General features: G+C 38.1%; 2 protein-coding genes and 1 long non-coding RNA gene across 3 annotated transcripts; 2 read left to right on the forward strand and 1 right to left on the reverse strand.

The window, feature by feature from the left end:
• The first annotated feature begins 8713 nt into the window (after positions 1 to 8713).
• LOC311286045 lies at positions 8714 to 10122 on the forward strand. The gene is made up of 2 exons (XR_014626468.1): positions 8714 to 8945; positions 9477 to 10122. It is a non-coding gene; the product is annotated as an uncharacterized lncRNA (long non-coding RNA).
• Positions 10123 to 23565: 13443 nt separating this feature from the next.
• LOC311286043 (interferon-induced protein 44-like) lies at positions 23566 to 26712 on the reverse strand. Its single transcript, XM_084402067.1, has 8 exons — positions 26520 to 26712; positions 26322 to 26442; positions 26165 to 26198; positions 25508 to 25712; positions 25239 to 25385; positions 24966 to 25137; positions 24502 to 24602; positions 23566 to 24387 (listed from the first exon to the last, which is right to left on the reverse strand). Exons 2-8 carry the CDS (start codon positions 26416 to 26418, stop codon positions 24226 to 24228), a joined length of 918 nt encoding a protein of 305 aa, XP_084258193.1. The 5' UTR covers positions 26419 to 26442; positions 26520 to 26712; the 3' UTR covers positions 23566 to 24225.
• Positions 26713 to 32272: 5560 nt separating this feature from the next.
• Positions 32273 to 54688, forward strand: LOC311280813 (interferon-induced protein 44-like). The gene is made up of 6 exons (XM_084393267.1): positions 32273 to 32356; positions 52548 to 52752; positions 52902 to 53048; positions 53140 to 53311; positions 53826 to 53926; positions 54049 to 54688. The coding sequence occupies exons 1-6, from the start codon at positions 32340 to 32342 to the stop codon at positions 54235 to 54237; spliced, it is 831 nt and encodes a 276-aa protein (XP_084249393.1). The 5' UTR covers positions 32273 to 32339; the 3' UTR covers positions 54238 to 54688.
• The last annotated feature ends 17401 nt before the right edge of the window (positions 54689 to 72089 follow it).

Consider the following 72089-nt stretch of genomic DNA (forward strand, 5'->3'; position numbering starts at 1 on the left):
ATCTAAGCGGGTAAAATATAATCAGAGTTTAAAAGAATAATAAAATATTCGTTCACGTTTAATGATGCACAGACATCATTAAAATCTTTTTCATTTATGGAGTCAGATGAAATAACGAGTCAATACATGTGAGAAAATATATTGCATTTAATCTTGTTGTGTTGCGAAAAAGGAAAGACAAGTAATACGCAGAGAAACCTTCCCCGTATTATTGGAAACCCTCATTGGACCAATAGACGGGCTTACACCCCTCTCCCTCCTCCCTTCCTCTCCCCCTGAGTCAAGTCACCAAAAGTTCACTAAGAATGTCTACCGTAAAACTTCAAATAATAGCCGAGTCCCAAATAGACGTCTGTCTCTTTTAAACGCCTGGTGTGACGACAGGTTTGGGTAAATAAAGGCCGGTCTCAAATAGAGGCCTGTTCTGTTTTTTAGTATCGGGTGGTAATATTCTAAAACCAGTCAGATCGTCTGTTCTATGTTTTGATTAGATTTCACGTGACAGACGCAACCGTTCATGAACGACTCATCACTATTCGCGCGCGTGTGTATGTGTGTGTGAGGGAGAAAGAGGAGATAATATATTTCATTAACTTCGGGACGTTATCCTTAGGTATGTGGCCTGACTAGCTTCAGCGAGGATCACCTTATCCATTGTTTCAAAGAGGGAGAGCTGTGCGAATCTGGGCGGGAGCTGTTAGTGCAAGCAAGGCAGGCAGAGTTAGCGGAGGCCAGAGAGGGAGAAGTGGAGGAGAGCGACGTGGAGGAGGAATTCGCCAATGAACTTGTAATTGAGGATCGCGGGGATGATGAATAGAGTAATTTTCTATCACATGATTGCAGTTGTTTTACAGGGTAGCCTTCATTCTTTCTTGTTGATGTGTTTCGGGCAACAAGTTCATATGCTCGATGGATTTTAGTGGTAACTTGTGTTCTGCCCATTGCTGTCACATCGTTTCGTTTTTTATGTTTTTTTTTTTATGCTGCCAATAGCCAAAGACATTTCTTACATTAAATTATTTGTTACACACATTCGAATTACTTATAAATAAAACATAATATAATGTGTTAACCTCCTACTGTCATGCTTGAATATCTCAACACTAAATTAAAGGCCTGTCTCTTATAGACGCCTGTCTCAAATACAAGCCGGTGCAGTTCGGCGATTTGGGTAAATAGAAGCCCGGGCTATTATTTGAAGTTTTACGGTATATATCACATATGATATATCTTGTGAATCTATTGTTTTTCTTTTCATGTTTGGTATCATTTTAAATGTCTCAGTGCGATTGGTAAAATGGTCTTAATTTCATTGCAGTCATTGGTATAATGAGAAAGATTGAGAACTTAGGAGACCTGTTCTCCTCTTTGTGTGATGTCTCTTCAAGATATCTCCCCTATCCCCCGAAACCAGGTGTTACCCCCTGGGGTACATGAATTGACCCAAAACAACCCTAAAAAATATTGGTATATCCCTTTTGTTCTGGTCTGGGTATTTAAGGGTAGGTGACAGAGCAGTCTTTGGGAACCTGTAACCAGGGAAAACCCCCATGCATTGCTGTGTCAGTGTTTTCTCAAGTCTTACACTTGGAACACACTTACACACCACTGCATGTCTCTGTCAGGAGTGCATTGCTTACTTTACTAAGAGAGTCATCTTTGAGTAATTGATGTCATGTATTTATTATTTCTGAATTGGCTTTTAATCACTTGTGTAATTGGCATGATACATTTTTACCTGACAAATAAATGTTACAACTTGATTTATTCTAAAGTTTTCTGAATAATCATTCTTCCTATTAGATTGATGTGCAGTCTGGTGTTTCCGCAAATCTCTGTCCAGGATAGATCAAACCAAAGGCACTAATGAATGGAGCATGGGGCACCTCATTTAGACCGTCCAATTTCTGACTGTCACTGACTTGGCACGTTGCAAGCTCGCAACTATTAAAAATTACACCTTTGTTATGAGTCAGCAGTGAGCTGCCGCTTAGGGTAAAATAGTTGCACTGCACCCTCTGACTATTTCAGAACTGGCTAGTTTGTGATCGTGAGCGCACATTCGCGACGTGACGTCTCAAAGCGAAACCGGGTCCCTAATGAATGGATATTTGAAATTATCGGATACCAAGAGTAATCAAAGATCTAAATTATTTCATAATCAATATTTATGATTATTTTCTAATAAGAAACACAATCTAAATTTGATTATCATTTGAAATTGCAGTCAGATTAAGCGTGGAGCTAAAGTAATATTGAAACTAAATTCCAATAAATTAAGTGAACTTCACTGGAGCGCTGAAATGACATACACACATTGGCCCTCATTTATCATTCTTGCGTAGAAACGGGCGTATATGTTGGCGTAAGATTATGCTTACACTCTTCTCACCGCCTGATTTATGAAGCTGTGCGTACCTTTGAAATCCAGGTGTACGCAATACCTGCGCTTGATAAATGCCGCGGCTGAAAACGAGCATCATTAGAATAACACGCCCCTATATATTCAAGTCTCCGCTCCCCCCACACCCTCATTTTACGCCATGGACACACGGAAGACTAGCCTGGTAATACCAAACTCTGCTACTTCGCTTTGCTTTGTAGACAGAGTCTGGCATGGCACAATTGAAAAGTGTTTTCTTTCTCGCGGGGGGCGCTTGTCTGAAGTTTAAAACCATTGGTTACCCGTAAGCCAATCACATGACGTTTGGTTATGGCGTGTGTTATGCGCATGCTCAGCCGCATCTAACTTCCACTGTAAACACATGTATGATGCGAAAACAAAACCATCGAGCGAAATACTGGAGTAAACATGGCTGTGCGCGACTTTTGCAGATTATTTGTGAAGTAAATCTATGCATCCACGGTACAATCAGCGTCTACGTCACGGCTCTCAGCCCGCCCTCTGTTCGTTGATTGGCCCGGCCGTCCGAAAGCCGGTGGAAAACTGAAAGATAAGCTGCTATCTCAGACTGACTACAGAAGCGAAATGAAATTGAGCGGAAGTAGGAAGTCTGACGTAGTCAGGCTAACGGAAGACGGCAAAGAAGAGAAACTTCTTTGAGAAAGAGAAAGCGAAACCAGGGAAGTGGAAAGAAACAAAATTGATTTCTAGATTTTTATTATTAATGACGCTTATTGTTATTTAGAAGAAGAATGTCGTTATTATTATTATTATTATTATTATTTAAATGAAGAAGAATGTCATTTTTATTATTTTGTCAGTCTGAATTATTTTTTTGGTCATTGAAAGCCTTTCATTACTAAACCCAGTCCGTGCACACCTGCCGGGCCTAACCCTGGCCTAACCATCGTTTCAAAGAATAGTACAACGGCGAGCGCGTCGAGAATAAACGCCTCGTCCGTTTGGGGAGGTGCGCGCGCAGTCTGCGGAGACTAGCGCTGCGGAGCCAGGCGAAAGTATAAACAAGGCTTGAAACGTCAGGTAAAGTGCACAGGCTCGCAACTTAAGGAAAACATATGCCTACAATTCAAATGCTTTGGTAAAGTCACACAAATTAAACATTGAAGTCCATGTTGCACAAAAATAAACACTGAAGTTTATAATTACTATGTTGTTATTTTTTTACAGTGGGTCATAATATATCATATCTTTTAGTTTGTCAGTGCGTTTTGTGGTGTTAGGAATTGTTTTTCTGCGCATTCCCGCACTCAAAACGTGCGTACACCACCTCTGAGCTGGCGTAGGATTTGAGCGTGCCGTACGCCAACGTCCATATTGATAAATCTCAAAGTCACCGTGGTTTTGGGTGTACGCCAGGTGTACGCTGGAAATTTGGTGTACGCACTTTTGATAAATGAGGGCCATTATCCCTTCGCCCAGACCGTTGGATTTCTGTCGTTGGGCCAATGGGTGGTCTTTACAAAATAAATCCTACATTTATATAAACTGACTACTTGCATGTAATGTAATAAAATTACCTTCCTTTCTGTCTTGCAGGATTACAGATAACTTTTTTTAGGGTTTCTATAATATCAAACTCAACAGCTCTTTTAAGAGCCAACCCTCACAAGAGCTATAGTGAGTTGCAGTGAATCTTGCCATGATCAGCCCTTCCCAGATGAAGTTTCTAGAATATTTCAATCAGTATTTACTCATCAAATGCTCTCTCCTGAATATATGGTAAATTAACTTATTTATAACTGTCTTAATTAATTGTTCAAGAACAATAGTAATTATTGTTTTACAGCAGAGAAGGAAGACCAGTCCTTATTTAAAAGGCAAGCTAATCGAATAAGTCCTTTGTTTAGGGTGAGGAAGGAACATCTGGTGCCCAAAAAAGACAGAAAGGTGTGTGTGGCCATTGGTTTGTCTTGTATTGAAACAATGCTGTAATATGTAATAATTTGATTTTGACAATTTTAGATTTTACAGGTTATCACTTGGTTTGTTAAGTTCTTGAAACAAGTAACAGAAGAGTATGTTGTCTTGAAAGAAATCAAGCATCACTGGCAAAGGCTCAAAAGAGACCATGCCTTTCTAAAAGATCTTTTAAAAATAGGTTGCTGTTGATATGGGTAAAACAGTTTTTGTTCAGTACTTAGCTTATATTATGTGCTGCAATAATATATAGCCTATATAATACTTCAATGTGTATATTATATCATGTGCTGACTGCTGCTTTGTAAATTTAAATAAGGAACAGGCAACTCTGGCCCTTTTGCGTTATCTTTTTTGAGGTGAAGAGTTTACCTCCAACCATAATTGAGCACACCTGAACATTTTCACCAAAGTTATAGACTATATGCAGGTGGGTTTGAGGTTGGAGCAAGAAACCAGTTTAGCTGTGATAATGAATCATTATTTTCCTACACAATATCAAATCTGTTTTCTGTATCTAGGTGACTGAATAGGATTTTGTGGCACTCATTTGTGTGGCTTCAGCAGCTGTCAATTGATTAATATGATAATGAATGTTAATGTCCTTTTGATGACCCATTTTTTATTTATCTTGAATCTCATTTGTCTTTATGCTACTTTATCTACTTTATGCTGTGTCCTCCAATAAAGTGTTGTGTAATAAAGTATGGTAAATATTGTATATTTTATTTGAGAAATTTTAATTTCTTATGAGTTTAGTTCATAATTTAAAAATAACTACATATAATTAATGATTCTTTTACTTAGGACCTAAACATTTTGATCTGATTAATGATGTGTGGGACAACAATGCAACAAATGTGGCACATACATTCCACCCCAGGGGCCCTGCAACGGCCCCGGAAGAGCAAAAAAATGCACATTTCAAGTCCGGTTAGTGTATCAAAGAGAAAATCGGCAGGAGAACTGCTTATGCTATGTTTACTAAATTATGTTGGGCACAGTTCTCTTACGAGAGTACTCTCGTGTTGCGTAAGTTTAGCCTACGCTACGGGAAAACTCCTTTTCTCGAGAATACTGAAGCAAGAAAATAAAAAATTTCCTAATTATTTACAATTTTAAACAAATTATCATTATTAGTATTATTCTATGTTTAAGTTTGAAATAAACAGAGAACATACGTCCATCCTTTGGCAAGAGTAGTAGTCACAATCTCAACCTGTAGCTAATGTATTTGGGGGGATATAATATTCATAAACCACAAAGTTACTTGTTTCCACAAAGAACCCATTTGAGGCACAAGCTTCTGAAATGTTACGACCATAATAAAAGTAAAAAAAAAACAAAAAAAAAAAACAATTGTTCACTTTTTAGACATGTTACTTTTGTGATTATTAATTAATTGGTTATTCTTTCTTAGTTCACAAGTAGTTCTAAATGAGGATATATTTCTATAGTAATAATCAAATACCTACCAAGGAACTACCTTTGTACTAAATTAGCTATTACTTACTGCTTAGTTAATATTGCTTCCATATTAGTTAATAGTATTAAGTTCGGTGTTAATGCAGTACTACTTAGGCTATTACTTCCTGCATAGCTACTTGTTAACTATGGACCATTATTCTAAAGTGTTACCCATCTTCCAATTCACCTCGCGGTTTTACCGAGATGCTGTCTGGCGTGCCGCCAAGGACGCTGAGTTTCTGATTGAGAACCGACTGAATATCACGGAAGATCTGTCACCGACCGATAGAGCGAGGAGGATTACGCTTTGGCCCATAGTTGAAAAGGCCCGAAAAGAGAACAAAAAAGCTTTTTTTCGTCGGCGGACGAGCATTTGTAGATGGTACGGAAATATTTCCTCCTGCTTAAAAGGTAACGGATCTGAATTCCGCATTGACTGATGCTACGCTGACTTGACCTTGGAACTGACATGCGTGAATTCTGGAACTTCCACTTTGAGCCAAAAATGCCGGTAACCACTTCTGACGGTGATGCGCTTCTTTTTCTTCCCTGAACAATTTTTTTTCTTTCTTTTTTTTATACATCTTCCATGAGCCTTTTTGTTTACATCCACTTAAAAAGAAATAGGATTATTTCAGACTTTCATCGATTTAAGTAAACAATGCGAATTATTTCAACCCCTTTAAAAGGGGGAATTATAGTTGTTGTTCCTCAATTGTACATATTTATTTTCTAGATAGATGAATGAAGGTATTGTTGACCTCATCCCTTGCTTGTTCTGTCCGGTTAGGTTCTCTGTCTCTGTGACTTAGTCCTTATACTTGTTCTTAGAACTAATTCTTTCTTCTATTATTATTCTGTTCTTTTTCTTCTTCTCTTTATTCTTCTATGTCCTTATCTGTTATTTCTTTAAATTGCAGAGGGCTACGAAATATTCTTAAGTGTAAAGCAGTCTTTCTGTATCTTAAAAGTCTCAACACAGATCTTTGTTTTTTACAAGAAACTCATTCAACTTTACAAGATGTCAATTTATGGAGATCACAATGGGGGTTGGAAATGTGGATGTCCCCAATCTACTAATACTAATTCTGAGTATTTATTATCCTTTATGCAAAAAATTTCTGTTGTTGATGTATGGCGAGAAACCCATTCCTTGCAAAAAGTATTCACATGGAACAATAATTCCTTTTCTAGACAATCCCGACTTGATTTTTGATTGACCTCAGCAGAGTTATCAAATATAAAGACTGATATACTTCCCTCACCATTTTCTGACCATAAGGCCATTTCTATCTGTATTCCATTTGTATCCGCTCCCTCACTGAGTAAAAGATCCTCATATTGGAAACTTAACACCTCAATTCTTCAACACAACAAAGTTCTCACTAAGATTGATAACTTAATTTCCTTTTATTGGCATAAAGCTAATAAAGAGAATATTTTTTGCATTAATTGGGAACTTCTTAAATACGAAATTGGGAAGTATTGTCGGAAATACAGTAGTTCGTTAGCAAAATTAAGAAAATGTAATGAAAACCAGATTATGGATAGAATTTCGGAATTATCATGTAAAAATGTAGATGATCTTACAGACTCAGAAAAAATTGAGCTTGTTGATCAAAAACATAATTTAGAGGATATATATAAACGGAAGGCTGAAGGCGCCTTCATCAGATCTCGATGGAATTGGCTAGAGGAGGGTGAGCAGAATTCTGCCTATTTCTTTAGGTTAGAAAGGCAGCGAGTAAAAAATTATATTCAGCAACTATATTGATGGGAATGTAACTGATGACTTTAGGATAATTGCAGACTTTTGTGCTAAATTTTATAATGATTTATATTCTTCTAAATTTTGCCAGCAGTCCACCATGGAATTTTTTGATTCCTTATCTCACATAAAACAAATTAATAATGAAGGTTGTAGTCTGTGTGATGCACCCATTAGTCTTTCAGAAATTCTTGATTCTATAAATAATTTAAAAAGTAACAAATCCCCAGGTACTGATGGGCTATCTGCAGAGCATTATAAAGCATTTAGTCAAAAATTAGCACCTTTTTTACATAAAATGTTTTTAGAGAGTATTGAGAAAACAACGCTTCCTCCCTCTTTCCTTATTGAATACCGATTATAAAATTATTGCCTTAGTTTTAGCAAAGAGGCTAAAACTTATTCTTAATAATATAATAGATGAGTGCCAATCAGGTTTTATACATCCCAAATTTCAATTCTCCATCCTTCGAAGGCCGTATTCGAAGGCCGGTTGCGTCATCGCGCCGCGACGAAGGCTTCCCTGATTCAAAAGCGACGCCAAATGCACCCTTCGTTTCCCCCAGGGGGGCAGGGATTTGTATTATTTTGAAGGTACCCCCGGGCGCCGCCATTGGCTAGCGGAACCCCACCTGCTGTTAGCATCCCATTGACTCCCATTCATTTTGGCGTCACTTTGACAGCGAATAACTTTACATCTGAGGCGTTTAAAGACTCCATTTGTCCATTATTTATTTCTAAAGAAACACGAAAATGTATAAAAGGCTTCATTACCTTGTAGCTTAAGTTATGGCCCTGTAGAAGCAGTTTTTGTAAAAGTAGGCTAACGATTGCGTCACAGCCACGCGACTCTCTGTCGCACAGTAGGAAATTACCGTATGGACAGGAGGAGAAGCTCGCGGGCAATCGGGAGGACGTCGAGGCAAAATGACAAAATAATTAATCAGAACACCTACAAAAAGTTTCTCCTGCTCCAAGATCATGGACAGCTCCTACTCACGCTCTCCGTCTCTGCGAGTTTCGGAAGGTAATGATTCAGATTGATCTTGGCACAGCTACTAGAAGACAGACGGTTTGCTCACGTCACATCTACGTCGTCGAGCTCAGTTTGAGTCTGCGCAGTACGCTGGACCCCCAGGAAGTAAGAGTTTCTAATTGGCTTCACTTTGTCTCCGTTGAATCCAATGGGGTCGCTGTGTCCATTTCTTTTACTGTCTATGGTTTCCCCGTGAAAAGAAGGATACATAAATGGACACTTAGCGGCCTATTCTACCCCATAAGTCATCGCGCGCCGTTGACGACAGCATTTATTTATTTATTTTTAAAGGCGGCCGAGATCGGTGGTGGACAGCAAATTCACATTTAAATGTAAGTATTATGTTTTCATTTACTCAAATAGCTAGCGAAACCAGAGTTAAATTTTCTTATAAACTTCTTCTTAACTACATTTATCAGGTAGTTTTAGGCAAAACTTGTGGTAATAATGTTATTAGTTTAACGACCTATTTGTAATATTTGCACTTGTGTATTATAAGAAATATCACTCACCCAATAAAGCCCAAAACAATAAGAAAAGCAGTAGATAAGGCAATAGGGTTTCACTTTTATGTGTTTTTGTAGTGCTGTCATGCAAGCTATGTGGTTTTAACCAAATTTTAGTATACAGAAATATGATTTCTTAAGTATTTTGTATGCATGTCTTGATGTGTCATATTTTGCAGTGTTAACAATGCACTTAAGATTGCTCCTCTGTGTTAAGTACCAGAAGAACAATTCAGGAAAAAATGGGTCTATATATATATATATATATATAAAGAAAAGTAATACACACATCTTTGCTGAAATGTATTGTCCTGTTGTTGTTATTAACAAGCCATGGTTCATTTGCTCTGCCTTTAGGATTGCAAGTGTCCTGGGACAGGAGAGGGTGTGAGTGGGAAACCCACTGCTGCAACTTGGCCCTGGTTTGTCCTCATGGATGAGATGTTGGGACAGAGGCATTGCACCAACCCCCCTGTCCTCATTGCCTCAATCCCTGAGGACACACTAGGGCCGAGTTCAGTAGTGGGTGCCCACGGTGAGGAGGAGCCAGGGGCAGCAGCACCAGCACAAAGGCGGCGAGACAGGACGAGTTTTTGGACTTGATCAGAGAAGAAATGCAACTAGAGAGGGAGGCAGAGGCGAGGAGTGCACAGGAAAGAAGGGAGAGGATGGACAGGCTGTTTTCTCTTCTTGAGAGAATGATTGAAAAATATATTTTCTACATATTCTTGTTTAACTTTTTTCACTTTTATTTTTTAAAAGAAAAAATATGTACATTTATTTTTATGCAACTTTAATTGTGTAAATAAAAGAGAATAAAAGAGAACACTACTGAATTTGTTTTCTTTAGCATTTGATAATGCTTTGTAAGTTGTGTGTCATTTGTTTGCATTGTTTTTATGTTTGTGTTTTTATTTTCTCTTTTTATATCTTCTGTACAGCACTTTGGTTCCACTTGTGGTGTTGAAAGTGCTTTATAAATAAAGTTGAGTTGAGTTGAGAATGAATTGCTCTGGACATTGTTTATTTTTGTAATGACAGTAATACTTTCTGCATGAAACAAATTCTATACCTTTTTATTTTTTCAAATAAAATTGGTAAATGAAAATCATTTGTTCTTTAGGCTACATTAAAGTACTTTTTCCAACTATTTACAAAATAAGTTAAACATATCAAAATCAACATAAACATTTAATTTTACAATGCATAAAATAAGAAAAAAATGATGTAGACTCTATTGAGCTGAGCTGCTGGACCGGGATGGGCTGCCCCTGGTAAGGCCTCCTGCTGGTGGGACATCATCTGGGATGGTCTCCAGAGTGTTAAAGTGCATATTTCCACTATCCACTAAGTTGTCTACCAACAGGTTTGCAGGGCTGATTCAATAACTACTGCATTTATATTAGGCTACTACTGCATTACTGCGTAGGCTATGTTGCATTTTACTTCTGTATATTTTCAATATACAGTAATATCTGGTTGTTACATTATATACTTTTGTGTAGTGTAATGTAATCATATTGTGATGTGAGGGAAAAAAGTACTTCAGGTTACTTCACATTTGTAAGTGAATACTTAACGAAATATGGAGTTCCGAAAATTAAAGTAACAAAATGTAGGCTTATTGTCACAATATTAACAAATTCTTGCTAACTACAGCAGCGTCCCATATCAAAGGGCGCATCTGAAGCGCTCGGACCGGTCTAGCCTAGGAAGGATTGTTCTTGTCGCCTGGCAACCGTGACAGCTGCAGATGACGAGCGCGAGAAATACTGGACTTTTTATATTAAATTGGGTTTTACCGAAAATACATGATTCGGCAGCGCCGGGGCACACCATGACCTCCAGTAAAATATAAAACATAAAAATGACAATAGCCAATTCTGGCTCCATAGCTGTTTACTCAGTTATCAAAATGAATGATCAGGATAGCAGCTGTCCTCTCGCACCGTTGCTTGGCGCCAGGAGCGGTGATCGGGAACACCTGGTTGCACAATTAGGAAATCCTAGGAAGGCTACACGGTGCGTCCTTCAGAGGACGCATAGGCTGCATCCTTGAAGTCTGCGTCCTTCGAAGGATGCATCCTTCAACTTTGGGACACAGCTATTACCCAAAGCCTGACAGACTGGGAATGCCAGAGTTCTGTCACCAACCCAAGATGTAACCCAAACAGAAGTGACAGAACTCTGACAATCTCACTTTGTAAAAAAATAAAATAAAAAAAATAACAGCAAATGGCAAATGTTAATTTTTTATTGGTTAACTTAGAGTAGCCTACCTTTATATTGATGAAATGGAGATCAAATATTCATATATGCACATTATGCTAAATAGTTTCTCATAGGGAATGTAGACGCTTTTATACAGTGTTGTAAAAAAAAAAAGAAGATAAAATTCATACAAAGTTTTACCGTTATCACTGATTTTCTGGCGGATGATCTTCAGCTTCTCAACAAATATCTTATTATCTGCAGAGAGATGTATTGTATGTGCATCAATGACGTATAAACCAGGTAGAAAGCTTGATCCGACAGTTTCATTGTAATGTTCATCGTCGCTAGGGAGTGGATTATCCTCCCTGAGCTAGTTTTGTTAAATAAAGACAAAATATAAAAATGTGAGATATTGCACACATTTAAATGTTAATTTTAAATGAAATGAATGTCTTTATATACTTACTTTATATCCCTCCCTCACATGGCCATATGGTTTTGACAATGTCATCAGGTTGACACTCAGATATTTTTTGAGGCTCTAAGCCCATTACGTCACAGATTTCAAAAGGCAAATCTGCATCTGCATTTCTGATGCGGTATGCGGTCAGCTATAAACAAATACCAAGAATATGGCACCATAAATATATGTAAATATCACACATATTGCCAAAATATTTTAAATGCTTTTGTCAAATAATAAAGTCAAAATATTTGATAAAGTCAAATAATACCTACTCTTTTCGTGAAACTATGACTGGCGGCTGATTGTAAATTATCAGCTTGTGGCCTTGTGCTTCACAAACTATTTCTCCTTGAAAGGCACTATTAACAGAGTTAATAAAGCTGGACTTCCCTGCTCCAATTTGCCCAGCTACCAGGATCCTGACATGTGTAACATCCGGATTACTCAGACGAAAATTCTCTAGACGTGTTTTCAGCTCTTCCTTCTGTCTGCACAAAGACAAGAGACACATTTATTTACACACTAAATTCACAAGTTTATTCACAAGTTAAATTAACACATCTGACAGAGGGAAGAGTATACATATTTGGCGTGCAGTCTAAGGGGAGGGCTCTGAGTCCGGAATCTATCCCGAACCCAGAGTATTTCCCAATAGAAGCAAATAAGCAAGGGACAGCCGGCAGATGACGGATTGACTAGAAACCATGGCTGGATTGGTGATGGGAGGTTAAAAAATACAAATGGCCTCTTTTAGCTTGGTCTGTCTTACTTTGTTTGCTTAAAAATAGGAGATATTGTTGTTATACAGCACATGTGGATTTATCCATAAACATAACGTTGAGTAAAAATTTCATTTTCACTTTTTACATTGCAGATGAAAAAATTGCTCTTCGAGTATGGACATAGCCTACATAGAAATATAAATAAACACTTGTCTGCATAGCTTATGTATAGAACATGTATAGCTTACCCCCATTCAAATTACCTCCATGGTTTGTCCAGTTCTATAGAAAACAAATAAACAATTCAGTTAGCAATTAACAATACATTATCTTTCTCTGAGAATGTGTCTATGCTGTGTAATCTATTTAAATAGCCTGGGAGACAGAGGATGGTTGTAACACATCATGAATTGTAATACCCTTAGGATAAATAAGCTACTTACAAATTATGTTAAAGGGCTGGTATAACGCCCCTTTCACAAGATGTAAAATAAGTCTTTGATGTCCCCAATGATTGATAAACACGTCTTTGGTATGTAATTAAATGGGTGTCTTGTTCATTATAATTATTTTCATATAAAAGCAACATAACTTAAATTACATCCAGTTTATTAGCAACACTGTGCACGTGCGTGAATCCCGCGATATCCATCTTTGATCTCCCAGGTGTCAGATCCACTGCGAGAAGAGAGAACTGTCCGGCTTGCCTGCGCTTTTTTCTCTCCTCCTCTCACTGCAGCCGCCTACTCTCGCCTACATTTCAGTAAGTCTAGGCGCATCTCAAACAAGTCTAATCTATAAATCGTGTTCCCGGGGGAGGGGTTTATGTTAATTTTAGGGTTGGTGATGATGTCACTAACCAGGGAGGAATGTAGTGTAGTCCCTACCAGCCGTTTGTTGTAGTCGTTAAAGGATTAGTTCACTTTCCAAAAAAATGTTGCTGATAATTTACACACCCCAATGTCATCCAAGATGTCCATGTCTTTCTTTCTTCAGTTGAAAAGAAATGAAGGTTTTTGAGGAAAACATTCTAGGATTTTTCTACACAGAATGAACTTCAGTGGCAACCAACTATACCAATGTTTAAAGAAGGTTCAAATGTCCGTCTCAATGCAGCTTCAAAGTCTCTACACCAGGGATAGGCAACTCCGGTCCTGGAGGGCCACTGTCCTGCAGAGTTTAGCTCCAACCCTAATTAAACACACCTGAACAAGGCAATCAATGTTTTCAGGATTACTAGATAGATACAGGCAGGTGAGTTTTTATCATGGCTGAAGCTAAACTCTGCAGGACAGTGGCCCTCCAGGACCGGAGTTGCCTATCCCTGCTCTACACGATCCCAGTCGAGAAATAAGAGTCTTATCTAGCGAAACGATCTATCATTTTCTAAAAATTTAAATAATAATAATAATAATAAATTAAAACAAAGATGTCAGACGATTTTGAAGTTGGATGAGAAAATGAGATTAAATTTTTCGCCCTTCCCTGCCTTTTTGAACTGTAGTGCACAGACAAATAACTTAGATAGATGACTTGACGCGTGACCTTTCCAACATGATGACGCAATACGTGGCACATCTCAGAGATGGTACACGACGAGCATTTGTGGTTAAAAAGTGTATATATATATATATATATTAGAAAATGACCGATCGTTTCGCTAGATAAGACTCTTATTTCTCGACTGGGATCGTGTAGAGACTTTGAAACTGCATTGAGACGGACATTTGAACCTTCTTTGAAAATCTTGAAAAAATGAGCAGTAGGCCTCTACTCTCAAACATGGGGATGTGTCCGCTGGCTGCGCTGAAACCACGATATCTTCCTTTGCTTTGAACTTTGAGCGTTGTAACTTTGCAGAAGTTTAAGTTTAAATGTCGTTTATGCTCAAACAGCAACATTACACTCTAACTGAAGTTAAAAAAATAAAATCATAATCAACCCTTTAAGATAAAAATCAATATCATGCATGTGCAGTTGTAAGTCTCGGTGTACAAATAATAAGGATTTACAAGACAAGAGGGTAAAAAAAAAAAAAAAAAAAAGGAAACAGAAACACAAGAAGAAGTAAGGAATTAGGGGAACTAAGTGAAGTATTTTGAGACAATCCCAAAATTCGCAGCACTTACCTCCTGAGGGGGTTTCATTTTGTTTTGATCCTGAACCTCCCATTTGTGATCTCGCAATCCCCCCCCCCCCCCCCCCCCCTTATAAATTCAGCAAATAATACCACACTTCAGAAACAGTTGTTTAAAGTAAACAGAGTAATACAAGAATCACAGAATTGCTAGTGTTCTGTCTTGTTTTTCTTAGGATGTGTAAAACATGTTGTGGTTGCAGCTCTCATCGGAGGATATATTTATACATGCAGATCTAACTTTCACTTTTACTTTAAATAACATATTGTCATTATTTCAATGGAAAGTAAAGGATCATTTATGTTTATGTGTGCTCCAATTTTTTTTTTTTTTTTTTTTTACCATCATATTTTTATAATCGTTATAATATGGGTGGAGTTCAAAATAATTTCCCCTGAAAAACAAATTAAATTTCTGTTTGAAGTTTGAACCTCACCATGACTAATATATGAAGTTAGCTGTTGTGTTTTTTCTCCTGTCTTTGGAGATCTATTGGATCCATTGGTTCATGTGTCTTACAATGTTTTGGTGACAGCTGATTAGAACAAAACAACAACAAACTGATCCATTTTTATTTATTTATTTTTACCAGAGGAAACATAACACAGGATTCTTTTTAATCAATGAATTTCCATGGTTTTTCATTTATGACTACTGGAATTTATTTTTAAACAGACTATGGGCTTATTTTGATTGCAACTAAGTAAAAAGAACTAGCCTAATTCTATATAAAAGATGTCACTGATTTCTATGACTTTTCCAGGCCTGAAAAAACATATTTAAAATGCACTTATTTCCAGGATTTCACGTGATGTTTTCCCAAACAGTGCCCCCCCCCCCCTCCCCCCCCCCCCCCCCTCTCTCTCTCTCTCTCTCTCTATAACAACATAATATTCTGGATTGTGACATTCTGAGTTTTACTTTTGATATCTTAGGTATGTTCCCAAACAGTCCCCCCCCCCTCTCTCCCCCTCCCTATCTCTCTCTCTCCCTCCCTCCCTCTCTCTCCTTCCCTCCCTCCCTCCCTCTCTCTCCTTCCCTCTCTCCCTCTCTCTCCTTCCCTCCCTCCCTCCCTCCTTATGATCTAACATGATATTCTGGAATGTGACATTCTGAGTTTTACTTTTGATATCTTAAGTATATTGATGGAATTTTACTTACACTTAACCATACAATGGGCGAATACTAGCTCACAATATCAAACTATATGTGATATTGTTTTCGTGAAGGCGACAAGAAAGTATTTTAATAGCCTATTATTTTCAAGAAATCTACAATGACAAAATATATGACTGGAAAATAAGCCTTTAATCACAAAATACATCTTCTTTTTGGTAATAAAGATAAATCTAAGTGAACAATAGCCTTTGACTTAAATTAATATAATAATGAGGCAATAATAATTGGTTCAAATAAAGTATCAAAAGTAAGTAATCAAATTGTTTTAGTGAACAACACTACTAAAATACATTAAGAAATATAAACAATAATCTTATCATGGATTATGACAAGTGCCAGCAGAGGGCGCCGTAGGCCAGCCGATTGTTGTTCTACTTTACATCAAGAGCAAAGCATTGCTTATCTAATGTTTAATTGCAATTAATCTGTAATGTTTGGCCACATCTTTCTGAAATGTAATGCTACATTCTTGTCTTGAACAAGAATGTTGGCATCAGAACATGCAAACTCAGAGTGAAGGTTTAAAGTTTTATTTTGAAACCGCAAAGATCAATTTGCATATTTAGAAATATATTTATGCAGTCTCCAGTGTTGTTGGTGTATGCTATTAAATTGTTACAAATCAGCAGCCTTGTTTCCCTTGGTCGAACATCATTAAAGTTAAAGGTGCATTAAGCAACTTTTCATGTTAAAAATACCCGTTTTTCTAACCCATACATGCTTAAACAATTGCCTGATGGACTGAATGAGACCTTCTATGATCTCTGCGATTGCCTCTATAATCCTGTACAGTAAAATAAATAAGAGGGATTCGGGACGGAATCGACTGGGCGTGACGTCATGCGCGTTCACGCTCACCTGGCTATGTCTGGCAGGTTTGTGTATTCGCCGCCATTATCCGCATCAGCGAAGACAACTCAAGCGACTTTGGCAAAAGTAGAAGATGGATTCAAAGAGACCGGCTTCTAGTTCATCACAAACCCCAACCCCAAAAGTTGTCAACACTTCGGAAAAAATTATAAAAAAATGTTGGATATACTGGCTTTCAACCAGGACTTTTACGGGCTTTTCCCAAATCACAGAAGTGACCTCGACGTCCTGGGATGTACACACATAGGCCTGGGATGTACACTGTGTACAAATATATTTGTTACTGTGTATGTGTGTGTTCTGAGTATAAAAACAATATTCTCAAATATTTTACAACACACTTATGTATGTACTGTCTGTAGAAAGTGTAACAAAAAAGAGGCCTAATTTATGATGAATGGAGAAGAAGTGTTTTCCATTCATCATAATGTTTTACATTGAGCACATCAGTGTTCAACTGATGGTTTGTGTGTGTCATTTGAAAACAAAATACCATTTTGAGAAGAAAAAACATTGTTTTGAATGTAAAGTTTCATTTTGCAGGAGAATTAAGGGGTTTTGCCCATTGCGTGTGTGTTTTTGGATTTGTGTGTAGAGTTCTGAGAGTATGAGGCATGCTTTCAGAAAATGTGTGTAAACAATCGAGAAGACTGTATTGAAGGTTCTGATTGGTGTGTGATCAATTTTGACTCTGTTCCACTTGGGTAATTGTGTGCTAACTGAGCTGAAGCTGTGCTATACTTGAGTGAACAATATTGAATGCAAGTGCTTTCTAAATGACAACATGGTCTACTCTAGGCAATGAGAAATGAATGGATTTGTGTGTAGAGTTTTGCAGTGACAGTTCAACAAATCTGACTCATGTGTCAAAAAGGGGAAGTTTATAGTTTAGGGAAATGGGTGTGAAGGGTATTCCTGCACAACCGGAGGCTGCAGTTTCAGGACCCCAGTTCCAGGACCCTAGTTTTTTGACGACGTTCTTAGCCTACTGTATAGTGTGAAACTTGCTTAATACTCATTGTTTTACCATATTAGTTAAGTATAAAATGTATACTTATGGTGCGTTCAAGTCATCTCGTATAGATCGTATTTACAAGTTGAACGCACTTGAACGCCACCACAATGTCGTAAATACCAGTGGGGAGCTCGGGATTTTCTCTAAGCTCCGATCTTTACGAGTTGGGGGCGTGTCAGTGATTAACATGGCGGAATACACAATACGTAAAGGTATTTAGCTGGGATATTGTCAGGATTTTCTATTAACAGCTCAGTTAGCTAATCGCCAACACAGAATATGACAGTATTATAATATAACAATGCAACATGTAACGATGTGTTGGCAGTGGCTTCATAAATTAATTAAAAAACATAAAAATACAAAGTACACCTGATGCACATTTCTTTGTTCTTCATTTTCTAGAACAAGAATTTAAGAACCTTACTGTATTTTTGTGTAATTAATTAAGAGAAAGTACTCCGCCATTTTGCTCCGACGAAAGTGACTTGAACGCACATGCCGTTATAAGCACGACTTCCCACCTCGTACATACGAACTTCCCAGGAGGACTTGAACGCACCATTAAGTGCAGTTCATCTGTGGTGTTCTTTTTCCAGAGGAATGCCGAACCATGTAATGTGTGTCCTGCACTTACAAAATGTACTGTATTTACTGCATGCTAGCGCTACTCGTGTATGGACCCATGTATAATGGCTTGTTATTCGGTATAATAGTATATTCTTTGAATATTAAAACATATAACAGAACATTAAACATTAAGACATAACAAACAAAATAAACAAATACAACAAAAGAAATTAAATTATATAAACAAAACTAAGTAGAGGGTAATGAATGGCACATTACACCACATAAACAAATGTAATCAATAGGCATTTAACTGAATAGCACAATGTAGAGTATGTGATACTACATCATATTACGGCCCAGTAATAACAGGGTAATGCTATGGTAATATCTACATTATTACTTATTACATGGTAATAATGGAAATCGCATGTCATTAGATAATAATGTAGATATTCTTCTTCTTTGATCCCTAGCTGGCGCTTGGTCTGGATTGGCTCCTAAGTCCGTACGCTGCTGTGGGTGCCAATGGTTGTCGAATCTCATTTACGAGGCGTTTCCATGCGGGACGATCCAAGGCGGTTGTTCTGGCGTCATGGATATTTAGTCTACGATTCCTGATGTCCTCCTCAACCTGTTTGAGCCACGTTTTCTTTGGTGCCGTTCGCTGGATTCTCCACTGGGAGGGTCGGTCATGCCAGAGGAGTTGGTGTGGTAGTCGGCTTCCACTCATTCTGCAGACATGACCAAACCATCGCAGTCGTCGTTTTTGGATTTGTTCCTCGATCAGAGGTCGTTGTTGGCATCTGTGCCGGATGTCCTCATTTCGAAGGCAATCTCGAAGTGATACTCGCAAGATCTGGCGCAGGCATCGCATTTGGAAAACTTCGAGTTTGTTGAGGTCCGCCTTCAGCACCGTCCACGTTTCGGATCCGTAGAGTAGAATCGGCAGAATCAGCGTTCGGAACAGGCGAACCTTGGTCGGGATAGAAACATTGGTTCGCTTCCACAGACACCACTTTAGCGAGGCGAATGCTGCGGTTGCTTGGCCAATTCGACTGTAGGTCTCCGCCGTAGACGCAACTCTCCTCTCTTCAACCAGTGAGCCCAGGTATTTGAACTTCTGAACTTGCTCAATCTGGATGCCGTCGAGGTTGAAGTCGGCCGGCGATCCATCTGTTGTCAGTACCTTCGTTTTGTCAACATTAATTTTTAAACCATATGATTTGGCAACGCCGGCGATCTCGTAGAGAATGTCCGTGGCTTCGGCATCATCCTCGGCCAGCACGCCACTGTCGTCGGCGAACATAAGATCCGTTACTGATGAGCCATTTTCGTCGAACTGGACTCCTCGCCTACCCTCGAAGACTTTCCTCATGATTGCGTCGATGTAGATGTTACCATGGTATCACCCTGTTATTACCAAGCTGTAATATGAAGTGGTTCTGTGATGGTACCCTTTCTAACCTTGAAGAACTTTGGCCTTTCTCTTAAGCTAGATGTTTTCTGTTGCTCTCTCCATAATTTGAGCCGATGTCTTTGGTTTCGCTCAATCAACTTGTGAATTATTTTCCTTCTTTCCTTTTTCTGCCTCCATCTCTCCCTTTCTTTCTGAAGATGTTTCTCCTTTCTCTCATGGTCTGCATTTAGTTGTGCCCGACATTGCCTTTGTCTCTCAGCTGCACTAACTGGAGCCATCTAGCTGCAATCTGTATGAATTGGAATGATTACAGTCATCATTACTTAAAGCTTACATAAATGATAATTATATCTGTATATTAATGATATTTCGATATATAAAGTGCAATCTCAAAATCAGTGCTGCATTAGCCTAAGTAAAAGAGGGACTAAATTCAACATATTTTGTATAAAAAGCTTCAAAAAGCATAAAAAGCTTCAAAAATACAGTGTAATGTCTATTTATTCAAATAATGTTTTACTATGGCATGCATTAAATACATATACCATTAAATACTGTGTCACAGGACTGTCAGACCCTGTCACACAGGGATGTGACAGGGCTTGACGGTCGGCCATTTTAAACTGCCATTACTCAGCCTGCTGCATGCTAGCATAAAAACTGTTAACATGCAAGCAAAGAATTTTAACCTTTTTATACATGTTTTGGATTTAAAACATTTTCATTATTTTCCAGGATGTTTTACCATGACAGGGCCTGACCCATTAGCTTGTCTTCCTAAAAAAAAAAACATACAAAAACAAGCTTAAAATTGTAAAGACCACCCATTGGCCCAACGGCGGAAATCCAATGGTATGATGGTATGGGCGAAGGGATAATGTGTGTATGTCTTTTCAGCACTCCAGTGAAGTTCACTTAATTTATTGGAATTTAGTTTCAATATTACTGTAACGGTCACCAGCTGGAGTGCCCTTGAGAGCCACCAGAGGGCACTCCACACCAGACTATCATGTTTCACTCACAAACTACATCTCCCATCATTATCTGCCTGGACTCATCAGCACTCATTATCACATTCACCTGTGTCTCATTATCTTGTTAGTTTCAGCCTATTTATTCCATGTTCTCTCATTTACTCTCTGTGAAGTTTTGTTTGTCACACTGCATCTCTGAGCATCTTCCCTGGTTTCCTGTCTCTTGGTTTTTGGATTTCTTGCCTGTTCTGTGGATTACTCTCTTGCCTCTGACCCCTGCCTGTTTTGTTTTGTTTTGTTTTGTTTTGTTTTGTTTTGTTTTGACTGCCTACCTGTGTTTTGACCCATTGCCTGTACTTTGGATTACGCCTTTGGATTGCCCATAATAAAAGCTGCATTTGGATCTCACCTTCGAGTCTCGGAGCAGTTCATGACAGAAAACTTCGCCAAACATAGATTCAGCAGCCGAGTAAGACCCAGACCTACCATGGACCCAGTAATCCGTCTCTTCCGCCTCAGCCAAGGTAACCGTCCGATAGAGGAATATGTTGAAGAGTTTTGTGAGCTCTGCCATGGGGTGGACTTAAACGATGCGGTCTTAAAGGACATGTTCCGATATGGGCTTGAGGACATGTTAGAGTACCTCATGCCTGCCAACACCCCTCAATGGACTTTAAGTCAATATACTGACCTCACCCTTCGGATAAGCGGTTCGTACTTTACTGTGGGCTTTGTGGATGATCCCCTCAGCCTGAGCTTCTCCACGTCAGCCCTGCCAAGCCAGAGACGCTTCACGTCACGTCTGCCGCGCCAGAGACTGTTCACGTCACGTCTTATTAGAAAATAATCATAAAAAAGGGACCCGATGCCGCACAGAGTCACACGCCCCGGGTTTACGTGGATCTCACAGACACAGCCTCACCAGTCTGATCTTGGTCAGAGGGTGCAGGGTTTGCTAGTACCTCTTAAGTCGGTTGCCTACTGCTTACTCTTACTGCTTTTGTTGAGGCAAAAACAAATAACTAACAAAACAGCATCACAGCATAAGAGACATCATGATTCAAATTGTCCTTAAAGTCCGCATGAACCGGAAGTTGCAAACGACTTTTCTCCAGTGCTGTGACGTATTTCCCAGTGAAAAGGAATATTGAACAGCAGGGCAGGGTTTTACTCTAGCGCGCCTCCTCTCCATCTCTCGCTCATAGCAGACTAACGATTTGAGGGGAGTGGTTAAGCGTTTAAGCGTTTCCCAACCCAAGTCCTCAAACCTACGTCATCAGAGAAGGGACGCCATTCCAGACCGGAAGTAACTTTTCAGACTTTGATTAAAGATTACGACGGCAAACAATTTTTTTCTGTGTATTAACTTGCATGGATTAATTGTTCACCACAAGACTAGTAATATGCGCTAACAAAAAAATTAGGGTCAATTTTGATTTCAGTTGGACTTTAAAAGATATTTATTTCTTGCAAGAAATGTTCCCAGTCCATCCACAGTCCAGCTGCAGGCGGAGTGAGACCCAGAGCAGAAGTTGGCCAGCTTCTTTATAGTGTTATCTCTTGTCACCCACCCCAAACACAAGGAACAAAAGGGACCCCCCTTGACCCCAGAAATCCTCTCACCTCACAAGTCCCACACACACCTTCCAGCTGTCTCAACATCATAAAAGAAACTCAAAATACAGCCAAAGAACACATGGCATTCTTTTTGTTAAATCATTGAAAATAAAATACAAAGACAAGATAAATTTTTCCACAACACTGCTTACTGCTTACTTACTGCTTACAAAAAAGTGTAGTTTATTTAGCCACTTCTGTTCAACCTGCCAAGTCAGTGATAGACAGAAATCAAAAGGTCTTCAGATGACGTGCCTACTGCTCCGTTCATATGCACCTTTAGTTTGACCTATCCTCTACACAGAGCTGCAGTAGCACCAGCCTCCTTATAATCTACTAAAATAATGATTTCAGAAAACTTCAGAATAAATCAAGATGTAACATTTATTTGTCAGGTAAAAATGTATCATGCCAATTACACAAGTAAATGATTAAAAGCCAATTCAGAAATAATAAATACATGACATCAATTACTCAAAGATGACTCTAAAAGTAAGCAATGCATTCCTGACAGAGACATGCAGTGGTGTGTGAGTGTTTTCCAATGGGAAAACACTGAAACAGCACTGTATGGGGGTTGTTCCTGGTTACAGGCTCCCCCAGACTGCTCTGTCACCTACCCTTAATACCCAGACCAGAACAAAAGGGTTGTACCAATATTTTGATGAAAATGAAAACATGAAAAGGAAACAGGACAATGTCCTGTGTGATCTTCTTTGCGATCTTGTGTCCAGGGTGCGTTTTATTGCTTTATTGCAGGGTGTGTTTTGTCTTAGCAGGAAAATCAGTTCTTACAAAATCATACAATTCAACGACAGAACTCACCCTTGATCAGTGTCAGCTTCACCTCGGTCAAATGATGTCACTTCCGCTGAGTCACACCCTTAAAGGTTTATTGCATATACATTTTATGTAGAGTTTTATGTAAACGCGACAGGACTGACCGAAAACATGGGGACAGTTGTAAAATAGTATTTATTTGAAAAATGTATGTATAATTTCATGTTTTTAATCAATTGATGTGAATGATAAGAACTTAAACTTGTTATTGATGGAGTTTTTTTTTTTTTTTTTTTTTTTTTTAAATAACAGTTTTTAGCATGACAAAAATATGAAAGCTGTAGCTCCAATTTGGCTGAGGACAAGGACTCAATTTTCAAAAGTGGTTATAATAAAGAAAAAATATTTGAGAACCTAATGAATGACATATTCCTTTACAGAACAGCTCACAGAAGTCAATCAGTCAGTTTTAGACATTTTTGGATAAAAATACTTTTTTATTCACTGTAACAATTCAAGGACAGTTAATGTACGTTTCTGGTAGAATATATCACTGAATGTCTCACAGCAAACAAACTAAATATTACAAAATGGTTTAAGGATTAAGAAATGTTATTTGGTTTAAGGATTAAGAAATGTTATTTGTTTTAAGGTTTTAAAGTGTAGTCATGTTTAGCATCATGTAATAATCTTCCGAAATGAATTTGCAGCAGAAGTCACAAACAGAAATGTTATTAGTTCTTACTAAGTAAATGAGTAAACTGCATTTAATAAAATATATTTAATAAAAGCGACCGAAAAGGTAATTGATAAGACAGTTAAATACAATGGAGTCAAAACATTAATGCCACGATTTTAATATGCATAAACAGGAATATGAACAAATTAGTACATCGGTGAATGGGTTCATGTAAATAATTAAAGTTTTAGTGCAGTCAATACGTAAATATTTTATGTTTTAGTGCTATATGCCAATTTTATACGTTTCTGTGTGTATAGAAACATAAGTAAATGTACGTGTGGTAGAATTACACTTTAGGTAAAATATACACTTAGTCTCATGAGATCATGTTATAGAAAATGTATCACATTCAAAGAATCTAAATGCATCAATAACTGTATGTGATTTTTGTCAGTAGCTTTAATTTTCCTCCAATCTATCATTGGCAATATAAAAAATCTGTTCAATTGCCTTTAGTATCAGAGCATCAATGTCATCCTCTGTGTCAGTCTCATCATGGTAGTTCTTCACTGGGAAGATGTTTGACATTGGCACACCAATTGTGTTACTGCACAACACCATCTGGACAGGAACAGAATGTTAGGTCAGAAAATTAGATGTGGCTATTAGACAAAATCAGATCAACATGGACAATATGTACTTGCAATATGTAAAATTGAAATGATATCACATTACCTTCTCTTTGATCTTCTTGCTTGTGAAGATCTTCCTTAGATCCTTGTTGACCAGCGGACATGCATCATCCACTTTGGTCAGGACAATCACTTGAGGAATCCCTACAGCAAATGCAGAGGCAATGTAAAGGTTCTAAAACAAGTTTTTTTCCCTCAATAAAATTGAGCACTATTGTGGCAGTTTGTTGTACATATCTACATAATGGCCCACATACATTATCTGGGTCTATAAATAATTAAGCTAAGTTAAGCCTTGCGACATGCCCTGTTTGCAGTTGGCATTAAAATGTAGCCTGTGTCTGGATTTTGTCTATCTATGCATTGAAAGAAACAGACAAACTCAAACCACTTTATGCCCACTTCACTCTCATGTAATGTAATGTAATGTAATGTAATGTAATGTAATGTAATATATGTGAACTCATGAATTGAAATCATAATCAAACATTCAGGGGTCAGATTTACCCTTCTCACTGATTCTCTTGCGGATGATCTTCAACTTGTCATTAAATTTTTCATTTGTTAATTGGACTGTATTTGCGTCTATGACATACACCAGGCAGGAAGCCTGATCGGAGAGGGTAGGGTCACTGATGTAATGTTGATCCTTATGAGTGAGTGCCTGGTCCTTATTGAACTAAGATTGGAAATTCAGCAAAATATGTTAAACATCCAACCTATTGCACACACACAAACTGTATGTTGAAATGTTATTATCACAATATAGGGGTTTATTACTTTATAGCCGTCCTTCACATGGCCAAACACAGCATTGATGATGTCATCTGGTTGTGACCCTTCAAATGCATTAGCTTCTAAGCCCATTATGTCCTTGAAGACGAAGGGCAAAGATTTTTTCCCACTTTTGATGGTGAATCCTTTGAGCTATGAATACCAAATATATAGAAACACAAATATGTGTGAGCAATTTCCAAGAAATCCTCATTCAATTAGCTAAAATAAAATAAAATAAACATGCAACTACTGTATAATTGACAAATACCTACATTTTGTGTGAAAGTACCACTGCCATCATTAGCTACATTCACTAGTGCTCTAGAGGTGATCCGTCCTTGAAAGGCATTATTGATGGAGTTAATAAAGCTGGACTTTCCTGCTCCAACTTGTCCAGCTACCAGAATCTTGATGTCCTTTACATCTGGATTATCCAGAGTGAAGTTTTCTAGCTTCTCTTTCAGAGCTTTTTTCTGACTATCAAAACAAAATACAATTCAGTGCACAAAGGAAACTGGGCATCATAGGTCCCCAATTTATGTTTCTGCCGGTGGGTACCCTGTGCCCACACTCCATATACCCCTACCACAGAAGCGGCCTCAAATAAACTATAAAAAAGGTGAAGATAATCGTGTCTGAAAGCTGCAATTGATTTTTTATTGGTTAAAATCAATGGAGAATATCTTGGGTGCTCGGGGGCATAATATTTCTAGTAGGTATAGGCTATCGCATTTGGTGCTTTATAAAACATTTTAAAAAAATTGAAAAAATATTTTCTTTTGGAATTTTATTTACATTATGTTTGCCTTTTTATTTGAATGAGTCAATATTTTTTGCTGAAAATAAGTACTATCCATGATGTAATATTCTTAGAAAATAATCAACATCATGAATGACATATAGTCTAGGATACTAAACAACCAACTTACTCCCAATCAAATTTTCTCCATGGTTTGTCATGTTCTAGGAGAAAAAACATACATCATATCAGTTACTTTGGTGTATGTTAAGCTCCCCATCAAATATCAATGCAGGCAGCTCATGTAAATGTTGTACTGTATATCTGTAATTAAATTATCCTCTTACCTGGGTTTGGCAGTGCTGGAAAGTTTTGCACAGCTGCAAATCTTGTATGCACAGGTTCAGGTGCAGACCTTAATTCTGTTGATTCTGATGATCCCATCTTTGTTTTTATGTTGTTTTTCTCCTAAAGCATGAATACCCATATCAGCAATATCTCCTTAAAATTAAGGGCAAAGACAAAGCAAATTGTTTCTCACTCACCGCAGCTCTGAAGACCAGTGTCGAGGCCAGTGTAAAAATTCCAGTTTTATACTTTTTTTGGTTTTTGGTTTTTGTTTCAGTTTGAATCTTTGTCTCACATGCATATGCAAATGAGGTATCACACACCACAATGTACACTTACAGTACATACACACACACACACACACACACACGCACGCACACACACACACACAGTAGTAGAAACAAGTAACTTCAGAAACTCAGTACAATAAAGACAGTAATAAAAGGACAGGGAATTGTATGGCATAAATGTTTGATTTGTTTGAGTGTAGCCATTCCTGCATCACTTTGAATACATACTCATTTGATAACTAATTTGAATGTATTATTCTTTGGTAAGTTTGGTATTTTGAGAGCTAATCTCATGAACTGCAGGAAAGTGCAAAATCAAGTTAGATTTAGCAACAATAGGAAAAATTTGTAACATTTAAAACTGTTAGAAAATTCTTTTGTTTTGCTAAGGTATTTTTGTTGCATTTTGCAGTTCCATTGACTGTGTACTTATATTTGCATAAAGGTGGTAGAACCCCCAAAAATATACATTTTAGTTTTACACTTACTTAAACTAATTTCATCTATGAAATAATAGCCTTTACTTCCAAATGACTTTCAGTTTCTATTTCTAGGAAATGCAGCCTGTTCTTATGAACATGCTATGAACAGTTTCTGTTTTCTATTTTTTGAAGTGGTATTGGACTAAAAGGGTGTGTGTGGTTCACATGAAGAACCTTTAATCTCATTATTTCATCTGACTCCATAAATGAAAGGGTTTTAAATGATATCTGTGCATCATTAAATGTGAGCGAATGTTTGACTATTCTTTTTTACTCTTTACTAAAAAATAATGTCAAAGCCAGATAGAATAAAATCAAATGTTTACAATTTATTATGTCAGGTAAATGTATCATGCCAATTTCATAATCAATTCAGAGATAATCAATACAATAACATCAAATGAGTAAAAGATAAACCCGACATTCCAACATCCACTCTGCATCACAGGCTAATTTTGAGTTACAAAACGCTCCGAGCCTCTTTCAGCATCTCCCTAAATACTCAGACCAAGGTAGAAACCTCTTTTCAAATGTAAATCTGAGTTCACAGTGGGAATTTGATTTACATGGAAGCATTTGCTAACAATGGGAATTTACATTCAGAGTTTATCACAAAGTTTACTTTTGGGAGCAGGAGGTCATTTGCCTGAAAGACACACCCTCCTGTGTGCAAGATATTTCTAAACTCTTAAGAACTTTACCTTTTGGTTTTACTTCTTTGGGAATGAGACCCGTGTACCAGTCACACTGAGACATTTTAAATTATATCAAACATGTATAAAACTGTATGATAATTGTCATTGTATAAACATATAGATTTTGGGTAAATTTCAGGTGATCTTAGCATTTGAGAGAAGGGATGGGGGAAGTGAGAAAGACATGTAGATTAGATTGATTCTGAGGTGAGACTTGCGTCTCGAATGGTGCACAAGAGTGAGTTCAAAGGTTAATTTCCTTTGTTCTCTCAGAGAGTAGCCCTCTCTTCCAGTTTTTCCAGTCAACACACACACAAAAAGCTTGGTTTTCAACTAAAAGTGTCACAGATCACTATTACAGCTATTATTAAAGGAACACTCCACCGTTTTTTTGAAATAGGGCTTATTCACCTTCTTTCCTACATTTAGATAGGTGGGCAAATGCATTTTTGTCTCAGTGCATGCATTGTTTTAGTTTGACAGGGTCAGCGCGAGCTTAGCTTAGCTTAATGAATGGAATCCTTTGTTGCCAGCTAGCATGTCCTGAGTAAAAGTGAACAAAAAAACCCACCTAATTACTTCTTGCGGCCTGCATATTCACAACGAGTACAAATAGCGATGCAGATTAACACTAGGCGATTTCCTAGGCAGATATTGACTTGGGACTATAGGGTGAAGCCCAGGCGAAGCACTGCTACTTTGGCGCAGAGATATCACACAACACATGAAATCCCCCAACTTCCGTCAACATACCGGCATGAATAGTAGCTGGCTATTTTTCCTACAGTACATGAATGCCGATGAACATGGCTGATTTTGTGAGAGACGAAAAGGGTGACTTCTCAGACAGTCAAGATCAAGAACCATACCTCTATGAACCAGAGTTTTCAGAAAGACAGGAGGAGGAGGTTGCAATCGCTCAACAGCCTGAGGACGTGAGTATGAGAGCCAACACGAACTGGTGGTGTGAATGTAGTACTCGATTTTTTTTTCCGGTGTGATATAGTGAACTGGAAAAAACGCCCCACGCCGAATGGACCAAATGAATAGCTGTCCACAGAGTAAGTGATTATTTTAAACATGACGCATGTATAGATCGACCCATATTATACTGTATTCACAAGTTGTGGGATTTCATGTGTTGCGTGATATCTTTGCCCCCAAGTAGCGGTGCTTCACCTGTGCTTTCCCCTAATGTAGTCCCATGTCAATATCTGCCTAGGAAATCACCTAGTGTTAATCTGCATCGCTATTTGTACTCGTTGTGAATACGCAGACCACAAGAAGTAATTAGCACGTCCTTTTACTCAGGACATGCTAGCTGGTGTGAATGAATTTTAATTAATCAACTATAATTAATCAACTAACATTTGTTTTTCTTGCAGGAACAACATTCATATGCTTTTAATGTTTCCAAACTCTTTGGGGAAAAACTTGTGACTGAGTGGAAGTGTCTATGGGTAAAAATAACAGTTTTGGTGAAACTAGACAGTCTGTTAGAACAAATTAAGTCATCATTAAAACCTTGTGATAAGTAATCACAAGATCAGAGTTTGCTTTACCTAGTAACAGAGGGGTTTGCATATGAAGAACCAATCAAATAGTGGGGAAATTATGTAATTCAACCTGAAATTTATGCCATACCTCTATACTATAAAAACTGTTGTATATGTATTTTTCGGTGGGATTCTCAATGGAATTTGTCTGAGATCCTCCGGCCTTGCTTCTTGGGAGAGATTCCCTGAGAACTGCGCGGGAAGATCTCCTGGCCATGATTAAAGCATTTAAAGGACATTTGCAGGTCTGTTTGTCAATTTATTCCTGCACAGGAAGCTAGTTTAGGAAGTAAGTTAGTTTAGGGGAACAAATTAATACTGAGTTTAGGGAAAAATCTACCCAAGTGGGGACGTCGATTTGGAGACGAGACCCAGGTAGTTAGACTAGGTGAGATACCCAAGTGGGGATGTCGCCAGGAGACGAGACCCAGGTACAGAGTTGGGTGTCCATTTGGAGACACCCCAGATAGTTAGATTGAAAGGGTTAGTTCACCCAAAAATGAAAATTCTGTCAGTAATTACTCACCCTCATGTTGTTCCAACCGCGTAAGACCTTCGTTCATCTTCGGAACACAAATTAAGATATTTTTGATGAAATCTGAGCGTTGTCTAACTCCTCTATAGGCTGCTATGTGACCGAAACTTGCTGGCCCAGAAAAGTTATTAAAGAGATCGTTAATATAGTCCAAGTGACTCCAGTGGCTCAATCTTAAGTATATCAAGCGACGAGAATACTTTTTGTGCGCAAAAACAAACAAAAATAACGACTTTATTCCACTTTTCATTTCCTTCTCTCTGGACCTCTAGTTGGTTCGCGTAGTGTTTTTGCGCAGCGCGTCTGTGTTACACGTCACCACGTAGGCTCACTATTGGCCGACGCCAGTCATGTGTGTGATGCGTGATGACGTGCAACACAGATGCGCAGCGCAAAAACACTACGAGGCCCAGAGAGAAGGAAATGAAAAGTGGAATAAAGTCGCTATTTTTGTTTGTTTTTGCGCACAAAAAGTATTCTCGTCGCTTTATATACTTAAGATTGAGCCACTGGAGTCACTTGGACTATATTAACGATCTCTTTAATAACTTTTCTGGGCCAGCAAGTTTCGGTCACATAGCAGCCTATAGAGGAGTTAGACAACGCTCAGATTTCATCAAAAATATCTTAATTTGTGTTCCGAAGATGAACGAAGGTCTTACGCGGTTGGAACAACATGAGGGTGAGTAATTACTGACAGAATTTTCATTTTTGGGTGAACTAACCCTTTAAGGAAAAAAATCTACCAAACTGGCAACAAAGGATTCCATTCATTAAGCTAAGCTCACGCTGATCCTGTCAAACTAAAACAATGCATGCACTGATACAAAAATGCATTTGCCCACCTATCTAAATGTAGGAAAGAAGGGGAATAAGCCCTATTTCAAAAAAAACGGTGGAGTGTTCCTTTAACACATGTTTGCAGAATATTTACCCAGAATCTCAAAACTGTAAAAACAAAACCACAAACACAAACTGCAAAACTCTACAAATCTCTAGCAAAAGCAAACACTGCATTTAAAACTCTTTTATCATTCTCCAAAAAGTTTTTAGGCTGAAAATGGCAAACACATCATATGAATGAGATCTGTCAACCAACCAGTGGTGGCTCGTCGGAGGGGGAGGCAGGGGAGGCACAGCCTACCCAATATTTTGGAGGCAAATCCATAGTGGGTGTTCTGAAATATTCAGTGTCTGAGATTTTCAGTGACCCCCAGCTGCACTCGAAAACATAGGCAGCTGACTTGTTGCCTCGCTGCCCTATCAGGCTTTGCAGGCAGCGTTTGCACACAAGGCTCCTCATGAAACTGATTTTAGACGGACTTCTAAGGCAGCGTAATGGTTTAATGATCTACATCAAAATAGATAGAGCTTGGGTGAAAACTATCAGTGAATATTTAATGATTACAATAGTAATTTCTCACTAGAAATGACATCATAAGTGGAAAACACTGATCAAAAATGTACATTTACACACAAGCTGATGACCAGGCCAGGCGCAACTTTCAGACGCCATCTTTATTTTTCTAGCTCAACTGTCACAGAATGGAAAGGATACAAATGCTGTCTTTAAAAATTGATCAGATGGAGGTATCTCAGGAGTCAGGAAGTGAAACTAACATTGCATTTGAACGTTCCCTTAAGCATCATGCGTGGTAATGGGTCAAAGCAACTCGATATAAATACGCAGCAAATGTATGTTGGTGATTTTGAAGTAATACTTGTTAGAAATGAAGATTTCCAACACGAAAAGTGCCTTTAGCCTTCGTCTTTATTCGGGCATATGAATGAACAATTAACCAGCTGGGGAGACAATGCTCAAACTCACGAAACTCTATGTCTGGAATATATAGTGTAAGACTAAGGGGAGTTTGACCATCCTAACCAATGATACCATACATGACATCATATACATTGTATAACAAATCTATAAATGGTCAATATCCGGTAAAGTTTCCTTCTGAGCCTTGTGGTCCGAAGGCTTCCACACAATGCATAGAATAGAATAGCATAGAGGGCTCTCTCTACAGCTGAACACTCGAGTCCACTTAATAGATAACAGATGTGCATTACATACTTACAAAGGAATCTTGAACATACAGAACTGTTCTCTGGACATGGCTGAGAGGGAGAAAACTATGACTTCTAACAATACTCATGTCGATATATACAATGGTTACATACTGTTAAAATTAATCGCGTTATTGATATCTTTGTAAGACTGCCTACTCTATAGAAGAGTGGCAAGGAAAACTAACTTCCGATAGCATTTCCGTTGTGTTGTGGCTTGTTTCTGTTCTGCAGTGGCTTGATTTCATTGTGTTGTGGCTTGATTTCGTTTTGTTGTGAACTTATGTTTGCTTTTTAAAATTCTTTGTGTTGTGCACTACTCTGCCACCGTAGTTTAATGGCCTGCAACCATAAATGTCTGCATTTAGCTTTGAAGGGTGTCCTCGAAGATGGTATTCTATAAAAGGTAAGACCATCTTTTTTGCATTCTGATTCTGACATCCAAAGGCACAAGACAATTTTAGTCTCTTATTCTGCGGATCTCCGTTTCCTCCACTTGTTACCACTTGTTTTTCTGTCATCACATTGGGTCTCATTCATGAAACATTCGTAAATATACGAGTAAATATGTGAGTGATTTGCGCGTAAAGAGACATTCCCGAAAATTCTTCTCCTGATTCACAAACACTTCGTAAACGTCAGATTTGATAGTGAAATGTGTGTGTGGGTTAATGAATTCCAATCAGTCGTAAATGGGACGCGCGTGCACGCTCATTCTCTCAATTACCATAAATCCCGCCCATTAAAACCGACTGACAACCTGACAACTATATTTTCAACATGTCTTCTCAAAAGGGAAGAAGAAGAGAAATTTCTCAGATACAGAAATTGAAGTTTTATTATCAGAAGTTCATTCAAAACGCCACATTTTATTTTCAAGCGTATATCAGGTCCTAAAAAAAAAGTTTTTTTTAGGTAGGCTAATAATGCTTTAGGTAAAAATGCTTGGCAGCATATTGATGCAGTTAATGGAGTTTCATCTGTTAATCGAACAGTCCCAGAAGTGAAAAGAAAATGGTTCGACATGAAGCTTGACTGCAACACTTGTGACTTGCGGACTTGTAAAAAAAAAAAAAAAAAAAAAAAAAAAAAAATTAAAAAAGACTTGCGGACTTGTGTTCCGTTTGCAGATGCTATTACTGGCTCTCATAATAAAAGTAAAAAGAAAAACCGTATGTAATTACTATATATAATATTTTTTCAAAATGCTGTGTACGTTCGGATGTTAAACGCCCTATTTACACGTGGCTGGGAGCAGGTGTAGATTTCTTTCGTACCAACTAACATTTGGAAAATACGAACATTTTATTGAATCCAAAAATTTACGCCAGAACCACTTTACACACGATTTACACAAAAAATCGTTCTGCTCGTGTTTCATGAACGAGACCCAATGAACGCAGCTGCAAGTGACGTAACTGTGACGTCTGCTCCAAAATGGTCTGTATATGCTATGCACCTGATCTGCCCTAGGAAAATTTGTATTTATATATTTTATATATGTAATATATATACACCCTGTAATGATAGCTTAATAATCTGTTATAGCCTATACTGTAATATACCTTGGTTCCACTTCATTTCGAGTCCACTCCATACATTTTATTAACTAAGTAACTTTGCAACTACATGTCAACTAACTCTCATTTTATGTATTAGTAAACTGTATAGACTGTCAGTAGACTGTTATGGTTTGGGTTGGTTTAGTAGAAAAATATGACTTGTATTTGCCAAGTTACTTACTCTCAGTAGAATATCTGTTGGGGAGCATCAAAATAATAAATTGTATAATATTAGTGTATTTTTAATCATATTATGTCATATATGTCCTACATACAACTGAAGCCATATAGATTTTCATGATGTAAAAACATAGGAAAATAATGCTAATTTAATATGAATGTCCAACATGGATGTGTATAAAACACAGTGCAGTTTACCAATCAGTATAAGGCTGTGCTTCACTCATGCTTGTTCTTATCTTGTCCTAAGTCCAGCCCTATGCCTGTAGTCAATCATGGTTACTGTATACTGTATAATCAGCCTTAGATGAAACATTTAAACTACGCACACAAGCACACATTTATTAGAGTGTGTTCTACAAGATACAGTTGCATATTTCACATATAAATAGTTTTCATTTTAAATCCTGCATCACCAGATTTCATTTTCATTTGTGAAAATTTCTCTAAACATTATCACAGTACTATGTTATACAACATGCAGTTCTATTCTTAACATATAACTTTCCTAAATGTCGAAGTGATTCTTATGGGTAAAATAAAAAATAAATTCTAAAAAAAATAATTCAGTGGCTTAGTAAATATCACAGCAATAATTAACTTTATTCACTTAATAAAATCTCTGAATATCATTTACTTGATAGTTTGAGTTGAACATAACGAAATAGGCTAATTGACTAAAACTCCAACAATTAATTTTGTCTGAAATTTACAGTTATATTTAAGTTTGAAGTTTTTCACTAAAATAATTTAGTATTTGACTAACCAATTATTTATTTAAAATACACTGAGCTAATAAATTTGTGAAATTTCCATCACCATATTTGAGAATGGATAATTAAAATGATCTGTTTCAAGAACCACAAATATTACTTAAATAAAATCAATATTATTAATATTTAACACGCATAAGAAATTAAGTTTACTCAATTAAAACAATGCGCGCACCTCCTCCCTCCCCCCTCCCTCCTCCACTCTGAAGTGACGAGACCACAGCTCAGCGGTTGAGTGAGCGCGCGCTGTTTGAATTCTCTTCAGTCTTCAGAGAGTTCTCCTCTTCTCTTCTCAGCGGCGCAGAATTGGTGCATTTCCTCTGTGAAATTCAGGTGTGTGGATGTTTCATTTGATCTGTATAATCATTAATGTGCTTTAAATCATTTTATTTAATGCGAAAGAACATACAGAGATGCAATGTTACTCACCGAGTGTCGGCTCGCGTCTGCCTTTTCGCATGATTGTAACGCCTTGCATAAACACACGACTATATTCCTAAAGATAATGAATATAACTAATTTGGATGATAAAATGTCCTCAGAACTGCACTATTTGTTTATTGGCAGGTTATGGAGTCAGTCGCGTCGCAGCATCTTTCGGCTGTGAGTGACGCAGGACGGCGGTGTAAAGTTAGAGGCTTCCCCGCAGAGGCGAGTCCATCTCCGGCTGGAGAAACAGCGCTGATCCGGTGGATACTGGATAACAGACCGGTTGATTACACTTGAATTACTTTAATGTTTAGGCCTAAATGTTTAGTTTTTACTTCGAAAATGTTTCTTACATGAGTTTAAATATTGTATACGTGTTAAAAAGATTATAAAATATGCTGTATTGCTGTAGGCTACTCATTGACAATAAAGGCCAATGTCATGTAGTTATACTGGTGGTTGTATGGAATATTTTTTACAAAGGTTTAGAGGAAATAAAAAAGTTAATATTACTGGCATATAAACACAGTTAATATTACTCATAAATATTTGTTTTTAAATGTTCTCTCCAAATTATTTCTACTCAATTTCATTTGTTAATGTACCAAATGCAGTTACTCAGATCTATTTAATTAGTTTTACTTACATTTACTCAGTTAATACAGTGTATGTAATTTATTTCACTGCTTAAAAATCTAATCAATATTCTAAGTGTAAAAATGTTTCACCAAAAAAAAATTGAGTTCAAATCAGAGTTCATATACAAAAGCATATTCCAGCCAATTTTCAACATTTTAATCACTGTTCTAGAAACATATTTGACTCAACTTTGTTCATTTGCAATAATATGTTATGATTTGTTCACAAACAACAGGCCCAGACAGTTCACAATTAATGTAAATGCACGGTCTTACAATGTCATTGCTTTAACTGCTCTTTCAAATCCTGTAGGAAAATTAACAGTCTTCATAAAGGTCAGTGATATTCTGACAGCTAGTAGTAATCCTCGAACCGGCTTCTGCACTGTGTACAATTTAAAGGGATACTCCACTTTAAAATGAAAATTCTGTCATCATATATTCACCCTCATGTTGTTTCAATCCTGTATGAATTTCTTCTGCTGAACAGAAAGGAAGATATTTAGAAGAATATCAGTAACCAGACAGTTTCTGGTCCCGCTGACTTCCATAGTAGGAAAAAAAGTCAATGAGACCAGAAACTGTCTGGTTACTGATATTCTTCTAAATATCTTCCTTTCTGTTCAGCAGAAGAAAGAAACTCATAAAGGATTGAAACAACATGAGGGTGAATATATGATGACAGAATTTTCATTTTAAAGTGGAGTATCCCTTTAAAAATTTGCCAACTGCATATAAGTGAATCAGATGTTGGTCATCAAAACATGAAATCTGTATGAAACACATAAACAAATGACACAAAATGTGTATAAATTCTATATGACTTTAATTTGACTAGCATATGATTCAATATAAGAACTTTAAATGATTTATATATAAATTTTATATGAGTTTTATATATTTCTACTAATACCATACACATTTGCATACTTTTGTCATGTAAAACTCATATAAGTCTTTTAACAGTATTCATATATAACGCAAAAATCCCCTACAAGTTGTATGTGTGCTATTTAGTATGAAAGTGGCCATAATCGGTCTGATTTTGTATAGGACATATATTGGCCTTATATGAAACACAGAAGGTAATTCTGGCCGATTTAAGTAAGGAAGATATATGGTTGCTGTATATGAACCATGCAGGTTTTTTTCATATGGGCACGCCTCCTTTTTTGCGCTGAACCGCCCAGAGAGCGCAAGTTCATTCCCTAGTTTAGCGACGTGCTTCTGTGGAGGGAAAAGCGCGCTTTGCGCGGGTGCAAAATAGGAATGAAACATGCGTCGGTGTACAAAGTCAATTGCGTTGGGTGCAAGATAGGGCCCAAGGACTATATGGCAGGATCATGACAGTTGCAAATTATTGATTTTATCGCATTAAGCAAAATGTCCCAACTTTACTGGAAATGTAGATAAGATTAGGGAGGCATTATCTGAAAAAACAGAACTGTTCATTACAAGTTTAGAAGATCAGGCAGCATTTACCGTAAATGGAAACTGGAAGTGATTTGGAAGTAAAGCATGACTTGACATATTCCTGTCCCCTGCAGTTTATAAAATGTATTTTGTCCCTGTCCCCTGAAGTTTATAAAATGTATAGTTATTACAAAATAACTATAGCTGTGCGTTTCCCTGAAAATAATGCTCACCTTAGAACGTTTGTGAACCAATCAGATTCAAGCATTCAACGGCCCTGTAGTATAAGACAAAATAATGAAAATCTGATGTGACAAGTCAAATTAGCTTTTCCACTCATGCAAACAGAGGTAGGTTATGAGGTGTGGAGAGACATCATGTATCATTGGAGCATGAACAGACAGGCCCAATTTTTAATAATTTTAAAGAATTCAATGCAATTAATATAAACTTTCTGACATAATTGCGACATAATTGTTCTCCAGCTATGTTATTGACCTCTTCACGCTGATGAAAAACACTTATTGATCGATATTATGTATGAGGAATATACATTTCGGTAAGTTGTACTGTAGCTATCTTTCAACAGTGTTTGTGTTTTTTTACTATTAGCTAACATTAGAGATGATCGGTTCACGTGCGCTAGGGATCTGTCGCGTCACATTTACAAGCGCCAAAACAGTATTTATTGTTTGAATTTCGTAATAAAATTGACAGAATCTGAGAGCTGAGATTTTTTTATATCATCAAGTAACCTGCTCTGTCTTGTCTGTCGGTCTCCGTGTCCTCTTTGCCTCGCGATTTTTCTGTGCGTGAGAAAATGGATGTGTGGCTTGAGAGCGTGTGAAAAGTGTCAATTGCATGTGTCTCACATAGGTGTCTCACGGTGAATGCGTGAGAGTTGCCAGCTCTGTAATTTGAAATGCTCCCACTCCACTCCGTTTTGACCGCCTCATGTTTGGTTTCTTTTTTGCCGCCTCAAGTTTATGTCGGGTCTCTCGCCGCCCGCGAGAATCTCGTGTCACGTTCGCAATGTTCAATTAACCGACAATAATTTAATCGAGTAAATCCTTGTCGACAATTAATCGATAATCGATTAACCGTTTGCATCCCTAGTACAAGTACATTTAGTACAAGTACAAACGAATTAAACTTGTTACCTGTTTTCTGGGTAACATTAAGAATATCTCTATAGATTGTTGCAACACCGCCGCCACAACCAATCAGACGGGGCTCATGCTTATAACAGTAACCTGATGGAGTAGACTCATTTAGACCAAAATAATAATTTGGTTTAAGCCAGGTTTCAGTAAGGCAAAGTACATCGATGCTATTATCTATGACTATTTCATTTACAATAACTGTAGGTGTGAGTGATCTAATGTTTAGAAGACCTAGCTTTAGAAATTGTTTTTGTTCACTAATAGCGAGATTTTCTGTTTTAATAACAATTAGATTTTTTCTCGATACTGCAGTAGATTTATTATTTGATCTCACTAAACAAGGAATAGACACAGTTTCAATGCAATGTTCTACACCAGTGGTTCTCAACCTTTTTTGGGCCAGTGCCCCCTATCCAATATCCAGGTCCCTGAACGCCCCCCACCCCAGACTAATGAGCGAGCAGGAACGAGTGAGAGTTTATAGATGAAATAAATGCAAAATTGTCTTTTATTAATACAATTGGACTATACTCCACAGTGATTCATAAAAACAAAAACAAAAACAAGTTATAAACTGCATTGACATAGCAATACCAGTATTTCTCACAGGATTTTGGTAAATCTGTGGTGAGTGGCCTCCTAGGGGGGTTGGGGGGCATGCCCCCCGTAAGAAAATTTTGTGCATTTTAATGTTAAATTCATCAATCTGGTGCACTTTGAAAGTGCCAAACCATATTCAGTGTGCAAAGAAAAATTCAAACCTCTTTTAGTTGTGTCTGTCTGCATTACACTACTACATAATAATAGTTAGAATATTAATCCCATGACAGTAATAGCCATGTACTGTAAAACAAATGCACTGAAAAATAAAGGACGGTCATTGAAGTGGTAATGTTTGCACTTAGGTTTTATTATGCATTTAGGAGAGTATTGCAAGAAGCTGCTAACTTACTTTCGATTTTTACTTTTACTTTTACTTTCGAAAAATCTTGATTTTTCATGAAATATTATGTTAGAATTGTAGGCCTAAAATACCATGGTATCAGCTTGTTTTCTTCAATGGTATAATTAATACAATTACAATTAATTTGGTTTGTTGCGATTAATTTGTGTTCATAATCAGTAAAAAAAAATCTTCTAACAAGAATAAACACTTATGAACAATTAAATTACTATTGTATTATTAATTATGTTTATATCTTGAAACTACCCAAGCAGAAGATGTGAAATGAATGAATACATTACCAAAATGTGATTGCAGAATATATTTAAATTATCCCTGAAATTGTCATTTTCTCCTTACTGTCTTGTGAGTTAACAATAATGCCTGGCCAGTAAATTACTCCGTGAATCACAACAAGCGCGCGCGGTGAGAACACTCACAGCATAGGCCTATACATAACCCAAACTTGACTGCACATCATATTTTTGACATTATTGATACTGCTTTCAATCATCATGCAATAGAAATGAACACAAAAAACCTGCCTAGTGTAGTGCCTACCTAAGTTACAACACTGATGGTCGACTTGCGGTCAGGAGTAGAGCGGCTGCGGACGAATGTTTTTTTTTTTTTTGAGCGCTGCTGAGGTATTCTTTCACGCGCACACACAACGATATCACACTCTGCGACGCATATGTTTTACAACATAATTTAACAAAAACATAGTCCTAACACTTTTTAAATAGCCCACTTAAAATGTTTATTACAACTACTAAATGCTTAAAATGAATAAAAGTAAATGAACAAAAATTTGCGTTACATATTTAAACTCGTGAACGCCCCCCATTAACACCTGAACGCCCCCCCTTTCAAAAATCTTGCTTCCAACGCCCCCCCGTTGTTCTCTGAACGCCCCCGTTGAGAACCACTATTCTACACTAATATTTATATCAATGTTGGTGCAGCAGAGACTGTAATTTGGACTTTTGGTTACTAGTCAAACGGTATTTAACGTCTTGGAGATGTTATCAGACAGAAGATCTGCTCCGATTCTACTTGGGTGTAAGCCATCAGCGCGGAAAAGCCTAGGACGCTCCAAAAACAGATTCCAATTATTTACAAAGAGCAGTTTCTGCTCATTGCACCATGACATTAACCATTCATTTAGCGCAAATAATCTACTGAACTTTTCATTCCCTTGTCGGTACGTGGGAAGCGGTCCAGAAAAAATTATCATTATTTCAGGCGATGTGCTGCGTACCGTCTCAATCAGGCTCCTGAAGTCTTTCTTCAGAACCTCCGTCTGCCGCAGCCTGATATCGTTCACTCCCGCATGCAACATGACGGCTCCGACACGCTCGTCACCGTTCAAGATCTCGGGTACCCGCGCAGTGATATCGAAAACACGAGCACCAGGAAAACAGTGAGTGCACCTTACTTTTACCTAACGTAGCGTGGACGTGCCGGACGATGGAATCGCCGATGATGACAGCATCGCGTTCCGTTTGTTTCGCAAAGAGGGGAGAAGCGGTTCTGGTTTGAGATCTCGAAAACCGGGAGGGGCGGAGAGATTCTTGCTCTGGTCCTGGCTCGCGTCTTCCGCTGTGGAACCCAGGCTTCGTGGTGGTGTGTCAGAGCCGGAGTGTACGAAACCATGGCTGATCGTGACCTGCATGGGCGCTCGGGACCAATGCTGAGAAACGCACGGAGTAGACGAGGTCGGGGTCAGCAGATTACTAATGCTAGTCACTGATTTGTGTGCATCGGCGCGTGATGTTTCAAGAGCTAAACGCCGGTCTCTAATCGACTCATCGGCGCGTGCTGATTCAAGAGCTAAACGCCGGTCTATCAGCTCAGCTTGTCTCTCTAAAAGGTCGCGGATCTGCTTCTCTACAGCTTCCAGCTAAGACAGCACCGCGTGCAGCGTCTTCACCTGCACCAAAAGGTAGACAACATACATCTGATATATTTGCCATTTTAACAGATGGGCAGTAAGTTAGCAACGAGTTAAGTAAGTTAAGTAAGTTAGCAGTATACTACTGTATTTGTCTAATACCACATACAGAGACTTATTGTATTTTTTAAATTTGCTGTATACTAGTGTATTTGACGTAACGGCCTCTCTGCTGGCACCAGTCCATCGTGCTTTTTATTTCCTAATTTTTGCCTTACACCACGTGTCTACAACGCTATAACAGTCAGAGGCTGTCTATATTGGACACATTGAAGCGACTGCCGACCGGGCCGGACTATTAATGCAAAATGTAAACCTGTTTTGAGTTTGTCCCTTGCCAGAAATAGCGCGAGCGCTTGGACTCGGAGTAAAGCCTGGTTTATACTCGACGCGTCCGCACGAGCGCGAAGGTGCGCGCGGCAAAAATGATGTCATTGCGGTGTGGGCGGTCGTGCGCGTTGGGTTCGCAAGACCCAATTTCGGCTGGCGGTGTGCGCGACATTTTTTGTAACAACGCGAGCGGCGCCGCATCCGAAGATGAACGACTTCGAGCCGAATCTGGCCGAGCTCGAACTTCTCACCACACCAGCACCCAGTTTGCAGTATAAATGAGTTGCTTACATTTAAAAATGAGCATACAATAGCATAAAAAGTATTTTTAATGAACATAAAGGTCCATGTTTAATAAAAATGTTCACGAAACTTAATGAAATGTTTAGTGAAATTAGAAAATATGAAGGAGATCGTTGATTTAGTTATGTTTTTTACACATTCTAGTATACATATATTTTGTTTTATTGTCACGAGTAATAATCTCAGGGTTTACTGGGTTTTACACGATTCTTTTTGTAGTGTGGTATTGGTGTGGTATTGGTACTAAAATAAACATTGTCACGTGTGTATAGCTTTCTTCTTCTCACTGCTGATTCCTGGTGGTTTAGAGGACAATTACTCGAGTCGCCCCCTATCGTTTCAAAGAATAGTACAACGGCGAGCGCGTCAAGTATAAACACCTCGTCCATTTCGGGAGGTGCGCGCGTAGTCTGCGGAGACTCGCGCTGCGGAGCCAGGCGAAAGTATAAACAAGGCTTCACGTTACAGTACGTCAGAAATATAACGCCGCATCACTGACTACGTTTACATGCAGCCAATAACCCGTTCAAAACCGGGATATTAGCAATAACCCGGTCGCGCACGGCCATGTAAACACCGGCAAAAACCCGGATATGCTCATATCCCGGTTTTTAAAAACCCGGATATTACCCCTGGGGTACCCCTTTTCTAACCCGAATATTTGGTCATGTAAACGCGTATCGGCATATCCCCATCAAAAGGAACATTGATTTGTGTTCTGCGCATGTTCTATTCGCAAGGAATCTTGGTCTTTTGAGTAAAGACGGCGCATTCAAAAACCCGCGTGCAGTATACCGGAAGTAAACAAGAAGTAGAGGTAAACATGGCGAGACGCAGCACAGCAACACACTTTTGGAGCGAGAAGGAAAGCGCAAACAAAGGCGATCGCTATCTGCCCCGACCTATTCATTATCCGCGTGTTGCTGCTGTTGTTGTTGTCTTTGGATACAGGAAGAAGAATTGGAAATGACGCATATTGCGTCTTAAGGTTGTCCGTACGTCCTGACGCTAACCGTGCGTCGCCGTTTACATCGGGATATTCCCAACTGATTACAAATTCCATGTATACAGGAGTAACTCTCTCTGCTCACGCATGTAAACGGGTTATTCTGAATGTTTCAGAAACCCAAATAGTGACCCTAACCCGACCATAACCCGGATATTGGCTGCATGTAAACGTAGTCACTGACTTTACATGCAGCCAATAACCCGTTCAAAACCGGGATATTAGCAATAACCCGGTCGCGCACGGCCATGTAAACACCGGCAAAAACCCGGATATGCTCATATCCCGGTTTTTAAAAACCCGGATATTATACCTGGGGTACCCCTTTTCTAACCTGAATGTTTGGTCATGTAAACGCGTATCGGCATATCCCCATCAAAAGGAACATTGATTTGTGTTCTGCGCATGTTCTATTCGCAAGGAATCTTGGTCTTTTGAGTAGAGACGGCGCATACAAAACCCCGCGTGCAGTATACCGGAAGTAAACAAGAAATAGAGGTAAACATGGCGAGACGCAGCACAGCACCACACTTTTGGAGCGAAGAGGAAAGCGCAAACAAAGGCGATTGCTATCTGCCCCGAACTATTCATTAACCGCGTGCTGCTGCTGTTGTTGTTGTCTTTGGATACAGGAAGAAGAATCGGAAATGACGCATATTGGGTCTTAAGGCCTCATTATACTTCTGCGTCGGACATACGCCGGAGCCTATACGCCGTAGGCAACGTGTTGGTTTTAATTTATACTTCTGTGTCGTTGTCCGCGTTGACGCGCACCTGGGGAGCATGAAACCCCGAGGGAGGGGTTCTGGCAGACCAATCACAGCGCTTGTGTCCGCGTAGAATTGACGCGTTGTTACATTTTTGGAGAGGTGCACGTCAGGGTACGCCGAAGGGTACGCGCGCTACACACAGCCTACGACGTAGCTACGGCGGCAGTTCGACGCAGAAGTATAAAACAGGCTTTAAGGTTGTCCGTACGTCCAGACGCTAACCGTGCGTCGCCGTTTACATCGGGATATTGCCCATTGATTACAAATTCCATGTATACAGGAGTAACTCTCTCTGCTCACGCATGTAAACGGGTAATTCCGAATGTTTTTAGAAACCCCTAACCCGACCATAACCCGGATATTGGCTGCATGTAAACGTAGTCACTGTCTGGGGTTTGTCGTGTCTTGCCGGAGCATCCAGTAATATCACTGAGACTGTCTTTTGCTGGACCGCGCCGTTCATGTCTGGCCCGGGGAAGAGACGGAATTCACTTCACTGAGAGAGACCAGCAAGCAAGGTAAAAAACCTTTTGTGTGTGTTGACAGGAATGTGCCCAGTTTAACCTGTTATCTACTAACATGTACAAGTTCAAATAAAGTTTTGACAAAAATGGTTTTATACAAAGATAAACCTCATATTTCAGCCTTTAAATATTTTTTTATAAAAAGTCAAAAAAGATAAATTACTGACATTTACACATTATAGCTTATATTTATTAGTAGTGTTTGGGTGTACCCCCATCCTTCATGTTGACTGAGCTTTCAATGTTGTTATGGAAAGGGGTGATTGGTTGGTTCCTGTCACATGACCTGCGGTGCGTTTGCGGCATTCTGAAAAGTTTAGATTTTTTCATCTCGTTGCGCCTGGTAAAAAAATTTGCGCGTCGCTTCAATTATGAGGGCGCTTGCCGCGCGCCTACATTTGAACAAACTTGAGCGCGCAAAAGACGCAATATGTGAACGGCCTCTGGCGAGCTAGCACATATCAAGCCACGAGCGACTGGTAGCACGCGAGCGACATGTTGGAGACCCCTGTTTTAGAGTATCTAGGTCCTTCGCATGTCTGTTATAGTATACAGCCTGACGGTTTCTGTTTTCAATCTGCTCTTGTCGTGAGTGAATTACCTTTGGTTGTAGCAGGTTGTCATGCATGGGCATCAGAGTTCTAGTTCTCCTACTGAACAGCCGCTGCGCTGGACTTGCTTTGATCCAGTGTGATGGTGTATTTCTCTGATCAAGCATGGCGAGGTATGGATCCTTACCATCAGCTTTTGCCTTTTTCAACAGTCGTTTTGCAGACTTTACAGCTGATTCTGCCATCCCATTGCTCTGTGGGTATGCAGGTGAAGACGTTTTGTGTTTGAATTCCCACTGTCTACTGAACCTTTTGAAATCTTCTGATGTGTATTGTGGGCCGTTGTCAGAGATAATGACATCCGGTATACCGTGTCTTGCGAAATGGGCTTTCAGCTTATGGATGACAGTGGTGGATTGTGTGTCAGGTAAGTAGTCAAGCTCCCAGAAATTAGAGAGGTAGTCAACAGTGATTAGGTAGTTTCTGCTGTCTAAAGTGAATATATCTGTCCCCACCTTAGACCATGGGCTACTGGGTAGTTTGTGAGACTGTAGAGTCTCCTTCTGCTGTTTCACATCCATAGACCTGCAGACGTCACATTTCTCTATGAATGTCTTTATCTGTTCATTCATCCCCGGCCAATAAACACATTCTCTTGCCCTTCTTAGACATCCCTCTATGCCCAAATGTGAGGAGTGAATGCGCCGAACAATGTCACCTCTGAGTGCATCGGGGGTTACAACTCTCTCCCCCCTGAAGACAATTCCACCCTGGGCACTCAGTTCCTCTTGAAAGGAGTGATAGTGTGCAATGTCGCTCGGTATGTCTTTCTTGTTCATTGGCCAGCCTTCTTGTATTAATTTAATTAGTGACTGCAACTTCCTGTCTTTGCTTGTTTCCTCTCTGATGGCCTGGAGTCTTTGTTCTGCAATGTGTATGTGCTGGACCATGTTTATGCTCTCAATCTCCATTTCTACTGAACCCTCTGATGCATGTTCAGGTAAGAATGCGCGGCTCAGCGTGTCAGCTAGCAACATGTTCTTCCCTGGAATGTACTTGACTTCAATATCATATCTCTGCAGCCTAAGTAACATTCTTTGCAGGCGTTTTGGGGTGTTCAGCAGGGGTTTTCGTACTATATTTTCCAGTGGCTTATGATCGGAATGTACATTGACTTTTCGCCCGTATGTATACTGATGGAATTTTTCCATACCGAAGACAATGGCCAAACATTCCTTCTCTATTTGGGCATAACCCCTTTCTGTCTGAGTTAATGCCCGGCTTCCATAAGCAACTGGCGCCCCCTCCTGAAGTAAAGCGGCCCCTAACCCAGTCTCTGATGCGTCGCACTGAAGTGTCAGTGTTTCATCTGGGTTATAATATTTGAGAATCGGAGCTTTGGTGATGGCGTCCTTGAGCCTTGTGAATGCTTGCTCTTGCACATCTGACCATTCCCAGATACTGTCTTTATGGGTTAACTGCCTCAGTATCTCACAGCCATCTGACAGGTGATCACAGAATTTCGAGAGATAGTTTACCATGCCCAGGAACCTTTGGACACCTTTAACATCTTTTGGACGTGGCATGTCTCTAACCGCTCGTGCCTTTTCAGGGTCGACTCTGAGCCCGTCAGCGGTAAGTAAATGTCCGATGTAGGGAACCTCGCTCCTTCTCAGTTGAAACTTTTCTGCGTTCAGTTTGATGTTTTTTTTCTCTACATCTGTTTAGCAGTGCTCTCAGTTTGGTGTCGTGGTCCTGGTTTGCTCTTTCTAACGTCTCACCCTCTCCTGTGATGAGGATGTCATCAGCGATGACATAGATACCTTGCAATCCTTCCAGAGCTTGGCTGAGCTTCCTCTGAAACACCTCTGGTGCTGGGCTGATGCCCATTGGCATCCTCAGCCATCTGTATCTGCCATACGGTGTGGCAAATGTGGTCATGTAACTTGACTTCTCGTCCAGGTTCACATGCCAGAATCCATTCTTGACGTCACACATAGTGAAGACTTTTGCCCTTGACAAGTCTGGCAGTATGTCGTCTATTGTCGGCAATGGAAAGTGACATCTTTTCAGAGCTCTGTTGAGTGGTCTTGGATCTATGCATATCCTGAGGTTTCCTGATGGCTTCTTGACAATGACGAGACTGCTAATCCACTCTGTGCTGCAGTCCACTGGCGTGATGATTCCTCTTCGTTGAAGATCACTCAGCTCTGCTTTGAGTGGTGCCATCATCGCAACAGGGACCCTTCTCTTTGGCAGTTTTACTGGAGTTACTGCAGTGTCTGCTTCTATCTTGTACACGCCCTCCAGACATCCATCTCCCTGGAACACATCCGCATAGTCATTTTTGATATTATCCATGCTCCACATTTCATCTTTCATCTCCTCAGTGACGATGCTATCCACAGCCATGATGTTTTCATACTGGACTTTCACTAGATTCATGGCTTGTACTGCCCTGCTACCCAGTAGCGGCACTGCAGTCCCCTCATCTACAACCATGAATTCTAACCGGTACAGTTTTTTGTTTCTTGGATTCCTCAATTTAGATATACATTTCCCCAATGGCTGCAGTGTGCTTTTATTGTACATCACCAGCACTTGCTCAGTCTTTTCAATTTGTGTGGATGGATTCAACAGGTTGACAGGTTTTATATTACAGCTGGCTCCACAATCTAACTGGAACTTCACCTGTTTATTCCCCAGGAGCATGGCAGCAAACAGTTTTGAAGGCGGCTGCTGTTTCTCCTTTGACACTGCGTTCACCATCTCTACTGTTACACACAAGATGTCTTCATAACTTCCATCATCTGACTCCGTAATGTTATGCACTGTCTTTCCTGTCTGTATTTTTGTTCTGCACATTGTGGCAAAATGATTGTCTTTCCCACATATTCTGCACTTTTTACCATATGCAGGACATTTTTGTTTGTTTCTTTCGTGCATTTTCCCGCAAAATTTGCAGTTTACAGTGCTCTTACTTGTTTCTTTTCGCACGGCCTGTTTTACCGCGTGCACTTCCTCTGTTACTCGTCCTTCAATCGTTCTGTTGTTTTCCCGCGACAACTCTGTTGCTCTGCAGATTTGTACACATTTTTCCAAAGTCAAATCTTGCTCCCGCAGAAGTCTCTCTCTCAAAGCTGAACTGTATATGCCGCAAACAATTCTATCGCGGATTAGAGAGTCTTTGATCTGGCCGAAATTACACGTACTAGCAAGCATTCTTAAGTCCGTTACATATCTGTCAATGCTCTCATCAGAGGACTGATTCCTGACAAAAAAACGGTACCTTTCAACTGTCTCGTTCACTTTTGGATTGCAATGATCATCCAATGCACGTATTAAGCTGCTTACTGTCCGATCCGGAGACGATGCGGGAACCAGGGTCTCGCATAGTTCTCTTCCCGTCTCCCCGATGAGATACCTGAACACTTTTAGCTTCACGGCTTCCCCAGCGTCCGCCAAAGTGAGATCCATATACAGCATGAACTCTTCTTTCCACATTTTCCATGATTTCGCCAGATTAGCTGAGTCCAGGCACAGGGGTGGTGGTGGTCTCAGCCCCAGGGAATTCTCCATCCTCGCTGCGCCTGAGCTCTCTGCTCTCTCGACCATACTTTTTTTTTTTTTCTAAATCTCCGTGCTTTTACTCTTTACAAAGCACCGCTGCCACCATGTTTCATTCTATTCTTTATCTATAAATAGAATGGACGGTTAACGCCAATATAGTTGCGTACACTTGAGTTTATTGAACAACCATAAACCCGCATGTGTGCTCAAAATGTAAACAACGGAAGTTCACAGGTGTTACACTTAATACAGTCTGTACTGCAACAACAACCATCCCAACACCGGTGTTCGCTGTAGCTGTTTTTGAATACAGTCAGATATACTTAAGGCAGCTCTGGATGCGTTACCACTGGGAGGAATATACACTACACACAGTATCACGTTGCCAAACTCCAGGCCCGGACTGGCCATCGGGAGCAACGGGAGAATTCCCGGTGGCCTGGCGACTAATTTGGCCTGCTGCCAGCCAGCGTTTTTTTCTCTCGTTTTTTTCTTATTGTTTTTTTATATATATATATATATATATAGCCTACGACTACCTTTACCAGTTATCATTTTCGAATTCGTCATTCAATAAAATTATTATTATAAAATAAAATCATAAATCTGTTAGTGTTAACTGGCAAGGCTACGATTCGACTTTAAGCCTCAGCCATAAGGTTAAACAGAAAATGCGAGCAGCACCCGATGATGGAGAGAAAACGGCAAGGTGTAGCAGAGAGGGAAAGGACAACGAAAAAGAAAGCACTCAGAGCATCAAAATGTTGCAAAATGAATGACCTGTTCAGGGCTTCAAGTGCAGGTCAGTTTCATCTGTAAATACTGTACTTTTTCTTTAGGTCATGTTCCAAGAACATTTAAACTGGCAGTTATAAAACCTCTCATTAAGAAACCACAATTAGATCATAATAACCTAGCAAATAGACCCATTTCAAATCTTCCATTTATGTCTAAAATATTAGAAAAAGTGGTGTCCGCTCAATTGTGTTCTTTCTTGCAAGAAAATGATATCTATGAAAAGTTTCAGTCAGGATTCAGGCCGCACCATAGCACTGAAACTGCGCTCGTTAAAATCACAAATGATTTACTTTTAGCTTCTGACCAAGGCTGTATCTCAATACTAGTTTTACTTGATCTTAGTGCTGCGTTCGATACTATAGATCACACAATACTCTTAGATCGACTACAAAATTATACTGGTGTTCAAGGACAAGCATTAAGCTGGTTCAGATCATACTTATCTGACCGCTACCATTTTGTCTATTTAAATGGAGAAAAATCGATCATAACTCCAGTAAACTATAATGGAGTGCCGCAGGGATCTGTGTTAGGCCCTCTGTTATTCTCAGTATATATGATGCCACTTGGAAATATTATAAGGAAACATGGAATTAGTTTCCATTGTTATGCTGATGACACTCAAATATATATTTCATCACGGCCAGATGAAAACGCTAAATTATCCAAATTGACAGAGTGTGTTAAAGATATAAAAGATTGGATGACGTGTAATTTTCTTTTATTAAATCCAGACAAAACAGAGGTACTAATCATCGGTTCAAAAAACCGCCCACAAAACCTCTCGCAATATAACTTTAACATCGTAGGATGTCCTGTTACTTTATCCTCTACAGTAAAAGACCTGGGTGTTATACGCGATTGCAACCTGTCTTTCGAAAATCATATTTCATATGTTACAAAAACCGCCTTTTTCCACCTTAGAAACATTGCTAAGCTACGTAATATGCTATCAGTTTCTGATGCAGAAAAGTTAGTTCATGCATTCATGACCTCGAGACTAGATTACTGTAATGCTTTATTAGCCGGTTGTCCTGCATCCTCAATAAACAAGCTACAGTTAGTCCAAAATGCCGCCGCTAGAGTTCTTACTAGATCAAGAAAATATGATCATATAACACCGATTTTATCATCACTGCATTGGTTACCTATAAAGTTCCGTATTAATTGTAAGGTATTGCTACTGACTTATAAAGCCCTAAACGCCTTAGCTCCAGTCTATTTAACGGATCTTCTATTGCACTATAATCCATCGCGCACTTTAAGATCACTAAATTCAAGGCTTTTGGTCATACCTATCCAGAACCACCAAAGGAGGGAGAGCATTTTCACATTTAGCCCCAAAACTCTGGAATAGCCTTCCTGATAGTGTTTGTTGCTCAGACTCGCTCTCCCAGTTTAAAACTAGATTAAAGTCGCATCTCTTCAGCCAGGCATTCATATAATATTTTTAATCTTACAGTTCAAATTACAATCCGGCCTCTAGTTAATAAACGCCAGAAGAGAACTTGCCCCCGACTGAGCCTGGGTTCTCCCAAGGTTTTTTTTTCTCCATTGGGTCACCTGATGGAGTTTTAGGACACCATTAGGTCACTTGATGGAGTTTTTCGGTTCCTTGCCACTGTTGCCTTTGGCTTGCTCAGTTGGGGATATTCTGGGGATATTTAATTTGATTTTATCAATCAATAAATTCCACTAGAAACAAACCTTGTTGTATTATTTTAATTTAATACTGTGAAGCTGCTTTGATACAATCTGTATTGTGAAAAGCGCTATACAAATAGACTTGACTTGACTTGACTTGACTTTTTTCTTCGTTAACTTAGTATTGAAATGCTAGCAAATGTAAGCGGTATAGCGCCCCTATTACTATCGTCACTCAAAATACTGTGTGCTAAAGGAAATTAATATTATTTAGTAGTGTAAAGTTACATTAGTAATTTAGCAGACAAATATTAACATTTATTAACAAAAAATAATGCAATATCATTTTATTACACAATTTAGAAAATTATGTCTGCCCATTTGTGAGGTTTAAAACTTTTTTCCTTTCCTTTTTTATTTTTTTAAAATCAAATGAAGGTGGAGACAGTCAACCTAGCACTAGCTGTGGTGCAATGATCACACATTCAGCCAGGGACAGGGAGTGAGATGACATGTAGAAGCAAAATAAGATACATTTTTTATAACATTGTATGAAGTATAGTGTTGCTAAATGTTGGATATTTAAGTAATTTTAAGATAAAAACAACAACATTTTGTCATAAATATAATACTTGTAATACATAAATAAATGTAGATTCTGGGCAAACAAATTACAATAAGGTGGTTGTTTTACACCAAGGTGGAGACAGTTCTGTTTGTAACATGAGGCCAGAACAAGTGACAGGTGAAGAAGAGACAAGTACAAGAAAAATACACACACTTCATATATATATATATATATATATATATATATATATATGTATGTATGTATGTATGTATGAAGTGTGCGTATTTTTCTTGTACCTGTCTCTTCTTCAGGTACTGGTGGAAGGGAGAGACAGAGAGATATTAGGGCAAATGAAGAGAAGGAAAAGGGAAGTGAGGATACCGTTCACGAGAAAGCCTTTAATTATTTTACACGGCCCCAGCCTAAGGATTTAGACCAATAAATGTAATTTAGGAAAAAATAGGGTTGTCCGTGTTTCTTTTTTTATTTGGGTGCATAGGATGGCCTGGGTGGGTATAGGATTTCCCAGCCTGAAATTGTGCAGTCCGTCCCTGCCAAACTTCCTCGGGAGATAAAAAGGTCTTAGACTTAGACAGAGGTATTCGGCATCAGTACAGCCGGTTTCTTTCACTGTATATTCCATCTTAGTTCTGAGTGATCTTACATTTCCAAGAATAATGGTAGGGGGAGGCGGCCTATTCGACCTCCGTCTGAGACACTGTAAACTGTAAAACTCCCCCTCGTCTGCCCCTTGAACACACACATAAATGTAGGAGTGAGACTAAAAGTGAGAGTACACCCACACACACTTACACAGAGAAAGGGAAATTATTGTTAATGTATGTATGCACCACTGCAAAAAAGACAGAACTTCAAAAACTGCACAAAAAATTCAAAACTATTATTATTATTATTATTATTATTATTATTATATGCACCAAACTTTTTTAAATGAAAGTTAATTTAAATATATAATTTAAAAATAAATATTCAAATGTAAATTTTACTGTAAGCAGAAAGTTTAGAACTGTTGCACAGGGGGTGAACCCAGAACACTTGAGCCATCTACTGGCCATTATTGTCACAACATGATTTTGACCTGATGTAAAGTTGTTGTTTTTTTGTTTTTTTTTACCAAATGGCAGCAGTTTGGCCCACATAAATGCGAAATTCTCATATTTTCTGTGAGAATATATTTTTTTGAACATTTTTATTTATAGGGAAGTTCCAAAAGTTTGCACACTTGCTTATTCAAACAGTGGTGAAATAGAGAAATTTACATAAGATCTAAAACATTTTATAAATGACCTAAAATCCCAAAAGAAGTGCATCATTTTGTTACTTCTTAAGGGAAATTAGCATTATTTAATTTCAAAAACTGTAAAGTGGTAATTCTATTCCAAATAAGACTCCATTGTGCCACATAAAACAAATCTGCTTTGAGTTCTGTTCTGTAAAATTGTGTTTTTATTTGACAGAAAAAAAGGAGCTCTAAAAGAAAAGCTGGAAAACTTCTCTCCTAGTGATCCAAAAGTAAAGGACATCAAGATCCTGGTAGCTGGACAAGTTGGAGCAGGAAAGTCCAGCTTTATTAACTCCATCGATAGTATCTTTCAAGGACGGATCATCGCTAGAGCGCAAGTGAATTCATCTCATGATGGCAGTGGTACTTACACAAAAGAGGTATACCTATACAGTAGTTTAATGTTTTCTAAAAGACCCAGACATGTTTGGTGACCGTGCTTTCAGCATTTTAGCTAATTTTTAAATGAGGATTTCGTGGAAATTGTTCACAAAAATTTGTGCTTCTATATTTTGGTCTTCATTTGTAGCTCACAGGATTCACCATCAGAAGTGGGGGAAAAACTTTGCCCTTCACCTTCAAGGACATAATGGGCTTAGAAGCTGCAGTGTTGGCTGGAACACAACCAGATGACATCATCAATGCTGTGTTTGGACACGTGAAGGACGGCTATAAAGTAATAAACCACTAAATTAACATTTTGACAAAGTTTGTGTGTGTACAATAGGTTTGACGTTTAACATATTTTTCTGAATTTCCAATCTTAGTTCAATGAGGAGAAGGCACTCACTCATAAGGATCAAGATTACGTCAGTGACCCTAACCTCTCCGATCAGGCTTTCTGCCTGGTTTATGTCATAGACGCAAGAACAGTCCAATCAACAGATGATAAACTTATTGACAAGTTGAAGATCATCCGCTATAGAATTCGTGATAAGGGTAAATCTGACCTCTGAATGTTTCATTTTATTCATGAGTTCACATACATTACTTTACATAGGAGAGAAGTGGGCATAAAGCGAATTGGGTTTGTGTGTGTGTTTTCAATGCGTAGATGGACAAAATCCAGATACAGGCTGCATTTTAATGCCAAGTGCAAACAGGGCATGTTACAAGGCTCAACTTTTATGCCTAATTATTTATATGACCCAGACAATGTATGTGGGTCAGTTATGTAGATACTGTATGTACAACAAACTGCCATAAATAGCTGCTCCCGACGAGCTGGATGGCGCCTTGCATGGCTGACACCGCCGTCGGTGTATGAATGAGTGAGTGAATGGGTGAATGTGAGGCTATGTAAAGCGCTTTGGTGGCCATTGGGTCTGTGAAAGCGCTATATAAATGCAGTCCTTTTACCTTTTTTTTTTACCATAAATGTGCTCAATTTTGTTGAGGAAAACAACTTTCAAAAGGATTTAGAACCTTTACATTGCCTCTGTATTTACTGTAGGGATTCCTCAAGTGGTTGTCATGACCAAAGTGGATGAAGCATGTCCGCTGGTCAACAAAGATCTAAGGAAGATCTACACTAGCAAGAAGATCAAAGAGAAGGTATGTGATATCCAAAGACAAACACGTTTCAATTTTACATATTGCAAGTATTGCAGATGTTGAACTGATTTTATCTAATAGCCACATCTAATTTTCTGACCTAACATTCTGTTCCTGTCCAGATGGAGTTGTGCAGTGACACAATTGGTGTGCCATTGTCAAACATCTTTCCAGTGAAGAACTACCATAAAGAGATTGACACAGAGGATGACATTGATGCTCTGATACTAAAGGCACTTGAACAGATTGTTTATATTGCCAATGATAGATTGGTGGACAATAAAAGCTACAGACAAAAATCAAGCGTATAACGTCAGTTCTGGCTAGTCACGTTAGTCAAGCTCGCATCAGCTGACTCTCAGCTGATCCACGTCTACCTATAGGAATACGAAGCATATCATTGTATTTATATAAGCTCTTTCATATAAGCTCTTTCAATGCTTTTATAAGCTCAGATCTAATGTAAACCTGAAAATTAATAGAAAGTATTTAGATTTAGATTTAGATTTAGAATTAGATTTTTTTTTTAAGAAATGAAAAGTTATGAAGTAAAATCTTTCAACATTAAACAAATTAAAAACTATTAAATTACACAAATAAGTAATGTGGGTATAATGCAGTGACACTTTTAGATTCTTTAAAACAATTATGAACAAAATAACTTTTACTTATTGAGATCTGTTGAATAAATACTATTTAATCTTGAATTGTTCATTTTTCTTGACAATACATGTATTTAGCCTGTCCCAAAACAGTGAATTTGGAGGAATGTGTACATTTAGATTGAGAGAAAGCGTGACTTTCTTGAAATTCATGTTGAAATGTATTCTCTGCATGATCACCTCTAAACTAGCTTGTCTAACTTTAATAAAGCATTGTCTACTATGAATATAATATATATACTATGAGTATATTCTTTTTTTGTCTATGATTTTACACCTTCAGGGCCGGTACACCCTAAAAGATTAAATTAAAGGGGTAGATGACCCTAACATTTTATTTGGGTGAGGATGAGTACATTTTAATTTCTGTGTGAATTATCTTATTTAATCAATTTAATTATATTATTAAATAAATACTCATTTGATAATGTTAATTTAATGTATTATTCTCTGGTATTTTGAGAGCTCATCGTGAACTGCAGGAAAGTGCAAAATCAAGTCAGATTTAGAGGAACAACAATAGGAACAATTTCAAATTTCAAATTGTTCGATCATTCATTTTGTTTTGCTAAGGTATTGGTTGCATTTTGCAATTCCATTGACTGTGTTCTATTAACATACATTTAATGTGAAAATACATGTTGAACAATGTCTTTTCAGAATATAGGCTACAACTACAAAATAATAATTACAGCATATTTTAAAGGTGCTGTATGTAGTTTTCAGCAGCCTCTACCGGTGATGTTTCAGATTACAACCAATAAGTTTACAAGCGCGTGCTCGAACTCATGAGCGAGCACTCTGGGTACCGGTCAGACTGAGACGCAACATACCGGAGAATATGGCAAGCCGTTTTAACTTTTATTCATTTCCAGGATATGAATCCTTGATATCAAGAATTAAATTTTCACTAGTTAAAATGATCATTCTTGATATCAGGAATAATGTTTCTACTGGTAACAATGGCAATTTTTGATATCAGGAATTACATTTCCACTAGTAACAATGCTAATTCTTGTTATCCACAATTAAATTTTCACTAGTTAAAATGATAATTCTTGATATCAACAATTGAATTTCAACTAGTAAAAACTATAATTCTTTATATCTGTAATTGTATTTTCACTAGTGAAATGTCACCATAGGCTGCCATTCTCAAATTCAATTGTTGATATCAAGAATTATATTTTCACTAGTGAAATGTCACCATAGGCTGCCATTCAAATTCAATTGTTGATATCAAGAATTATATTTTCACTAGTGAAATGTCACCATAGGCTGCCATTCAAAATCAATTGTTGATATCAAGAATTGAATTGTTGATATCAAGAATTACATTGTTACTATAGTAAAAATGCAAATTCCTGATATCAAGAATTCAATTGTCACTAGTTGAAATGTCTATTCTTGAAATCAACAATTGAATTGCTACTAGTACAAATTTTCATTTTTGATATCTGAAAATGTATTTCTGATATCAATATAATTTCAGATATCTAAAATGTCTTTCTTACTAGTAACAATCACATTCATGATATCAGAAATTAACATTGTCACTAGTAAAAATGTAATTCTTGATATCAAAAATGAACATTGTTACTAGTAGCAATTATGGCAAGCCATTTTAACATTTAAAAGCTAGACTGGATATGTGTTGCAGATATCTGTAATTCAGTTTTGCCTAGTCAAAAAGAACATTTCAGATATCCGCAACTACATTCTTCCTATCCATAATTGTAATTTCAGATATCCACAAAGACAGTGTTTATGGCAAGCCATTTTAACATTTAAAAGCTAGACTGGATATGTGTTGCAGATATCTGTAATTCAGTTTTGCCTAGTCAAAAAGAACATTTCAGATATCCGCAACTACATTCTTCCTATCCATAATTGTAATTTCAGATATCCACAAAGACAGTGTTCCTAGGACAAATGACATCACTTTTGCCATTCATTTGTATGGGGTTTATCATTACAGATATCTACAATTCAGTTGCAGATATCCACTATGTGAATTATGGATATCTGCAATTGAATTGTAGATATCTGTAATTCTAGTTTGAGATATCTTCAATCTGATTCTGACTAGTCATAACTCCAGTTCAAGATATCTTTAATTCACCTCAATTCAAGATATCTACATGTTCCTTTTCAGATATCTTAAATTAAGTTTTGACTAGGTGAAATGACGTTGTAGATATCCGTAACTGGAGTTATGACTAGGCGAAATGACGTTGTAGATATCTTAAACTGGAGTTAGGGATAGTCATAATTTAATTGTAGATATCTATTATCAAGTTATAGATATCTTGAAATGAATTTTGATTAGAGATATCTGAAATTTGAGATATCTGTAACTTTTATTCTGCCTAGTCAAAATGTAATTACAGATATCTTGAATTAGAGTTTTGACTAGGCCAAATGACGTTGCAGATATCTGTATGCATGCATCACACTTTAGGCGGGAGCAGAGCGTGTTGTTCAAATCATCAAATCACATAGCACCTGTTAACTGTTCACTTTAATTAGCACTGATTAGCACCATGTCGGAGCAACCAGAGTTTTTAATCGTCTTTTTTCATGCTGTTAGATACTGTTTCAAACTGAAAAAAATAAATAAAAAATAAGAACTAATCTGAACTAAGAACTTTGTTTCTCATCTAAGGAAGTTAATGTTATTGTACTTTCATGAATAGCATGCATGTCAGCATCTTTATTAAAGTGAATTAGTGTGAATCTTTTTCACGCATAAATCTTACGCCAACAACAACCTTTTAAGCATGAACATAAACATAGCATTGTAAAAATTATTTGATTTTTTTTGTATATAAAAAACATTTTCTGGTGTTTTTTTCGATTACAGCCAACGCCATGACTGCTTCTTTCTTCTTCCATTCATAGAAATAAGGAAATTAACCCACTTTTTCTTTGATTATGGCGGGGAGGGGAAATGGATATGTAAAATAGAGCAACGTCATGCACAATAATTTGCACTAGTCATAATGACGTTTGAGATATCTTTAACTTTCATTCTGCCTAGTCAAAACTGAATTACAGATATCTGCAATTGTCATTTAAGATGTGTGACGAGTTGAATGTCATTTTCAATGACGTCATTGCAGATATCTGTAATTCAGTTTTGCCTAGTCAAAACTGAATTACAGATATCTCTATCTGTCGTTTCGACTTGTCACAATTACGTTACAGATATCTTGAATGACAATTCCAACTATCCAAAATGTAATTACGACTAGCCAGAAAGACATTGTTGATATCTACAATGTTAATTCTGGATATTCAAAATTTGCTTTTAAATGTTAAAATGGCTTGCCATAAACGCAAACCTCGCGCTCGCGCGACATGTGCCGGCAACATTTGGAGGTTACTGAGGTTTGTCCAAAAAGTAGCTAGATTTGTCGCTAGTCGCTTTTTTGAAAAAATGTCGCTAAAGGGGTCTCAAAAGTCGCTAAAAATAGCGACAAAGGCGCTAAGTTGGCAACACTGCCTCCGATAGTCCCTGCTCATGAGGTAGTACTTTTTCAAAGTTCAGGAACTTTCAGGGGTGGGACTTGTGCGCTGCACAAGCTGATTGGTTGTGTTCACGCCGCATTTTGGTTGGATGACTCCACGCAGCATTTTATTTATTTTTAACCTCCCTTTTTAAAAAATCTATTGCGGTTCGTGTCATGGCTTCATGCAGTAAGAGTTGTCTGTCAGCAAATATGGAATTTAATTAAAAAAAACTGGTGGACTGGCGACGAGTTTCAGGCTTTCCCTTACGAAAAAGAAGTTTATTCAAGTGTGCTATTAGTATACTTATTTTAAACTAAAAATAAGAAAGTATTCTTTCAGTCTACTTTTTATATACTTCTCAGAAATATACTTTATGTACTTCAGAAATATACTTCAAATTCCACTTAAGTATACTTGACTTATACTGACAGAAAAGTCTAAGTATATTTGGCCTACACTTGTTGATCGAGATATACTTAAAAGTATAATTAAGTATTCTAAGTATTCTTGGCTTAAGCTATTTTGATTGAGTAGCTTATTAAATACTTTTTTAAAAACATAATATTACACACCGTCTTATAAACTAGCCCAACATGTTCAGCTTTATATAGTAACAAACTTTCGGGTGGAATAGCTTATAGAGCAAATAAAATAAGCATGGAAAATAAGTTTATTCAATTGTTCTATTAGTATACTTTTCAACTAAAAAGAAGAAAGCATACTTTCAGTCTACATTTTATATACTTCTCAAAAATGTACTTGATTACACTTACTTTAAGTGTACTTGACTTATACTGAGAGAAAAGTCCAAGTATATTTGGCCTATACTTGTACTCAATCTTTTGATCGAGATATACTTAAAAGTTTAATTATTCAAAGTATACTTGGCTTGTACTTGTCTTAACTCTTTTGATCGAGTAGCCTATTAAATATACTTTTTTTACATTGTTTTTCATATACAGTCTTATGAAACTTTGTTTGAAAATATTGATTAAAATATTTATATAAAACAGATATGTTTCTAATTCTGCGTATCTGGATTTTAGTCCACTGGTGTACATAGGAATTTACTTTACAGTTTTTTTCAATCGCTAACAAGCGCTTACCCATACTTCAGATACTCTTTCTAAACTCTTAACACAGACTCACACCTACAAAACACAACTGGCCAAATGGTTAATTGTCTTCTCAAAAACACATTTTGTTAAATATATACTAACTCTTCATTTCAAAACAGAACACATGTTTCTCTGCGCACACACTAACTTTACCAAAACACTGGAAATCTGACTCAAAATAAAATAATTCTGTCAAAGAATAACACTTGTTTTCACTTCACAAGGTACATGCAGTCAATCAAAGTACACCAGGTTTCAAAATTCTGGCTATTGTTGACATTACAAAAACTGCATAGACTTTTATGTTTCAGTTTTACAGGTATTTGCATGCAAAACGTGCAATTCGCCGTTTTACACAAAATTTCTTGGTTGGGAACTGTATGTCCACATGTACAGTACAGTCACATTCATAAGCATTCCAGTAAAAAGCAAATCAGTTTTTATTCCTTTACTGTTTACTACAGGAGGTACAGTAGAAACACGGTTTGATAGAACAGAAAATTAAAAAACAAAGAAACAAGAAAACAAAAAAAAACATAAAATTACTGTATCTAATCTCTGAACAAAGATTAAATTATGTCATTACTGTATACTATACTGTACTGTGTAGGTTACCTACTTGCAAAGTGCAAAGCTTATAGAACTGGACATTGAATTGGATATACAGTACACTATACCTGGACATATTGTCGTTGTAGCTCCTTGACTCTCTCACTGATATATTGTTTTTGAACTGATATCATTGCAGAAGCAGAGGTTTTTATAAACTTTCATATTGTAAAATATTAGTACAATTTGAAATAACTGATTTCTGTTTAAAAATATGTATGTCATGTAACAAATTGTGTAAAATGTAATTTATTCCTGTGATGAAAAGCTGAATTTTCAGCATCATTACTCCAGGAAGATGCATATGGACTCGAAAAGCTTGTTTCTTCATGACATTGTCATTGACTTGCATTGGAGTAATATCCGTGGCAGCATCACAGAATTTGGGGCGATTCCGTGATGGCTACACGGATTTTGAGTTAAGGGCCCGTGGACATTTCACGGAATCCTGTGAGACCAGGTTGGACATTGTTCAAAAGCAACACATTTTGCTAGCAATCAAAATCACATTTTGCTAAAATCATGAAATTTACAAAAATGGTAAAAGTTTCATGTAAATGGTAAATACAGTAAATATATGCAGTCCATACTGTATCTAAGGTTTGGAATATTGTTTTTGCTATTGTGGGATGTTGTGTGTTAACATTTGTAAATACTACAACCGGTTACAGTTTTTTTCAATTGTTTACACGCAATTTTGAAAACCGGGTTCTTTTTTTCAAAACAGAATCACAATTATCCAAACACCACACTCAATTTGCATAATTCCTAGATTGTTTGCAAAATGACACACTTCAGTCAAAACATACACACTTCAGTCAAAACATATACACATATTTGTGAAAATGCTATTAGTTTTCATTTAACCAACACAGTCCTCAATGATCAGACACTATTGCAGCCAGTTACACACAGCTGTGATAAATATAAAACACATTTGTAAAAAAACTAATTTTAGGAAATAGCATGTGCTAGATTTTTGGCCAGACATTGTTATGAAAGGAATCATTTAGATGACAAAAAAAAAAAAAAAAAAAAATAGTGACATACCCACAACATTCTTCATGATTAGTTTGAGATATAGGGAGAATGTACACACATAGGCTATAAACTTACCAAGCACTGCACAATGATGCTGCAGACTGAATATTTCAAGTATTTATTTCAATACTTACACAGTATTTCTTATCATAATCAGTTACAGTAATCAACCAACAATGAAATCAATGAAACAAATAAAATAGACAAATACAAATTACTGCATTAAGTACATACACTTTGACTCTGAAGAAAAACTACTGTAAAAGCAACAAGAATACTGTAACTATTCATCATCTCTCCGTCTGGCTGGATCAGGCCATAAGATTTCATCCACATCACAGGCTATGTCTTCAATGGCATAAGTCCTTCCCTACCTCTTCCTCTACCTAGGCCTCTTCCTCTACCTCCTTCTCCTCTTCCTCTACCTAGGCCTCTTCCTCTATCTCCTTCTTCTCCTCTTCCTCTATCTCCTTCTCCTCTTTCTCTACCTGGGCCTCTTCCTCTACCTTCTTCTCCTCTTCCTCTATCTCCTTCTCCTCTTCCTCTATCTCCTTCTTCTCCTCTTTCTCTACCTGGGCCTCTTCCTCTACCTCCTTCTCCTCTTCCTCTATCTCCTTCTTCTCCTCTTCCTCTACCTCCTTCTCCTCTTCCTCTACCTAGGCCTCTTCCTCTATCTCCTTCTTCTCCTCTTCCTCTATCTCCTTCTTCTCCTCTTCCTCTATCTCCTTCTTCTCCTCTTCCTCTACCTGGGCCTCTTCCTCTACCTCCTTCTCCTCTTCCTCTACCTCCTTCATCTCCTCTTTGAGCTCCCCCTCTCATTCTCACTCTTCTTCTTTTTCTCTAGCTCCTTCCATCTTCGTTGAAGACAGGTGAATTCACCTGCTACCTTTTATAGCACACCTGAATGCACTCTAAAAACTAATTCAGAGGACCTTTAGTCATTACTTAAATATATATATTGTTGTGAAATAAAAAATCAAGTTCTGAGATGCTGTTAGACTTTTTACTTGTAATTGTTATTTTATTGAGCTGGGATGACACACAAATTATGCCTATTGATTCAATATACTATCATGACTTGTCAGAGTTTAACATTTTCAGTTAATCAAAAATTTATTTAATTTTAAGTTCTGTTAATGTAAAAAACAATTTGATGACGTGTAAACGGTCCACAGTTTCCTTGCGCATGTTTAAGGCCAGACGAGTGTGGCCACAGCTGAAACTCGCTGAAGCGTAATGTGGTGAATGGTAAGTAATTTTATGCTTACACATATTCGCATTCGCTCAGGATTCTGTTGGTGATAGCCTACTGTAACCGAATAACGAAATCTGGAAGTCCTTACTCTGAAAGTTGAGCAGTGTTGATAGTATACGTTAGTCTGTGTGCCGAGGTAAAGTTAGCTAGTAGCTGTAGCCTGTCACTGATTGAGTATAGCTAACCTTACACTATTTGTTCAGATACTTTGCTCAAAACAAGTCGGAGTTATGTAGGGCCCTATGAATTCCGTTTTAGTTTTCCAAATTTCGTTTTTATTGTTTACAATTGTGACAGGCGCCCGTGCATGTTACTGAGAGAGAGAGAGAGAGAGAGACCCTCCTCCGGCCGCGCGCGCGCATTCTCACAGTCTTCAAACTGTCTTGCTCTCCCTCCCTCCCTCGCGCATTTTAACGTTAATCAAAATTGATATTACCATCAAAATCAATAGAGAATTGACACGATGGTAATAGGTCGGAAGACCGAAGTTTCAGTTTTATTTATTTTTTTTTTCTGAGTTACCGCTGGGTGTGAATTGTACTAAAATAACGTTGCCTTATCTTCTCTGAAAAGCGTTCCGCACATTCAGCTGACGAACGAAACCTATCCAGTGATGAAATGTTTTCTGTGTTCAAACTTCACAGAGGCAATTTATGAGATCAATGTAGATCGGAGGAGAACAAAAAAGTGTTGGCTGATTTTTATTGACAGATTGTCACACTCTACAGCCAATGATATCTTTAACAGTGTGTGCAGTGTAGTGACCATACATTTCAATTGAATGTTTGATTTGAAGTGATAAGTACACAGGTTGATTTCTAAGAAAATGTATGCTTTACGTTGTATTAGAAAGGACATGGTAATACAGTTCATTTAAATGTTTTGAAAGGGAAATATATTAAAAGATGAATGTTACATGTATGTTTAAAAGAGTAGCCTAATCAACTTCAAATCAAATCAAAAGGGCTCAACTTAACTCTTGTAGAGATCAACTTAATTATTAAGTTCATGTTACTTAGAAATGTGTTTTATTGCATGGCCAAAAAACTGCTTCACCTAACTTAAAACATTATGTTGGATCAACTTAATTACTTGCATTCATGTTGAAAATTATTAAGTTCATGTAACTTAGAAATGCGTTTTATTGTGGCCCAAAAAAAGTAATTCACCGTACTCAAAACATCGCTTTGAATTAATGTAATTCTGCCAGTAGTCTTAACATAAAAATTCTAGTGGAAAACGTTAACATATTTTTTTTTGTTGACCCAATGTTTTATTTTTTAGAGCTGCGTTTTCAAATTAGCACATGTGTGCTTCCACACCTGGTGGTTGTGTTTATCCAATTCGTTCATTAGTGTTGTCATTGGCAATCCGGGGCTTTGTAATGACAAGGAAGTAACCTCACAATCCTTAACTGTGTCTAAGGTGTGAAAATGTGTGTAGAGTTTTACAAATCACTGTGTGTAATGTTTTGCAAAAAGGGTGAAGCAGACATTGTGTGTAATGTTGTGCAAATCTGTGGAGGTGTTTTGCTCCTTGGAGTAGAATTTTGCAAATTGTGTGGACATTTTTATTTTAGTGTGTAAACAATCGGAAAAAACTGTAAGAAAATTTAAGCATTATGGAAATGTGTTCACTGACTGCATATTGTGTGAAAACGACAAGAAATGTGTGAATGGTATGGCCACAAAAGACTGATGCTGTGCTAATTGTGTTTAGAGTTTTGAAAATGTGAACACTGGCTGGACAAACGCTTGTTAGCGACTGAAAAAAACTGTAATTCAACTTTTCTCCACCATTGACTGAATTTCCCAGCTACCCATGTTTTCACTGGTATACGTTAGGGGGCGCTATAACACATCTTCTAGTACAGAATTTCCGGATCAAAACATAGGAGAAGAAGAAGCTGAAACAAGTGATAGAAGATTGCTCACTCAAATGTAAAATAATGTGATCATCAAACATTAAACAGCTTGTAAATCAAAACTGCTTAATGTTTCCAAATGAAATGAAGCGTAACCCATGAAGAGAAAACGACTGAAGCTGTGGGGGTGTCGGACTCGATCTACTCCATCTGTGTTTGATCATCGTTCTGAATCTGATCAAGGCGTAGTCTTTGACAAAAATGTTGCCTTTCTTTATGAAACTTATCGACATTCAATGGTTGATAAAAAGGATGCAAGCTAATAAAATGTTTTTAAAATTAGAGTTAAAGGTATTTTTCAAGTATAAAAAATAACATTTGAACATAGTAGTATAGGACTACTACTGCAACTGCAAAAATTGTATATAGTCAACTATAAGTATAATGTTAAGTTCATTTAAAGAAAACTTGTAGTATAAAACTACTAAACTAGTAGTTTACTGAGAGTACATTAAAAGAAAACTACTAGTTTAGTAGTTTTATACTACAAGTTTTCTTTAAGTGAACTTAACATCATACTTATAGTTTACCATTTATATATTATTTTTGCTCTTTTAGTATACTCTCAGTAAACTACTAGTTTAGTAGTTTTATACTACAAGTTTTCTTTAAGTGAACTTAACATCATACTTATAGTTTACCATTTATATATTATTTTTGCTCTTTTAGTGTACTCTCAGTAAACTACTAGTTTTAGTTGTTTTATACCGCAAGTATACTAGAAAGTTTTCTTTTAGTGTACTCTCAGTAAACTTGTAGTATAAAACTACTAAACTAGTAGTTTCCTGAGAGTACACTTCAAAGTTGCTACAAGTATTACAATAGTGAACTACTAGTATACCCATAAGTTCACTTGCAGTACAAATGAGAAACGTAATTATGAACTAGTTGTGCACTTAAAGTTTACTACTGTTACACTTAGTACATTTAAACATATACTTTTATATACTTCAAGTGGGCCAATTTAGTCCCAAGCGGTATTAAAATAGTACACTTACAAGTTTACTACTAGTACATATTGACATTAGTATACTTACTACATAAAGTATACTTAAAAATATACTTGAACATTACTCAAGTATACTTCATAAAATGAACTTGAAGTATACTTTTTTTTTCGTAAGGGTTATTAAGGGTATTTGTGGAAGAGAAAACTTTCTGCGCGTTCGTCCTAGCCATCTTACGGTCAATGTCCGCAATAGCTGATAACATACAAATTTTATATCTAACGTTAGTATTATGAGCTTACTGAACACGCTTTATCGGTGCTCGTCTCTTCTGCCACAGCTTTTATTATTAAGTCATTATGTTTACACATTGTCATCAATTGCAAGGCACTCCAAACCATGTTACAAATTTACTATAACAGGATTGAAATAGCGCTTTGAGGTTAGTAACAAACAACTATTTACAAGACTGTCACTATTTATGATTGATAGACGGAGTTCAGGCTTTTTTTAAGCGTATTTGCGAAAGAGGAAATTTTTGCGCGTTCGTCCCATGGCATCTCACAATAACTGATAACATACATTGTCTAATTTTATACGCATACGAGCTTTCTGAACACGCTAGTATCAGTGCTCGTCTATTTTGTTTTGTTAATTACCTCATTAGTAAACCAATACATAACTGCAGCACAGTTTGAATCTCTTCCATACTTATTATAAATGTGGCGCTCAAAACTGATTACTGTCCGTCGCAGACTGGGAGGAGCAGTTGCGCGCAGTTTACCTTCCTGGTACTTTAGACCGCGGTGTAAACGCAGAAAGCAACCGGTCTGGGGCAAAAAAAGTTCCTGGGAAAAAAGTTCCTGGGACAAATTATTCCGGGTAATTTCGGTGGAAACGCGGCTTAAGATCGTCAATCAAACGGTCGTACCATACCCCCACCCCCCTCGCGTGCGTGACCGCGAGAGACAGAGAGAGTAATGGGTGGAGTCAGGGCCAGCATTCGAGGAAAGAAGGTAGGACCATTTGAGTATTAATTTAATAATAGAATTAAATGTATTAAATAAGATAATTCACACAGAAATTAAAATGTACTCATCCTCACCCAATTAAAATGTTAGGGTCATCTACCCAGTTAATTTAATCTGTTAGGGTGTGCCGGCCCTGAAGGTGTAAAATCAGTGGCAAAAAAAGAATATACTCATATATATATTATATTCATAGTAGACAATGCTTTATTAAAGTTACAAGCTATAGTCTAGAGGTGATCATGCAGAGAATACATTTCAACATGAATTTCAAGAAAGTCATGCTTTCTCTCAATTTAAATGTACCCATTGCTCAAGATTCACTGTTTTAGGACAGGCTAAATACATGTATTGTAAAGAAAAACTAGAAAAAAAAAGTTTGTTGAGACAAACTTTAAGTTGGCTTGAGAAAGCCAGACCAGAGAGTTTAACCCTTTTCAGTTTTGTTTTTTTTGATCACTTTGCCTGTGTTAATGCTAACTGCATAAAATTTGGCACGGGTGTGTATTTTTATTGGAATTTTACTATTTCATCACCATTTCCTTTAAAAAATCTATTTTGCACTAGTTACACAAAAAACTTCCTCTCAGCGCCTTTTGGATAAAAATGGCCCCATTGAAACCCATTAAAACTGCATTTTTTAATCCCTGTGCCGTTTAACTATAAAATGATGTAATCTTTTTTAATAGGCTTTCATTCTGTTGGCAAAGCTTCAAAATTGACATTTTTACAATTTTTTATCAGATGGTGCCATTTTTTCAGGTTAGGCCTATAAAGCAAATACACTGTAAAAAATATTTTTGCAATTTAGTTATTTCAACTTATTTTTGTGAGTAGAGATAACTAGATTGTCCAGACAACAAAATTTTTTAAGTTTTCTTGTCCTCAACTAGACTGAAAATTGAATGAACGACTTAAATTGTTACTTTAACTCAAAAATGTATGTTTAAACAACTGCACTAGATTTTCTGTTGAATTAACAAGTATAATTGTTATTTTAACTTATAAATGTAAGTTGAAACAACTGCACTAAATTTTCTGCTGGTTTTACTTCAATTATACTCTAATGCTTTATTAGAAGTAAATTTGTAAACTAAACTTAGTAAACTAAACTTAATTTATCTATATATCTTGCTGTCTGGTAGACTGCATAAAAACCTAAACTTCAATTTTATTAGTGTGTACATTAAAAACATTACACTGTAAACCCCAATGTTGTCGTTAATAAAGAAATCAAGTTGTCATAACTTAACATTACTTACAAGTTTTTGCATCAAAAATTAAACATTTGATTTTAATGTACTCATCTGGCAGCAAAAATCTTTCAGATTAAGATTTTAAGTGTTATGCACTCAAAATGTCAAGTAATTTAAATGATTCCCTATGTGTCTGTTTAATATGATTGTGCCTGAAATTCTGCCTTGACAACACGCTGATTGGTCGATGCACAAGGCAGTCGTTTTTTTGTTAATCGTGAATTTGCTGATGCAGGCAGCAGGCCAGAGGCACTGACACTGCATAAAAACAGTAATTTCGGGGTTAAAACGGAGCCGGCCCGTCCATCACGTAGCCTACGGACATTTCAGGCTTCGCATTTGGAACTGAATCACACAAGACCATAGACCAGGGGTCTTCAACTAAAATTGCTTGAGGTCCAGTAAATGAACCCTCCTCACCAGCCGAGGTCCGGACAATTATATACCTAAAAATATGAATTGATGGGTTTTACCAGACTAAAGAAATGAGTGTAGATAATTTTTTTTTTTTTTTTATTGAACAAAATATAATGTTATGGATAAACATGTCTTTTCATATGTATAAGCAGCCATAAGTGATCCTTCACAAAACTGATCTATTTTTAATGCTGTTCTGTTATGTCCTTTAAGTTGATTTGGTAGAAAATATCTGAATTCAACCAGTAACAATGTCTGACAAAAATATGATAAAGGAAACTGTGCAAAATGCCTTCATCTCTAAATCTGCACTAAACATACATTAATTTCAACATTAACAACTTAAAAGGAAAACGTCTCCGGTTACTATCGTAACCTCGGTTCCCTGAGAGGCGGGAACGAGACATTACGTCACTGACGTATATGGGGAACTCCTTCCTTCTCCATTTTCACTGAAATCTTATAGGCTAACGCCAGCTGGAGACAGCTGGCCAATTGACGCGAACATGCAAATGCTGACCGGTCCGCGGGCAGTATAAATAGCATGGGCGCGACAATACGTCAGAATCAAGACTGAACGCTAGCACAGCTGATCAAACGGCGAGCACGGCGGCTGACGTAATGTCTCGTTCCCGCCTCTCAGGGAACCGAGGTTACGATAGTAACCGGAGACGTTCCCTTTCAAGGCGGTCACTTCGACATTACGTCACTGACGTATATGGGAACTGTATAGAATCCCGCCGTGAGCGCAGTGAAGATAAGCCCTGAACGGGGTCAAGCTACACTCCCACGAGACAACAGTTCTAAGCCAGCAGCGCCGCTAGGAGCACTCGAACTGATAGGCAAAACTAGACCAAGAAACGTCTGTTCCGACCTTACCAAGTTGCATATCCAATGCAATGAAGCGAAGGCTGCACTGGACAGGGCAGCACAATACCATAAGCACTCAAGCACGAGTTAACACAGTGTCGACGGCAATAGCGGTGACAGCTGCATAACCTTATAGCCATACACAGAGTTAACAGACATTGAAAACTACTGCGTAATGCGGAACAGCTATGTAACAGTCATAACACAGAGTTAGCAGTAATGGTAACTCTGCATAATGCAGACTACTGCACAGCTGGTGGTTAACAGTTCATGAGTACATGAATAAAACTCACCGAACCCACGACGCTATAGGCAGTGCATCAAACTTGAAACCCTGGCGAACGTGTTCTGAGAAGACAGCCAGCATACCTAAATCCCGTAGGCATTAAGCCAGCATTGCAAGCGTCGAATTCAGTGAGAAAGTCTCAGTATAAAACAGCACGTCCCTAGTACCATCCACCAAGCACACAAACAGCTAGTCAGACTGCTGCCTTGTGATCCACGCACATCTGCAAAGCCCTTACAGGGCCAACAGCACTCTGAGCATCAGCATCACGTGAGGCTGACGGCTCAGCAGAAGGCGGGCAGGGATCAATCTGTGCTCTGAACGGTGTAAGCGACTTCGGAACGCAGCTTGGTATCGGACTGAGAGTGACACTGCAGTCACCAGGTCCGAGACAATGCAAAATCTTTCACTTAGAATGAGCGTAGGTCTCCAAAGTGCTTCGCTGGGGCGAGAGCAGGTGGAAAGGCCATCTCAAGGAGAGCTCTCAGCACTTATTAGTGTGAAGTGTCTTGCTCAACTATGGACCCAGCAGCGGACACACAAGAAGGTTCCACAGCTTGGGGCTGGGGTGCCAATCGTGCCGATCGCCTGTAGAAGCAGGACCTTCCTGAGGGGGATTGTCATGGGGGGCCCCATAACTCTCTCAGGTCCATGAACCGGGGATGATAGGCCAGTAAGGGGGTCACGAGGAAACTGACACTCCCTTGTAGAACATAGCCGATGTTCTGTAGCCGACGTACAGAAGTGCAAATTAACACATAACTGAATGTACATAAACACAGTGCTAGTGGCCGTAGCGACAACAACTGTGAATATACGCAGTTAGATAATAGCCCCATAACAGCATAGCACCTCAGTAAGTACACAAACACAGTCGTAGCCGTAGCTAGAACTATGAGTATACGAGTTAGTACAGAATAGCCAGTTGCACTGAAGGAAACGGGGCAACATAACAGCGTAGCACATGTACGTAACAGCATCGGTCGCTGTAGCGCCAACTTAATATACGCAGTAGCTCAGTATAGGCACTGAAGGATACGGGGCAACACCGCAGCATGAACACATCCATGTGCAAATAAAAGCAGCGCAGGTTGCCGTATCGACGGACACTGTGAATATGCACAGTTCGACTGGGATAGCTAGTTGCACTAATATACAGGGCAACATGACAGCATAACACAAGTGCGTAAGAATAGCGCATCCATGTATGTACATAAAATGCAGCGTAAGTCGCCATAGCGACAGAAACTGTGTAGAGACAGAAACTGAGATGCACAGTTAGATCAGGATGGCTAGCTGCACTGAAGGAAACGGGGCAGCATTACAGCATAACACATCCGTGTACGTACATACATCCAGAAACTGTGAATATGCACGGTTAGATTAGGATAGCTAGTTTTGCACTGAAGGAAACAGGGCAACAAAATAGCAAAAACACGTCCTTGTACGTACATAAGTGCAGTGTAGTCGCCGTAGCGACAGAACTGTGAATATGCACAGTTAGATAGGACAGCTGGTTGTTGCACTGAAGGATAGAGGGCAACATAACAGCATAACACATCAGTGCGCACATTTAAAACATGTGTGTATAATGCAGCGCAAGTCGTCGAAGCGACCGAAACTGCATGAATATGCACAGTTCAAACATAATAGTCAGTTGTTGAAGGGCAACATAACAGCATAACGCTTTAGTGTGTACACAGATGCAGCGCAAGTCGCCATAGCGACAACTGTGACTATGCACAGTTAGATAGGATAGCTAGTTGCACTGAAGGAAACAGGGCAATGTGATAGCATAGTTACATTAATGTGTACAAACACAGCGTCAGAGGCATAGTGACATCGACTGTGAATACGTAGTTAATCAGAATAGCCGGTTGCACTGAGGATACAGGGCAATATATAACGGCATAAATCATAGACACATATCAATGTACATAACACAGCGTCAGTGGCATCGCACAACAACTGTGAATACACAGTAATCAGAGTAGCCAGTTGCACTGAGGAAACAGGGCAATATATAGCGGCGTAATCGTAACACATATCAGTGCGTAGTGTGTACACAGCGTCAGTTGCATCGCACAACAACTGTGAATACATAGTAATCCAGAATAGCCATTTGCACTGAAGGATACAGGGCAATATATAACGGCAAAAATCATAACACATATCAGTGTGTAGTGTGTACATAAACACAGCGTCAGTTGCATCGCACGACAACTGTGAATACGCACTGCGTAGAATACGTAGTAGTCAGAATAGCCATTTGCACTGAAGGATACAGGGCAATATACAACGGCAAATTCATAACACATATCAGTGTGCAGTGTGTACGTAAACAAAGCGTCAGTTGCACCACGTAACAACTGTGAATACGCACTGCGTAGTAATCAGAATAGCCATTGCACTGAAGGATACAGGGCAATATACAACGGCAAAATTCATAACACATATCAGTGTGTATTGTGTACGTAACAGCGTCAGTTGCATCGCGCAACAACTGTGAATACGTAGTAGTCAGAATAGCCATTTGCACTGAAGGATACAGGGCAATATACAACGGCAAAATTCATAACACATATCAGTGTGTATTGTGTACGTAACAGCGTCAGTTGCATCGCGCAACAACTGTGAATACGTAGTAGTCAGAATAGCCATTTGCACTGAAGGATACAGGGCAATATACAACGGCAAAATTCATAACACATATCAGTGTGTATTGTGTACGTAACAGCATCACTTGCATCGCGCAACAACTGTGAATACGTAGTCAGAATAGCCATTTGCACTGAAGGATACAGGGCAATGGCAAAATTCATAACACATCAGTGTGTATTGTGTACGTAACACAGTGTCAGTTCGCAACAACTGTGAATACGTACTGCGCAGTAATCAGAATAGCCATTTGCACTGAAAAATACAGGGCAATATATAGTGGCATAAATCCTAACACATAAGTGTGTAGTGTGTACGTAACACAGCGTAGTTGCATCACACAACAACTGTGACTACGTAGTAATCAGAATAGCCAGTCGCACTGAAGGATACAGGGCAATATCGTGGCATAAGCATAACACACACATATCAGTGTACATAAACACAGCGTCAGTGGCATCGCACAGCAACTGTAAATACATAGTTGAATCAGAATAGCCAGTTGCACTGAAGGATACAGGGCAATTTATAGCGGCATAAATCACGAACACATAACAGAGTGCAGTGTGTACGTAAACA

The sequence above is a fragment of the Rutilus rutilus genome, assembly GCF_951802725.1.
Source record: "Rutilus rutilus genome assembly, chromosome: 2".
Classification (NCBI taxonomy): Eukaryota; Metazoa; Chordata; class Actinopteri; order Cypriniformes; family Leuciscidae; genus Rutilus; species Rutilus rutilus.

Excerpts from the sequence above, each read along its gene's own strand:
- LOC311286043 (XM_084402067.1), bottom strand. The coding sequence starts at position 26,418 with ATGGGATCATCAGAATCAACAGAATTAAGGTCTGCACCTGAACCTGTG. Across the intron at positions 25,386-25,507 it reads GTGGTACTTTCACACAAAAT|CTCAAAGGATTCACCATCAA; the intron begins GTAGGTATTTGT and ends TGGTATTCATAG. Across the intron at positions 25,138-25,238 it reads ATGTGAAGGACGGCTATAAA|TTCAATAAGGACCAGGCACT; the intron begins GTAATAAACCCC and ends TTCCAATCTTAG.
- LOC311280813 (XM_084393267.1), top strand. Across the intron at positions 52,753-52,901 it reads GTGGTACTTACACAAAAGAG|CTCACAGGATTCACCATCAG; the intron begins GTATACCTATAC and ends CTTCATTTGTAG. Across the intron at positions 53,927-54,048 it reads GCAAGAAGATCAAAGAGAAG|ATGGAGTTGTGCAGTGACAC; the intron begins GTATGTGATATC and ends GTTCCTGTCCAG.